Source organism: Pelecanus crispus, chromosome 6, assembly GCF_030463565.1.
Source record: "Pelecanus crispus isolate bPelCri1 chromosome 6, bPelCri1.pri, whole genome shotgun sequence".
Classification (NCBI taxonomy): Eukaryota; Metazoa; Chordata; class Aves; order Pelecaniformes; family Pelecanidae; genus Pelecanus; species Pelecanus crispus.
The window spans coordinates 31,575,326-31,634,352 of NC_134648.1; the positions used below are offsets into that span (position 1 = coordinate 31,575,326).

The 59,027-nt window shown below is 47.9% G+C and overlaps 1 protein-coding gene across 1 annotated transcript; it reads left to right on the forward strand.

Moving 5' to 3' along the window:
• The first annotated feature begins 3,168 nt into the window (after nt 1-3,168).
• TYRO3 (TYRO3 protein tyrosine kinase) lies at nt 3,169-43,885 on the forward strand. Its single transcript, XM_075712834.1, has 19 exons — nt 3,169-3,256; nt 6,910-7,093; nt 9,402-9,502; nt 13,617-13,787; nt 16,540-16,626; nt 20,776-20,891; nt 23,802-23,979; nt 24,468-24,610; nt 25,925-26,069; nt 30,322-30,451; nt 31,281-31,381; nt 31,815-31,910; nt 34,255-34,335; nt 36,073-36,165; nt 36,912-37,033; nt 37,344-37,453; nt 38,940-39,099; nt 40,477-40,613; nt 43,510-43,885. Exons 1-19 carry the CDS (start codon nt 3,169-3,171, stop codon nt 43,883-43,885), a joined length of 2,619 nt encoding a protein of 872 aa, XP_075568949.1.
• The last annotated feature ends 15,142 nt before the right edge of the window (nt 43,886-59,027 follow it).

Here is a 59,027-nt window from a genome sequence, read left to right on the forward strand (position 1 = left end):
AGGATGAGGGATCTGTCCCCTAGCAATGGAGGGGATAACGCTGCTCTTCAAATCTCAAGTCAGAGGATGGAGTAGACAGGTTCTCAAATCCAAGTGCAAACCAGGCAGCTCTATGGAAAACGCCTTGTACAAAACACAGGGATTTCGTATCCAGTTGCTGACTGACTACTTTGACAATGAAGAAGTGGCATGCACCAGCAGCTTTTGCCAAACTTTTAGGGCTATGGCTTCTCATGTGGAAATGGGTGTTTTGGGGTGCTTCCTCACTGGGATAACCCATCCTTGTCCTGTTGGGTCTCAATAATTAGAAGAGGCTGAACAGCAGAGGAAGGTGAGGAAGTCCAGCAAATACTTCTCCCTCTCCTGCTGTCTCTCTCCCTTCCCTCCCTCCCTCTCTTCCTTTCTTCTTTTTTCCTTCTCCCTCATCTTAAGAAGTCTCCCAGCACTGCGAATTCACTTCTTGATTATTGTGCAGCTCTTCAGGGATTTTCTAGAACATGCCTATGCTGCCCAGCAGGTCCGGTGAAATGTGACAACACACTATCACAACAGAAGAAGTAAGGAAAGGATGTAAGCCAGGAAGGCACCAGCTTATTTATAAGCCACTGTGCTGTGTCCTGTGCATGTGAGCAGTGAGTGCTGCCGCCGGTGTTACGGCCTGTAGAACAAAGCCACATTGCTTAATTCAGTGACACGAGAGGCCGGGAGAGTTTATTTGTCTTCAGTGCCTAAAAGCATTTCAGAATCACCAGTTCCTTTGATTTCTGTATGGTAATATTGCACTCCTCCATAAGTTTTCCCACAGTAGTTTGCACTCCAATTGGTAACACGTGCAGGATTTCAGTCCAATTCTCATATGGCTCTTCCTGCCTGTCACTGTTGACACAAAGCCCTTCTCAGAAGAGCTGAAGCGAGATCCCCTGCTAGGGAAAATTCCCGTTGGTCTACTGCTTCCAGCACAGCTTTGCTCTCTTACACCAGCCTAGAGTCTGGCCTGTGCTGTGCTACAACTTCCTATCCCATACACCTCCTTTCCTCTTCTTCCCCTTCCCAAAGCCTTTGGGAGCATCGCATATGACATTTGGACGAAGCACAGCATGCCTGTCGAGGTAGAGGCATGCTCCGGGCACGCAGCGTGGAGTCAAGCCTCTCTCGGCCACTGCCTCCCTGGATGGGCTTGGCCAAGTCACAACGCTTGCCTGTGCCTCCTCTGTCCCATTTGTACACCAGAGCACTTCCTCAGCCCACAGGGCCAGTGTAGTGTTGCGAGCCTCTGTAACTGTAAGGCTGGAAGAAATCCTTAAAAGGAAAACGCCGTAGAAACACAGTGTTATTCTAATGGCCATTATTTTTTCTCATGAGACAACTAAAATCTGCAAAAGTAGCTACTTTCTGGAAGGTGCTATCGCCATGAGTAAGTGCAGAAACACGCCGTGCACTTGGATAGATGGGTATATATGGATACACGGGGGAGAGAGAGTAACGACAGTGAGGGCGCGTGAAGCTTTTAGCAAACACCAGTGCAGAAGCTCTCAGCCCAAGAGCCGTTGCGATCCTGGCAAGGGGCATGTCACGATTTCCTGTCCCTGAGAGCACCCAGGCTTCCTGCAAGCTCTCAGGTGGATGGCTTGTCAGTATCTCCTCCCGGCCGCCTCATTGCGGCAGGAGGCACTGGGGAGGGAGCGACATTTCCATTCCAGTCATGAAATATTCTTGGCGTTGCTCCAGTCCCCTAGGAATTCCTATCAGAAATGCAAATGGCTGGTGGAGGGAAGATCAGAGCTTGGGAGGGAATTACGTGAGCTTGCCGTGCCTCAGTTTCTCCATCCCCCTGATGGGGATAACGCTGTTTCCCCACGCTCCTCCCTTTAGCCAGGTTTTCAGAGTATTGCAGGAGCCGCTGGGTGAGTGTTGCACACCGATGGCTGTGGCAGAGCTGAAAGCTGCATCGTGTTGTAATGATATTGCTCCTTATGGTGCCTTTCAACCCAGATTCTCACCGTAACTCCTACGAAAAGGCAGCACTAGGTTTTTTTGAAAATTGTTTGTCGGTGACTTTTTCCACGCCGTGCTAGTAACTCTGTGGCAGCAGAGATCTCCTTCCTCAGCCCTCTCCCTACTTTTCCACTAGCAGAAAAGAGGGCAAGGCCGAGCTGATCCTGCTTGAAGGGCACGGGTGCATCTCCTCACGTTGCCGGTGCTCCTCCACAGATCAGGCACCGGGATGGGGTGGCCGGCATCCTCGGAGCCGGGGTCCGGTAGGTGAGGGGTGCGCGGCCGAGGCAAGGAGCCGGAGGGGGCCGGCCAGGGAAGATGGAGCTGGGAATGCTGTGTGCATGAGGCGAGGTGCTGCTCCTCCCGGCAGAGCCTTGGTTTGGCGGGGCTGAGCCCCGGTGGTGGCCCCAAGCCCTCCTCCCCTGGGGGGCTGGAGGGTGCACGGGGGGTCCTGAGGGGCCGGGCTGGCCTCCGGTTTCCATATGTAGGTAGGGGAATAAGCGACCCGCTTAGCGACCCGCTCTTCCCCCCTGCCCGGTGCCCCGGCAGCTCCCGCAGATGTGGGTCACCCGCTGTGAAACCAGGCCGCCCCGTGGAGCTGCCCCCGTGGGGCGCCGCCTCCAGACACCCCCCCCCCCGCCCCGGCCCGCCCGCCGGAGGGGTCCGCCCGCCGGGCACGGCGGAGCGGGGGCGGTGGGCGCGGTGATCCGCCGCTTCGGGGGCGGCGGGGCTCATGCATATTCACGAGCGTGATGTCAGAGGGGGAGCACAGCGCGCGGTGACAGCCCGAGAGCGCCATTTCCTGAAGGAGAAGGCGGCGGCTGAGGACGGACGGACGGACGGACCCGCGCGGAGGAGCCGCCGAGCGGCGCCGCGGCGGCTGCGCGCCGGCAGGGGGAGACCGCCCGGCGGCGGCGCCCGGACCCGGCCCGGCCCGGCCCGGCCCGGCCCGACCGACCCGCGCCGTCGCCCCCTCGGCGGGGCCCCCTGCCGCTCGCCCCGGCTGGAGCCGCAGCCAGAAGTTTGAGCATCTCCGCAGCCTCCCGGGGGAGCCCGGTGGCGGGCGGCGACGCGGGGCTGCCTTAGCCGCTGTCGCCGCCGCCGCCGCCTGCGCCGGCGGTGGGAGCCCCCCGCGGCGCCGGAGGCTGGGGGGAGGATGGTGGTGCGAGAGCGATGGAGCTGAAGCGGAGCATGGCGATCCCGCGGCTCCTCTTGCTGGGACTGTGGGCTGCGGCGCTCCGGGATGTCGCCGCCGTGGCAGGTGAGAGGGGCGGGCAGCCCGCCGGCGGGCGGGGAGGGCGGCCGCTGCCCGTCGCCGCGGCTGAGGGCCGGGGGTCGGGGGCGGCAGCGCCCTCCGAGCCCCCTGGGCGCGGCGGGAGGGGCTGCGGGGCACGGCTCCCGCCGCCGCCGGGCCGTGAGGGGGGTCGGCTGCCCCGCCGCCGGCGCCGGGCCCCTTCCCCGCCGCCGGCCGGGTCCCCCCGCGGGCAGCCCCCTCGCCGCGCCGGCCTCTACAGGTGTCGGCAGCCCCGCTGAGGGCGACCGGGGCCGCCCCGCCGGCAGCGGCTGGGAGCCCGGGGACCGGTGGCCGGGCAGAGGCGGCCTGGCGCGGCGCCGGTGTGCGAGGTCCGCCCGGTGCGGCGGCCGCGGGGCCTCGGGCAGCCACAGGTGGGGGTCAGGGCCGGCCCCTTCTGCGCCCCCCCCGCCCTCCAGGGCCGGTGGCGGGGCGCTCCGCCGCCTCCGTGGGGCCAGCGGCCGGGCCGGCTACGTGGCGCTCGGCAGCCGGCGGGCAGCCCGGGCTGTGCGGGCTGCTGCGAGCCTCGCCCGCCTGCCTGCAAGTACAGAGCAGTTCAGTCGCAGCCCAAATAAATCCTCCTCGTTGTTTGCGGAGGCATTGCTCTGGTATTTGCCTAGCGCGGATCGCCGCCGGGGAAAGCCGGGCGCTAACGCATTCCTGAGTGGCTTTTCTTGGTTTTTTCCTCCTGAACTCATTTTCCGAAGTTTCACCCCGGACTCGGCAGGGAGAGGCAGCGTGCGAGAGCCTCTCGGCGCCCAGGCGAACCTCCCGCCGACTTCCCTGGGAGTTCGGGCTCCGCGCTGCGTGTGGAGCAATGCGTGTGCAGTGGCAGGGAGCTGGAGAGGCTGTGGTACGGCTCGGATCGCTAGATCAGGGTCCTAAGGAATCTGAGGAGCGAAAAACCTGTCCCTTGGCGTGCATGGGTAGACATCTTCCTCTCTCTCCACTCCCAAAATAACTTAACAAAAAGCATACTTCTGTTCCCAGCAATCAAAACATTCAGAGGTGGCAAGTTAAGAAAAAAAAAAAAAAAAAACCAACAAACAAAACAAAACCAAAGCAACAAACATGTCACATATGTTGACAATTAGTACATTCATTTGCTGTCAATTCTGTCTGACAACTGGTTGATAAGAAATTTAATACAATTTTATTTCCTAGCTATACATTTTAACTCCTGCAGCTCTTACAGGTAGGCTTGGAGGAACCTATTTGGATGAGATAACATTCTTGCCAGCGCAAGAAGTAATCAGATGAAAAATCGTGAGTGGGAGAGTAGAAGGAGGAATAGGTGGAAATTAAAATCCATATTGGCCTCCTGTGTGCTTCTTCCTGATACCTGCAGGAAGAGATGCTGCAGCTAAAACTGGATTTTTGTCAAAAACCGGTGAATTTATTAAAAATCCCTGATCTGTAGTTCTTCATTTCAGTTGATCTTGACGGAGGGATTATATTCGGGCGATGTGGAGAATTACAACTCAGGCTGAACACTTATACTGTGTATTAATTTCCTACATCATTAATTTGTATGGGAACTGAAAAGCATAAAGGGTCTCTAACAACACTGCTTTGTTTAATTTGTGGCTAACTCTTTCAGCAGGGCAGTCTGAGGAAGGCTGCGTAGTTTGCTTTGCCATGAAGGCACCTGTAATGAAAGTCTCTGTCAATTTGTGGGTGCATTCAGCAGCCTGGCTACATCAGTTTCCTGTAACAGAGTGAGCTGCTATGAAGCTTTCATGTTTTATTCCAATATTGTGAGCAGTGAAAGGGAGGATGCTTTCTGGCATGCACTGGGACGTGTAATTTGTGTTACAGATGAGCTAAGTAATGTGAGGTTAGATCATCCTCACCCAAGGTGATTAAATCCTTAGCCCAGCAAACGAGCTGTAGCAACCAAACTAAAATTATCATCTTACCAGTTTTCCAATGCTCTCTGTGAATTTGCTAAATTAGTAACAGCAGATAGAAAGGCAAAAGACTGAGTGTGGGAAACCAGCTGTTAACAGGCTGGGGGATCTCATTAAGGAAAGGAGTAAAGTCCTTCTGCCTGTGTTCTGGGATTGCTCCCAGACCACTGGTGCTCTGCCGGGAACCGGCTGCCGGTGGCAGAGCTGGCTGGTCCCACAGTGCTGGCTGGTCCCACAGTGCTGGCTGGTCCCACAGTGCTGGCTCCCCCTTCTTCCAGCTGTTAGAAGCACGCTGTGAGTCCCCCCGCTGTTGCTCTGCCCTGTGAGGTGGTGCCCGCGTGGTTCGGGGGGGGGTGGCGTGTTGGCAAGAAGGGAAGTGGCACCTGAGAAATCTCTGTATGTGATCACCGGTCAGGCTGTGACAGAGTTTGAGAGCAACAGGGCTGCTTACTTAGCAGCGCTCTGGATTTCACAACTGGCATTTTTCTGTCTGGCTCTGTAGGCTAGGGAGGCATCCTGTGAGAAGCTGACCAGCCAGTGAACTGGGTGAAGTTGTAATGTATTGTGATACGTGGCCATGCAAGAGCAGCAGAATGATGGAGTCATTTGTTTCTGAAGATGTGGAGGCCACTGCCAGGGCATAATATTGAACTAGGCTAGACCTGTTCTGGTCTGTCAGTCCTGTGCCACTGCATAGAAAATGGCCACTCTCCCTAACAAAACTAGCTTTATATTTATTTACCACCTTCTTGCTTTCCCACGGTCTCCTTTGATCCTCTGGTTCCTCCTTTATATGCCTTTCTTTCTTAAATGCACTTACATAGTTGGCTTCCGTGTTTTCTCATGGTAACACATTGCATATATTCGCTTCTGCTTGAGGGAAACACTCCCCATCCACCCACACATGTAACAGTGCTCCGGGCCAAATTCTGATCGCTTCTGCGTCAACGTGAATCTGAGCAGCTCCACCGACTCTGGCCGTGCTGCTTTAGGGTTGCAACTATATAGCTCTTAGTAAAACGTTGTACTTTGGCTGGACTGAAGGGTCAGGGAGGCTTGTTTGAGCACACACCCACGTCACACAACAGAAATATCTGTTCTGTTAGCAGTTCCGCTCCTCAGCGAGGTATGCTATGGAATAGGCTTTGCTTTCATGGGTTTTGCAAATTGCAAAGAAGCTTTCTGTAATGCAGAAGAACAGTGTACGCTGAATAACGAGACATAATTGATTCTTTCTCATATCCCAGCTCTTTACAAATGCGTACAATGGAGCAAGCACAATGATTCCTTAGCAGCACAGGAACACCGTAGCTGAAATTCAAACCTGGGGAAAAGAGGGAGGCGTGGTACCGTGTTGAGCGAATGCGCTTAGCACTGCTGGATCACTCACACAGCGAAGCTCCCAGCGTTTCTGTCTGGCTGTGCCTGGGCACTGCTCTGCAGAAGCTCACCCTGCTGTTACATGAGTTGAAAAAAGCCCCATATACGGACTGAGCCACCACTTTTCTCCAGCAATTGTGCATTCAGTGCTTGCCTCAGTGCTTGCCTTTGACTATTGCTTAGCAGACATAGTAGAGCAGTGCTGAGACTAACAGACCCCTCTGCAGTGTGTGCTGGTAGGGTATGTAATTCCAGACCACCAACCTAGAGTAATTTGCTGTACTCCAACCCCCCTTCTTCTGGGGGTGGGGCGGAGTAGTATTTTTTTTTTAGGTATGAAATTTACAGGATCTCCAATCAAATTAAAGGTGTCCCAGGGTCAACCCGTCAAACTAAATTGCAGCCTCGAGGGAATGGAAGATCCCGAGATGTTGTGGATCAAGGATGGAGCAGTGGTGCAAAGCGTAGACCAGGTGTACATTCCAGTAGATGAAGAACACTGGATCGGCTTCCTCAGGTACAACAGAAGCAGAGAAGGAAGAATATCGTGGAAACTATTGCACCATTTTCTGCTGTCAGCTATATCTATGCAACTGCAGTGCCCTCGGCGGGGCAGGGTCCTTAGGTCTGCAGCCCAGTGCGCGGCAAGGGCATAACTGAGAGCAGAACTGAAGCCACAGAGGGCTGAGATTTTATGCACTAGAACCATATTGGTTTCCTGACTACTGTGGTGGCAGGTGCTTTGCTAATGCTTGTGATGCTTGAGACGTGACTTCAAGGTGAAAGGATGTTCTTGCCTTGTTTGTTCATCTTGTTCTGCTGTGCAGCAGGAAGACTAAGGCCTGACTTACATAAATAGGTTTTCTCTCTCATAGTCATTCCGTATTTTCTTACTCTCTCTCTCGAGCTGTCGGTCTGCCTAAAGGGTGAGGATTGTTAATTGAAATGAGACTCCCAGGACTACATCCCCTTCCTTTCTTTGGGGAGGAGTGTTTGTCACCTGAACCATCCCCGAGTCATTTTGCAGAGACTTTCCTAATACATTTACACCACATGGTACCAGTCCTGCCCCGCTCAGAGGCGCAAAAACTCTCTTCTGCAGCTCTCTGTGCCTTTATTTCAGTAGAAGGGGGATGTCAGCTAGTTCTGGAAGTACTGAGTTAAACAAGACCCAAGGTTCTGCTCTGGCTTTTTCTCTGCATAGAGCTTGTACAAGCAAGCATGCCATCACCGTGAGGGCTCAAAACTGTTGACTGATTGAGAATCACTCTTCCCTGATCTCCAGCTTCATCTCCTGCTAGGTTTCTTGGGTTGACATTGCATGGAGTCTCCAATTCCAGCAACTAAAAGTCTCTGTGCTAAAGCTGTCTGTTTTGATAGGGGGGGAAAAAAAAAAATCTGTTCCCAGTAAAACTATTGCGTAACATTGTGTTGTGGAAACAATTTGTCTTGAAACTATACCATTTACTTCCCCTCAGTTCCACTAGTTAACTCTCCTTGCTCCTCACAGTCTCTCAGTCTGATCTCCTTTCTCACCTGTTTTCCTCCACTGAGAACTTTCTGCAGCACCAGGGCTAAGTATAGGGTGCTAAATCTAGATGTGTCCGTATCTTTTTCTCCTTTTTCCTTTCTTCTCCTAAAGTGATCATTTCTACCACCCACTGTGTGACTCTCTGCTGCAATCGTTGTGTTTCAGAACATGTGGCCGGATGGGCAGGACAGCTGATGCCATTTGAAGGTAGAGCTCTGAAATTCAGGCTGTAGTGGGTCCATTTTGTGCATTTCAGCAAACACCCTCCCTTTTCTATCTTCCTTCCTGAGACGTTCTTCCCCACGGCAGACTGCTAGTGTTAAAAGGCGGGCATCAGATCTGCTGAGGATCCCTGCATGGCAGCAGACGCATGGCTGCACGTCCCACGGGGGGCAATCAACATTTGTACATTGACAGGCACTCAGAGTCACACTGCTGCCTTTGGTAGCTGAGACCTTGTCTCTTTGGGACCAAATTCTGTCCTTACTCACCACGCTGGCCTCATGTTGCTAACGGCAGTGAGGATACCGTAGATTTCCAGTGGTGGAGCAAGGAGCAGAATTTCTTCCCTGAACTGGAGGCCCGCGACTTGAACGCTGCTCAGTCCCCATGGCTGCCTTCCCCTGCTTGGATACATCTTCTCAGAAGGGGAGCTGTTGCTGAGCAAGGGAGGACACAGAAGAGTTCGTAGGGTGAGGTCCTGTGCTGGAGTAGGCCAGCATAACCCCTTGAAATCACAAATAGAGAGGCCCAAGGAGTTTTGCAGTGTGAGGAGCTCTTGGGATAAGAATAACACTGAGTGCAGTTGAGGCGAGGGGGGGGCCTTTTCTGACCCATCTGTTCTTGTATGAAGCTGTCGCCAGTCCTGTCACCTAACTGAGGCAAAACAGTCGGGCTTGTTGGAGGTTTGTGATTTGGAGTTTCCTGCTAGCTCAGACATTGTAGGCCAGGCTGTCACTCTTGAAGGCTAGCTAGAGTCACAGTTCAGGATCAAGATGACCAACCCCTTCCTATCCTCAAAGGACACAAATGGCGGTTTTTCTGTGATGATGTTTCGGAGGAAGGCTGTCTGCTCTGCTGAGGATTCCCTCCACCCACTTCAGAGAGGAGCCTCCCATCTCCGCTGTTTTGCCGCACGCTTTGTGCTGGCTAGCTGTTGCCCTCCTCCCCAGAGCTGGCTGCGTCTCAGTGGGTGTTGTCCGTGCATCTGGTTTGCCAAACGCTGGAGGGTCCTTTGGGGCAAAAACATGCTTTATCCACGTAAAATATCGATATGGCTTTTGACTTTTTTCAGCTTGAAATCCGTCGAGCGGACAGATTCTGGGAAGTACTGGTGCCAGGTTGAGAACGGGGGGAAGAAGGAAGAATCACAGCAAGTGTGGCTCATAGTGGAAGGTAAGGAGGAGTAGTAGTGCTGGTTTCCTTTCAGGGCTGACCCACCAATATGCTCTAGGTGGAAGTGGTGAGAGCAGATTGCTCCAGTGACAGGCTTCTTGGCTCTGAACCATTGTTGCTAACCGCAGTGGGATCACTACAGAGCAGGAGTAAGAAATGGTAGGAGAGTAGCTTCAAGCAGAGAAGCTGTCAGTTTTTTACCTTCCGGTTTTATTTTGGCACAATAGGAAACAAGTGAAAGTTCCTTTCATGCGCACACATTTCTTTCCAGCCCCTCAACCAGCTGTTGCTTTGGTCTCGAAATAATTCGTAGAATGACGGGATGGTTCAGGTTGAAAGGGATCCATGGGGATCATCTGTCCAACTCACTTCTTAAAGCAGGGTCACAGCGTGGTTCTGTGTATCAGCCAAACAGGTCTTTGAGAGCAAGGTACAGTTGTAGCCCAATTCTGAATTTCAGGAGAAGTGCTGTACATCAGCACTTCATAGCTGTGACTGTTCATGTGGCGCTGTTTTGCTCAGTCTTGTCTGATAAAGAATAATTTCTACATGGTTGCCCAAAAGTCACCCAAGGCAGAGTAGATTGGTGGCTTTTTACTGTCTCTAGTTTTGTTTTCCTTGAGCCATGATTGTGTTAGATCCTCAGAAGCTAGTAGTCATAGGATGGCTTAATATTTGGTGAGGAAGTTGACAGGAACAGTGCATTTGCAGCAAGAAGTGGCTTTTTGTCTGTAATTGGTAACATTTTGGGTCAGAACTGAATCAGTCTTAAAGAGGGGGAGCGGAGAGGGTGTCATGGGAGGTGGTGTGGTCTGGGTGTTTAACAGCAAAGGTCTCACTCACTGAGAGTCATGGAAACGTTCGTAGCAGTCCTCACAGGAAGAGGAATGCTCACCTGCTGCCTTCCGTAAATCCCAGGCTTTTGTCCACCTAAATTTTCAGGTGCAGTTTCAACTGGAGAACGTTGTTTACAGCTTAAAACACTCCCTATTGTGCAGGGTTTCTATTTCTGTTCCAATTGCCAAGGCCTGCTCCAGAGGTGGCTGCATTTGCATGGTGGGTGCACTAGGAGTGATTGGGTAGCTTAGTGTGCTAAGCCATCTGGAAAACAAAGGAGCCCTTCTGGATGGCACAGGCAAGAAATATCAAAGTCACAAAAACCAGCTGCAGCTAGATAAGGGGGAGTGTTGAGAATTAAGGCCAAAGCTTACAGCAGAAGCATAAGCTAAAAAACTGCAACTAGTCACCTTTGTGAGAAAAGCAAGTATGGCAGAAGCTAGTTAAACTTGACCTGAGCGTGTAATTATGTGAAATGGGAGTTAGTGGAAAAAATTAAAAAATAACAAGTAGTGATAAGGGGTGGATTTTAAAAAATGTGTCAGCTGTTAGCATAAGAAAACACTGGGGAATGCAAAAGCCTATCAGTCCCACTGTCACTGTTATCGCTGTATGTATTTCTTCCCTGGGCGTACCAGCTTTGTCTAAAAGTGGTTGCTGTATTGGTAACAACCATTGTCCTCTTTGACTGAGAGAGGATCTTTACTCTGGTCATTTGCAGCCTTCGGTACGTGCTGACACACTTCAGTGTGCCACACAAAACAAGTGTGGACTACTGGTGATCTAACTTAAAGTGAGATTGAATGGATTTCTATGCTGTCTAATATCTGCCTTGAGAACCACTTAGGTAATCTGTATCAGGCAGAATTTGTAGTGATGGTATTTGAACTGTCTTTGTAATACAGCTAGAATGTTTGATCTTATGAAACACTCAGAATTTACAAAACCAAAATTATTTTGAAACTGTTTCTGGTTTAGAAACTAGGCTCTGGCCTTACCAAGAACATGATAGTGTTTGATGTCTGGAGAGGTAATCGAAGAGGCACACTGTGGAGTGTGACGACCTGAAAAATACGGATTGTGTTTCTTACAGAACTTTCCCTCTGAAATTACACCTCTGACTGTGCAGCTGTTCTCAGGGCTGCTATCCCCTGTTGTGGCTACAGTCAGAGCCCCAGCCACACCTGTATGGACACGTCCCCCTGAATTAACTCTGTCTAAAAACTGAGCTGTAGAAAAAAAATTGGCCCCGTAGGTTGGATGCTGGCTTGGAACAGGGAGTAGACAGGCCCATTTTCCTTGGTTTGCCACTGATTTCCTGGATGTTGGCTGCTCAGTGCCTCCACAGCGCATCTGTGAAAGAGGGGTGCCGGCACTCACCTCTTGTACCAGGAACTGGGAGGCTAAATGTGTCACAGACAGTGAGGTATCCAGGTAACTTATGTATGGGGGCAGTGCAAGTTCCTGAGCTGGCTGAGTCAGCTGCACTCCCTGAACTATGAGAGTTTTTAATTGTGGTCTTGTCTGATCCGGTTAGCAGCTCCCAAAGTGAGAAAACCAGCTGAGCTGGGCAGGATCCTCCCAAAAGGCTAACTCGGATGCCATGGCAAAGGGACAGGATGCAGGGATCCTGCTCACAGGTAGAAGAGACGATGGTATTTTCCCTTCTAATCTTCCTTTGGAGAAGGAAGGCAAAGTAGGCAGAGGTGTCACAGCTGGTGTCTGGAAAGTTTATTCACTTTTATTCTTTATGTATGACTGCAATAAAAAAATAAAACACGTAAGCAAAACCCAGCAGTAAATCATGATGGATATACCTCTCCTGAGCATTAGCCTTTGTACAAATAGGCACCATCATTCCTGAAGTGACCTATTTTTAGACCTCGTTTAGTTTGTTCATCTACTTGCCACTCTAAAGGGAGTGGCAAGGAGGCAAGGAACGCACAAAGAAACTGCCACCTGAAAGACACAAGCAGCAACTGGGCGGTCAGTGAAAGACCAAGGACACAGCTTTCAGCTGGAGTGTAGGGGAAATGCCAAGCTTTAGGCACCTACATTAAGTGCCTGCTGTTGGAGGTGCTCAGCATCTGCCATGGCAACTGAAGCCGCTCGGGCCTGTCATCTTTGGCCAGGGACAGACAGTGTAATTTGAGCATGTTGTGTTGTTGGTTTCTCTTTTTCTGTGAGGCAGCAGATCAGCAGTTTCCAGAACACACTTTTTCCCAGCTGAGAATACCTAATTTTGGTGTAGATGCAGTCTGTAGCGGCTGTGCTTGACACCCAAAGTTTTGAGCATAAAAGGGAACTCGGCATTTCTCTGGACCTTCAGCTCTTCCACCAGCCACCAGAAGCACACACTGTCTGTCCTGCAGGTCAGCACTGGTGCTGATGGCTGGTGAATTTTGTATTACTGGTTTGGAGCACTGAAACCACAAGAGTTTTAGCATTGCCCATAAGAGGAACCACATCTCTTGATGTGTTGAGTTACGCTTAGCTATTGCCACGTAGACATGACCTGAGGTAGCCAGCATTGCAGCTGCCTTTTGCTCCCTATGCACTGATCTAAGGCCTGTTGTACCAAGCAGGAGTCTTTCCACGGTGGGAACCAGATAGTTATCAACAGAGCTGTGTCCACAGATAGCCTTCAGCTCTGAAACAAATTACCCCTAACTCTAAGGCAGCCTGGTTCTCGTGGTGTCGGAGCATGCTGGAAGGCGGCTCCAGTCAATTAAGCTGTGGAGAGAGCATTGTAAATGATCCCAGTCTCTCACTGAGGGGATTCTTTCCTCATTCATGGGTTTGTTACAGCCACTAGTTCAACGTGTTCACAAGCTTCAGTTTTTAATGCATAGCAAGAAGTATCTGCAGCTAGATTAGGTGTCTTTTAAAGTGGTGCCTGCCACTGCTAAAGTTATTGACTGTTGCCTCTTCAAACTCCAATCTCTCCAGCTGAAAAATTGAGCAAATACTGCCACTAAAAGCTACTTCATAGGGGGAGTCTTGAAGGAGACTCAGTGAAAGAGCTTTTTCAAAGGTGTTTTGGGAAGCAAGCAGTCTTTTCTCTCTGACTTCTTCTCCTGGGAGTGTGTAGACATTCATGCCCTGAGGTGATCCAGCATATCTGACCCTTGGTTCTTGTGAAGGGCTTGGAGGGAGTTGCAGTAGGCGTAGGGGCAGGGCAGATGGGTGTCCAGTGTTGGGCACTGGTATTAGTGGAAATAAACAAGAGACAGAAGGAGTCTCTCCAGTTATTATCACTTGTCTGTTGCTTTTCTAGGTGTGCCCTACTTTACTGTGGAACCCGAGGATGTGTCCGTGTCCCCTAATGCCCCATTTCATATGGCCTGTGCTGCTGTTGGTCCCCCTGAACCAGTGACAATTGTCTGGTGGATGGGAGACTCTAGAGTGGGGCTTCCAGACATCTCCCCCTCCATCCTAAATGTGTCAGGTAAGGCTGCTGCCAATGCAGGGGATCACTCTGAGCATCAGAAGAGGAGGAGAGCTCTCTTCTGATCATGCTTAGTGACACTGGGTAGCCACATAGTGTGAGAATGGTCTTTGACTGTACATTGAGGGCTGAGAGATCGTGATCACGTAAAAAGTCAGATCATCTCAAGGGCTGATCATTGCTCTGTGTATTTTCTGCTGGCTTGAGGCACACAGACTCTTCAGAGCTTGGGTGGGACTGGCACTGCAGTAAAGGTGCTGCTGGACAGATGATGCATTGTATGACTCTTTTATTCCACCTCCTGGAGGATGTTCCTGGTTATATTAAGTGACTCTGTTGGTGACATTGGGCTTGGAAATCTCCAAGTGTTCATGTGTAACAGATGCCACCACCTCCTTCTGTGCACAGCCATGTCACGGCACTGCTTTCCCCTCTCTTCCCCCATTCTCTGTTCTTGCAGGCTTGATGGATGCTCTTATCGTTAAAACCTGACTTCGTCATGTAATTGTTTGACACTTTTAAAGGGGTTGTATTGGTGCTGAAGTGGGCTGGTTGATATCCTCAGAGACCAAGGTTTGCCCCAGAGCAGGCACTAGGAGCATGGTGATAAGACTGCCTTCCCCAGCAGCACGAGCTGAAGAACTCGGGAACGAGTAGGTGTTCCGGCCTCTCTTCAGGCCACTTTCAGGGAAGGGCGATGTATCCCTGCCAGGACTTGACTGCAGCTATTCTTGTAGTTACCTCCTAAAGGTAACTGTTGTAGTTAGTTGTCCAACAGCTTTGTGTTACTTCTTTTCTATGCTGCTGTTTTATTATTCTCAGCAGCCCTGAGCCAAAGTTGAATTAGCTATTTAGAAAGAAAAGGTTTTACAACTCAGTCATCTCTGGGGCCTCTTCATCAGTGTTAATACAGTTATACCCAGGGGGAGTTTCTTTCTGTACATCTTTGGCCATCCTTTGGGCTATCCAATCCTATTAAGCCTTCCCTTAGAACCTAATTTATATGTAAATCAAAACCTGTTTTGCGATTTGCAATGGTTTTATCATCTGCTCCCTCTCTTACGTAGCCACTCGATGCTGCTCCAAGCTGGAAATGAAAACTGCTCCCTTATGATATAATCTGCCTGTTGAAATGGAAACTGGAAAAGACTGATAGCCGAGAAGGGAAAGACAATAAAAAAAAGTCTCCCTTCTTCCACTGAACTCATCCCACAGTGCCTCACAAACCTTCTGTCATTGTGGGGCAGTGGCATGGGGGCCTGAAGAAGGGCATCTGCTCCTAGTGATTCTCCAAATTAATTGCTATTTTATATATTCGTCACCAGCATCTTTCTTTGACTCTTTCAGTGTTCTTCGGGATGTCCCTTGGGCAGAGCTTGTCTTTGCAATGGAAAAAATGTAGCAGGACACAAGCTGCATGGTCAGATTGCCAAAGCATGTTAAAAAAGACAGTTGCTAAGAAAACAAGCATTGCTAGCTAAAGGAAGTATCAAAATATGAAGAGAATAATAATAAAGTACTGGCTAGAAAGCAAACATTTAGAAGATTCAGCAAGCAGTTAGTTTGGTAAAAGGACTGTTGTATTTGGAAAGCAGTGCTGGCAATGGTGCTAGAGAGCAAGGAGATCTTGGTTTGTGGTGTGTTTTGTGTTTTCCTCAAGGCAGGGCTGTCTTTGGGACATGCCTACGACGTCAGGTGCTGCTCTGTCTGCTGCCTGGCCTTCAGCCTGCTGGCAGCATTTTCCTCTGGTTCACTGGGGTGAATGGAAGAAGCTAAAATACTTTGCTCTTTCATTTTACAGCAGTCCCTCCTCTCTTCAACTACACCATCTTTGCAGTGCCGTTAATCTCAGGCTTGGGAGATGAATCAAAGGGCATAGACAAACACTGTGAAAGCTGCTCTGTGCAGCTCTGAAATCTTTTTCCCTCCTAAACTGTATGCCCATTGCGTGCCAATCCTTAACTTTTCTCCGATAGAGCCCTATAAGGCAACTAAGGGCCAAGTCGAGTGAAAACACATGCTGGACACACTTCTCCAGGCAGCTTTGCAAATCTGTCTCAATTCTGATTAATTAGCAATACCTATATGCTTCTTGGAGCAGCTGGACATCGGTACGATGCTATGTTCAGACCCTGTGGGATGAATGGATGCTCACAGAAGAGAGGGAGCGTAATCCTCATTTGTATCACCCCTGGAAAATCATCACCTCAGTGCTGATGCAGTAGCATTTTACTTCCACTTCCTTTGCGTGTCTTCAAAAGTCTCATGCAAGGTGAGGGACAGGTGGGCATTAGGTTGAAATTTGCAGTGTCTGGTTGGAAGTTTGCCTGGGCTTGTAGCCCAGTTAGAAGGTGGTTGTTGTTCAGGTGGCAGGTTGAGGTCCAGAGCGTTGGGCGTTGTGTAAGTACGTGGTTCAGCACGATCCTTCCTCCAGCGATGCTCACCAGAATGTGAGAAGCAGACCTCTACTAACAGAGCACTGTGAGCTGCTGTTCTGCCAGATTCATCTTTCTTTTTCAGTGCTTTCTGAAGCTCCTGTGGAAGCTTTTCTACATTGCCACACTCTCTCCATTAAAAATGTTAGCACATTAATTACATTGAAATCCACGTGCCTTTGACTGGCACCCAGCTCAGCCCTCCAATTGCCTGTGCAGCTTGAGCTGGATGTCACACATAATTGAAATTCTGCTGAAGGTTGAAGTTGGATTATATAGCTGTTTGTGTTTCCTTCCTTTTCTTGGCTGATCTCCAGGTATTAATCAAAGCACAGTTTTCTCCTGCGAAGCTCACAACGTAAAGGGATTGTCTTCATCTCGGACAGCCACTGTTCAAATTAAAGGTGAGAGAGTGCAAGAGAATGGGCAAGGGACTTGGGTTTGCTCTCTGGGGAGGGAAAGTAGGGCTCCTTAATGCAAGGGGTTGTCTCAAAGCTGCCAGCAACCAGTATCGGTTGGAGCTCTCAGCAGTCGAAACAATTCTTTGTGCTCTAACAGCAGTTCCTGATTGCAATGCAGGGCTGTATACCAGGCTGTTCAAAATAAACCACGTCTGATTCAGGAGTGGAAATGTGATGTCAAGTAACAGTTTTTCCTTGAAAAGGACAGAGTCGGAGCAGTCAAATTATTTGTGAGAGATGTAGCCGGATATAAATGCATAGCTAGGGAAATCTTTCCTTCTTGAAGATAGATGGGTCTTGTTAGAGCTAAAGAGGCCATTACTTCTGCTTGCTTCTACTGGCATCACATTAGATGCTGAAAAAAGACAAGGAAGGTGATCACCAGTGGCCAATAAAGTCTGTTCATCCACACTGGTTTTATGGATTTTATTTTTTTAATTCTTTGCTTTTTAAAAACCCATTCAAAACAAATAATTCCTAGCCTTTGCCTGACCAGTTGCCATTTGGAAGTCCCTAAGTTGATGTCACGTTTCCTCTGTTCCTCCAGGTGACTGAACAGGGATAATCAGAGCAATCAGCTCTTCCCCTGCTCTTCGTGTTGAGATGCTTCTGTATTTGAATTTTTAGTCATGCTTTAAGGCACGCTAAATGATGTGATTATCGGTTTCAGGAGAGGCATGTCACAAAAATCATTTGTTCCAAGTGGTAGCTTATTGCTCAGTGCAAATAAGAGCAAGCATTTATGTCTGTATCAGAGCTCACAGTTGTATTAGCTAATGTTCATTAAAGGATAGCTTAAAATCCAGCTGTAGATCTACTACTTTTACAGGGTATTTTTCTTCAGGACATTGTGGTTACTGCTATGCCAAGAATGCAGAATGCTGGACTAGTAAGATTTATAACTTAATTTAAAAACGTTTGGAGTTGTTGCCTTAAAGGCTTGTCTACACGGGGGAATTAGTTACTGTGGAATATATCTTCTATGGATATTTTTATCCTGGGATAGAATTTAGTTCACAAAGCTATTATGCTTTAAAAAAGTGTCATCAAGCTGTAATATGAAATAACGTTTGGCATAAACAAGCTTTTTTCTTTTTTTTAATGTTAACACAGTTTTGCGTTTTTTAAATTTTTTTTAACCATTAATAACATAATGGGGTAAAGGCCTTAGAATTCTCACATTTCCCAGCAATTACATTTAGCCAAAAGTGCTCCACAGGGGGTCAATCATCAGCTAATGAATGCACACAAGCTATTTGGGAGGGATGTATCACCACCACACACTTGTGCGTGCGTACGCACACACTTTTTAGAGTTGAGGAAGAGCAAGCGTAAGTGATTCGGCAAATATTGCACCAGTATGAGGCATGTCCTAGAGATAAAAAACAGGTTTTAAATAGCGAGGTTTTAAATAGTCCAGTGCTGTAGTCGTAAAAGCGCTAACTGTAATACCTCAAACATATGTCTAGAAGAGTAGTTATAAACTTAGGGAAGTGATGAGGCTCTTTAAAGAGCAAAAGTTTTGAAGATCTAGTACAGCCCTTGTTAAAATTAAAGCAAAGGTCCTAACAAGGATGTCAGCAGGGACAGGAGCAGGCCCAGATAATGTTTATTTAGTTCTTGATCCTATGAACGCGTAGAATTCAATGAAATTACTCCTGGGAGCAGTTGTCCATACATGCCTGATCAGGGCCTTCCTCTCTTACACAGATCCAGCTAATGAGGACTCTCAAGTCTTTCTACAACTTATTAAACAATTTGTTTCTTTTGTGTTTCCAGAGGAAAATATTTTTGCTAGGACATTTACAAACTGTTAACATTTCTTCCTATTTGCTGCTGATGTTGTTCATTATCTATTCTCTGTAGTGCCCACAATGTGCTGGGTGTACTCCAAGCAGAAAATTACTGTTATTGTAGCCCACAGTCCCAGCCGTCTACAAAGCCCCATTGTTCCAACCACTCTACAAGCACAGAGGAAGTTAACTCTCATTATGTTAACACTCAAGGTCCTGTTTTCAGACTGGCTTTGCTCTTCTTCACCTGTGCAGCTAAGACTTTTAGGGTCGTATCCTGTGTTTCAGAGCACAACAGGAAACAGCCACCCAGAGTTTTTTTCCCCAACGCATAATGGGGAAATGCATCTGTCCCATCTACAAATTGCAGAGGTAGGGGAAGGTGCTAGCAAGCCGACCCTCTTCAGTGGCTGTCTCCATTACAGAGTGCATGTGTTAGCAGTTGATTATTTATTCTCACTGGTGGTATAGCCTGTACTTCCTTTGGGCCTGCCATCCAGTGTTGAAAATTACATGTTGCTAAACCCAAAAGGTATGAGTGTGTTTACAGAAGACTTAAGGGCAATGTTTCAGTGATACCCAAGTAAGTAGTGAAAGCAAGCTTTTTCCCCCCAAAGAGCTTGCAAACCTGAATACCCAACATCAAAAGGGAAAGAAACCAAGACACGGACAAGTCTAAGTTAACTCACAAAGACCTTTCACTGAAAGGCAAAGACCTCATTGTCCGTCTTCCATCCCAGACCTGTGCTCTGCTGCCCCACCTCCCACCCACGCACACTGTTCTTATCTAGGTGGCAGCCCCCTGCCCTGAGTCCTGGTAACTAGTTAACCAGACAAAAAAGGCTTTATAGGATTAATCGGTGGCACCATCTGTTCCCGGCACCATCCTGTCCTCTAGGCTCTCTTTAGAGACCTGGGAGGGGGCTTTGGTCAAAGCATTTCTCCTGCAAGATGGCCCTGTGGAGATGCTGAAGGCAGTATTGTGGTTGTCCTCCGTGCAGTGAGAGGCAAAGGTGCTTTCTGGTGGAATAGAAGATGCAGCTGGAGGAATCCTGGTTTGCAATTACTTTTCCACTGCTGCTTTGCACTGGATACAGCTCAGGAGAGGTGGAAAATTTGGTCTGTAGGCAGAGCCTTATCCTGAGGACCGTTGGGTTTTTGAAAGAGGACTCCTGAGGGTGCAATTTGTTGAGGTGCTGCAGGAAAACTATTACTCATGGCAGCAGCGTAGGATTTTTTAAAATGAGCAAAAGGTCAGAGGAGAGGTTAGTATTCATGAAGCTGGTAATTTTTTCAGGAGTGAGGTGCCCAAATAAAAACAGAGACTCGGGAGTGAAAAAGAGACAGTGAGGGGTATATTGGGAAGAACAGGAAGTAACTGTGTGGAATTACAGTGGGAGCAAAAGAGAAGGCAAAGGGAAGCATTGATGATCCTAAAAGGAAGCCAAAGAGCTCAGGTTAATGAGGCAACTTACTAGAGGCCCCTGCCGTGATGGAGGTGTCTGGTCAGAGCGAGAGTGGAGGGGCAGCGCTCTGGTGCTGCTCTCGGGGGTAGGAAGCACAAACATCTGCTTAAATGGCCAGTCTGGGAATCCTGATCTTGTTCCTGGCTTTGCCCTTAATTTGTATTGTGATATCAGCCACGGAATAGGCACTCCCTTTGCCTCGAATTGCCCCTCTATAAAACACAGAGTGCTTTCTGAGTTTATTCATCCCAAGCCCAAAGGAGGCACAGTTTTCAGTCCAGGCTCCGTCCCAGGGCGTTTCAGGAAAGGTTTATAATAGACACCTGGAGGCAGCACTTCCACGGCGCGAAGTGGTCTGCTGCAAACCTAGCTGCAGGGTATTGTGGTCATATGGCAAACCACCCTCTGACTGGTTTCAGGGGCTGGACTGAGAACCAGGGGAGGAATTTTAAAGCCGTGATTTGGTTTACAATGTAGGTCCACAGCAATTGTGTGCAAAAGGCTGGGTCATGCATTGCAGTGGAGGGGGCAGGGAAGAGGGCCGAGTAGCCAAGGTGTAAACATCACACGCTGGCATTGCTGTGAGAGAGTTCAACTGCTGTATGCATCAAGCAAGTATGCTGGACTATTAAAGAATGAATGCTAATAGCTTGTTCAATGTTAAGATAATAGTTTCATTCACAACAGTCAGGGACACTCTCTAGAGATGTGATATTGTACCGTTTCTGTTAGTGATTTCATTGCATATTCTCTAGCCTCAAACCTCTGCCATTTTCATGTGAATACCTGCTCAGTTCTGTGTATACTGAAAGGTCTCTTTGTTTCCTTTATAGCCATGCCTCTCCCGCCTCTCAATGTAACTGTAAGCCAAGTCACCAGCAGCAATGCCAGCGTGGTTTGGGTGCCAGGATTTGATGGCCGCGCACCCCTCCACTCTTGCACTCTTCAGGTATGGCCCCTCTGGATTGTCCCCTGCCCTGCATGAAGAATGGGAGACCCCTGAGCCACAACACTGCTTGGGCCATCTTTTGCTCTCCTAACTGCTTTGTAGCAGTGTTTGAATTCTTATTCCACAGTTTTAAAACACGGAAACTTAACAAGATGCAACTCGGGGCATAAATAGGTGCAGAACAGCGGGGCCAGTTTTGAGCACGAAGTGTCCAGTTGAGAATTTGAGACTGGCCCCATTCGCCCTCCTGGCAGGTTATCACATTGGTTGCTCTGTGGCAGCTACTCCATGCAGAGTCGTACACTGCAGCACACGTGAAGCACATGTCACCCTATGGAAGTGCCCTTGGGTGACTACAGGGTGCTCACACGTCCTGCTAGCATGGAGCAGCTGGCCCATGGTAACTTGTTCCAGTGCAGCGCAGTGGCCTGTGACTCCCATGCCAGCTCAGCCCTGTGCTTTGCAGTGCCTGAGGAAATGCTGGGATCAGGACATACCGGTGAACCCAAGGGATGAGGAGCTTGCACAGTATAGGATGTGGTACAGGAAGGGTGGGAACGATGGAGGCAGGAGACAGATTGGGCTTTTTGATACAAAGTCAGGCCTGTTTGCATGTTTCAGAGTAATTTGCCTCTAAATCTTGATTGGTTTTCCACTGTCAAAGACCCATTCTGCCCAGAAAATCAAGGGTGATAATATCCTTTAGCTCTACGGGGTGCCGAGTAGCCAGCATCTCTGAAAAACTGGACTGCTTCTTTAGGTTCCTGGGAGCAATGTTACATGCCCAGCTGCAGGCAGAGTTAGTTTCTAGCATTGCACACTTAACTGTAAAATCAGATCAAACAGCTGGTAACCGAGTGTCAAAAAGAAATGGTGATTCCTGAAGCAGGCCATGCGAACGCAGCTAGGCACATTCCCCATGGATTTATCTGCCAGGTGTGAATATTGGGCCCCTATGCTTTCCCTACCTGATTACAGCAGTAATGTGAGCTGGAGTGGAATTTCTGTGGGGTGATGCCAACTGTGTAGAGGAGGATTATAAACACAAGGTATGCTGGAAGCAGCCTAGCTAATTTACTTGCAGTCCTGTTTTTATTTGGGGAGGAAACCAGAGATTTCATGCTCTGATGTCTATTGCCTTTCACAAGTAAAAGAAACTGTCATCTTGTTTTAACTCACTGGCGGAAAGAACGCCTGAATATATCTGGCCCCAATCTCTGGGTTTTGTTGCTGCTTCTGTTCTTGTTCACAGTCAAAAATGGTTTTCTTCCTCTGTTTTACAATGCGAGTTATCTCCAGTTGGAACAGCCTATTCTCTCTGGCTTGCATGCTGCAATGCTAATCACCCTGGGTTTTGAGTTCCCCCCTCTCACTTTTGGCAGGGGCAGGGGTGGGGGGGGGGTGGAATGTGTGGAAAAGAGGCTGAATCAGAGCAGCTCAGTTTCTGTCCACTCAGCAGGCTCTCACCCCTTTTCTAAGCCTTTTCTGTGCTGCCTGGGAAGGATGAAGTTCCTGCGTTTGGATCTGGGAGCAGGGTAACTTGGCAATAACCCTCCACTGACAGAATGCCGTGCTTCCTCTGTCTCCCACACTGAGAGATTTTGTGAGAGACATTGACCCACATTTCCGTGTTGAAAATGCACGTGCTCCTGGCTCCCCACGATTGCTCTTCTGCTTGGAGCCTCCCAGAAAGAGGGCTTGAAACTTGGCTGTGGTTCTCTGGCACTCGGGAATTGCAGCAGGTGCCCCAAGAGCACCATGTTCAGACAGGCAGATTGCTTCTGGGGACAGCGTAGGGACTCGCTGTGTTTACTCACTGTTAACACAAGCCATGTTCCAGGGCATAAATGGGGCAGATGTAAGAGCCCTGACTCTTCAGACTATTGAACAGAAACACATCATCAAACTGACAGGGTTTTACACAAAAGTCTGCTTGTTTTTTCCCTGCTTTGGATGATGCTGATCATGACAACAATATGCTTTTAAGGAAACTGGAGATTCTTCCTTTTTATTAGCCAAATAAGTCAGTGGGCCAAAAGTGTGTGTGAGAACGAGCAGAAGGGCAGAGAGAAAGGGAGAAAGACTGCTATATAAAGAATATAAAGTCCACAAGTGTTTCACTTTTGTCAGTACACCTTGCTTTTACTCCCAGCTTTGCTATTTCATATGCACTTGAGAAGAAAGATAGGCTGAGCCTGGGAGCTATGCAGTGATTTCTGCTATTGTCAGTACAAAAGCAGGAACATTGAACCTGTCTGTGCATTAAAAGCACTCAGTGATACCAGATTTAAATTAACATTCATGCTACTTAAAAGTTCAGATTTGGAAAAAAAAAAAAAAAAAGAAGGGTTACAAGAGTGGTAAAAAGTTTCTGTTCAGTTTAATTTTAAGCAATTTAGTTGAACCAAGTCACCAGTGTCTACCATGTCTTTAATCTACTACAAAACTGAAAATATACAAACTTCTGAAAAAGGAGTTGAGAAAAAGGTGACACTAGGCAACAGGGAAGTTGATCTACCAATTTGCATTGCCCAAATTTGGATAAGCCTCAGAAGCCAGCCGCTAGCACTCAAAGCAACAAGCACATGTAGTTTTCTTTAAAGGAAGTAATAATCAACTATAGAATTTGTGACATAGATGAGGAAATGTTTTAAAATATGGAATCAAATTTTCAGTTTGTGGAAAATTGTTGTACTGTCAGAGTTAGGAGAGTGATGTCACTTAAACCAAATAAAGGCATGGCTCATGATTCTTAGTTTGACAACTCCCTTTTCAGTATTTTAAACACCACTGGTACCATATCTGTTCTTACACATGCCTAAACTAACCATGAAATGGATTCTTATCCCTCTGGACCTGTTAGTCATATGGCTTATGGTAACAGTCTTCTCCATTTCACTCTTGGCACAGGTAGCTGAGTCACCAGATGGCCAGGAGGTCTCCACTGAAGTCACCCCAGTGCCTCCCTTTGCCTACAATGTGCAAGGCCTGAAGCATTCCACCAACTACAGTGTTCGTGTGCAGTGCAGCAATGAGATGGGCAGCTCCCCTTTCACTGACAGGGTTTACTTCCAGACCCTGGAGCTTGGTAAGCAAATAGCAGACAAGAACAGGAAAGCGGTTCTGAAACTGAAAAAGAAACGATGATAAACTTCATTGAACTACTCCTTGCTAATTTGGAAATGTAGGAAACGTTATATTGTCAGGTTGCTTGTCCACGCTAAGGGTCTCTTAACACCTGACATAAAATAATAATATGCAGTCAAATGTGGTTAACGGCAATGATGCATGATACACAAGTTGATCCAGCCATGGGGCTTCTGCATGCTGGGCATATGTCCCATTGGCTCTCTGAGATTCTTGGGGTCTCAGAAAGAAACAAGAGATGCTGACCAACCTTATCTTCTTCACTTGAAGCAAACAGTGCCAGTGGCTTCCAGAAGTTGCTCTCTCCCCTTACACTCTCCCCCAGCTGATATCAGGAAAGAGGGTGAAACTGTCTTGACAACCATTTTTGGTGTGGATAGTGCCTTATTTTCCTGCACAGAGTGATGGTGTTCTGTCCTCTGCTTTCAGCTCCAAGCAGCACCCCACAAAATATCCATGTTATCCAAAGAGATCCTGGTCTGATTTTGGAGTGGGAAGGTGTGGCTCCAGATGTGCTGAAAGAAAATGTCCTGGGATACAGGCTGGAATGGATTCAGGATAATGTAACTCAGGTAACAGATTGAGAGGGCAGCTGAGCCATTGGGCACAGAGTTGGAGAATGCTCATATTAAATTTTCTAGGCATTAGGGTCCCTCATCCCTTATCTATACCAGGGGACTAGATTGCTGGCATCACTTTTGTGTAAATGGATCTATTCTGATTTGCCACAACTACTCAGTATTTGGCCTCAAGATTTAGGCCCGTTTCTCCCTTCCTGGCATATTCAGAATTCCTTCACTTGAGTGTTCCATCTGCAGACAGACCAGTTCTCTGCTGTTCCTTGTACAACAAGGACAATGTAGAAAGAATTCAGTTCGTCTCTGCCTCTTTCTAGTGGTGTCCCAAAGGCAGCTCAGACAGTGCAGGATCTGGGCTTTCAGTCTCCTGTGACTGGGACTTGCAGCAAAGGTGTATTTAACAAGTGAATGAGTTACACTGTAAATCACAGAAAGAAGGTTGTGGATTCTTTTATTTCATTTACAACATGTAGGGAGTTGAAAGGACCCTGTCAGGGTAGAAGGCCTTTCATTTGTTCTTCAGCATTGACCTTTCCCAGGTATCTACCTGCCTTTGAAGTTCACAGCATTTCTTATGGTTTCTCGCTTCTTAATATGTATTTAGCCAGTGCTTATTAATGTTGAAGAAGCCTGTAATAATAGACAGCTAGAGGGAAAAGAGATTAATTTCCTTTTTTGTATGACCCATTTCATACTAGGTCAGTGTCATTGACTTTGAATGACAATATTTTGAGTTCCCATTGAATTTACATTGTGTCAGTGGTGGCAGCCAAATCTTCATGGGTTTACTGCAAATGATGGGTATGAAGAAGATCCACAAAATTACTGCAAATATGTTGGCCTCGCCATCCTAAGTGAAAATCGGCCATGAAATTCAGAAGCCATTTGGGATTGGGTCAACAAGTTAAAACAGACAGACTCCTCCCTTGGATTAAAACTGTCAGATGCTTTGCAGTATGTTAGCACATCTTTGTGTTTAAACCACAGGGAGGAGGTGTATCTTTTAATAGCAGGAAAAAAAAAAACATTTCTATAGCAACTTTCATGGAAGGATCTCAGAGGAGAAAATCATTAAACCTCATATCTTCCCTACACCATGGGAAGCTATTAGCAATTTTTGAGAAGAGAAACCCAGGATGACAGCCAAGTTAGTGGCAAAACTGAGACTAGGACACAGGAGTCACAGCTCCCAGCCCTTGTTATAACACCAATGAAGTACACAGTAATGTTTTGGTTTAGTTTTAAAGGTGAAGTTTTAGACTAGATTCCTTTTAAGACAGATTACAGTTTGTTGCCATTTGCTCTCAGGGGGAGATGATCGTACAGGATACAAAAGCTAATCTCACAACATGGAATCCTCTCAAAGACCTGATCATCAGGGTGTGCGTGCTGAACTCTGCAGGATGTGGGCCCTGGAGTGACCTCTTCCTGCTTGAAGCCCAAGAGGTCATGGGTGAGTGTCCACTGTCTTCCCTTCACTTTGAGGAGTAAAGTCAGAAGTGCTGGGACTGCTGTTTTTCTCTGACTCTTCTCCTTTTCAGTGCTTACACCTGACTGAGCCACATGGCTTTATACAACAGCACACTTCATCAGGCAGAGTAGAAATTAAATAATATTTAAAGAGCTGGTATAAACAAAACAGCTTCTGGCCACTATTGTGTCTTCTTTGACAGGCTTTTGCTGTGCTTAGTGCAGAGCAGGGTAAGGGGAGACACAATAGAAAAGGTGCAAATGAAAGTTTGAATTCCTTCATTTAGGCTTAAGCCACACACATTTACAAGAGTAAATGTGACAGAAAACTCCTCTAACATAGGTTCTCTTCTTTGATTTAATTTGAAGTCATTCCTGACTACTTTCAGTTGAGCCTGATTTAAACCATGGCCACATGGGGTTTTGTAATGGTTTTACTCAATGTATTTATATTAAACCACTTTAGCCATCTTCATGGAAAAGCTGAGCTACTGGTAAAAGAGGGAGATCATGGTACAGAAGCTGTACCATGCAATCTGGACTGTGTGGAAGGGTTTGTTGAGAGCAAGGAACCTGCATGTGTGGAGTGCATTTGTGTTGATAAAGGGCAGTTAGGCTCATCTGCACTGGTTTGCTTGCTGCTTGTATTTCACAGTGAATGGGAAATGGGAGTCAGGCTATGGAGAAGGGCAGGATGTTATATGGGGAGATGAGTAGAAGGGAGATAATGCTGCTTGTGACTGTGAAACAACTAAGAGGAAGATGTTCAGAATAAAAATACAGATTGGTGATAAGAAGTCAGTGATGCGTGATCGTGCAAAAATCCCACAGTCTTCTGAGGTTTTGTTCCCAGCACCTGTGGCAGGACCACTCTAATCTCTGGTGCTGACCCATCTGCCACTGCTTTCTTCCTAACCCACATGTCTGTTGAGGGATCACATGGGCATTGATCCCTGCTGATCCCTCCACACTTGGGAATGGCAGGGGAAACCTAGAGTGGGGTTCCCAGGCAAGCAGGAGGTGGGGAATAGGGGCAGAGTAACCAGGAGAGAACTGTAGCCTTACTTGCGGTAGTGCATCTAATGCTGGTTTTAATGTGCACATTACTCAGAAAGGCCCTTTGGCAACCTGGTTCTTGTGGTGAAGTCAGTACTGATGGTTACGTGTGAGCACACAGTCACTGTAGGATCAAAGCCCTCAAATTATTTAAAGAAGGGGTGCGGAGGTCCAGAGCTGACTCTACTAGAGGTTGGGCATCGGCTCCATCATTTCTTTCCTCCTGCTTTTTGCTCAGTTATTTTCTGTGGCACCCAAATACAGAGAAAAGTACCTGAAAGGACTAGAAGATCCCTTTGGAAAATGGCCAACACTGGCAAGAAGCCCCAGGGAATGTATAAGGTTTGCATTTTACAGGGAGCTGGAATGGAATAATCCTGAAAACACAAAATGTTTGCTTGTTTTTATTTACAAACCACTTCAAAAAAGTAGCATTGGGAGCGGTGCTTGTTTTGGCCAAATGCTGTCTGAAAGCACATGTATTTCTACACAAGCATAACAGGCTGGAAATAAAGGTTCACTGTGGAAATGCTGACAGGCCTTGAACAGCAGAGCTGCAGAAAGACTGCAGTTTTGTTTCAGGCCTGGTAGAAAATATAAGTCGCTTCCTTTCCTAAAATAGCAAACTGGCACTGGTTGCTTTATGTGAGAAATGCCAGGGGTGGTTTCTGACCAGCTCCAGTGCAGCAGTAAGGATGACTAAGCTTGTATAAACTTTTAAGTCGTATTTGTCATCACAGCAAAGCTCGTGGGAGCTCCACCCTGCTTATGCAGAGATCTTGTGCACTATTAACAAAGATTGTTTTAATATTTTCAGAAACATTCTCAGTAGAAACCTTGCTCTTTCATTGCAGAGAGAGGAACAGAATGGTCTAATAGCTTTTTCCTATCTGTAATCTTCGTGATAGTATGCAGGAGGAGACTCTTGGATTATGTTCTTTGCACACCTTTGTGATATAAAACCTGCTACAGAAATAAAAGGGGTTCTCTCATCATCAAAGGACTCCTAAATACTCGTTTAAGCTCATCTAATAATACTGTTTTCTCTCTGCCTTGTGCAGTCTTAAGGCATGTGCCAGTTGGAAAAGGGAGTATGGGAGATGGGAGAGAGACAGAGTTGGGGGAGGAGAGGCACCTCAGTCTTTACTTGGGCTGCAGGCATCCTCTCTAGCTCAGTGGCATGAGTGGGAAGCAATGATCTGTGGGGCAGAGGAGGAGGAGCAGTGAATTTCAACATTCATTTCTATTTCTGACACATTTGCTATAAACTGTGGGATGGGCTCCTGATGCCTAGCAGTTTAGAAACAGGGAGAATAATTCAGTTTTGTTTTATTTTCATCCATCCTCCTTTTGGAGGGACCCCCCAGAAGGTGACCTAAATCCCTGCTCTCTCACCAGACCAGCTAGCAGACAGAGTAGAAAAGTAGGCCTAGAGAGGTTTGCCTCACCACAGGGGGAAGGCAACCTTATCATTAACTATCAGAGAGGACCTTTTACATCAGTGTTGTTAATTGTTTCTGCCCTGATTGTTTGGCAGGAACAGCCCAAGGGATTGGCTTGGGAATTATGGAGAAGGTTGGAGTTACCTTTCAGTGTATTTTCATTCCACTTCTGTTTCTGATCCCTCTCCATCCTCATAAGCAGCCTTGAAGGCCAGGTCAAAAGGTGCAGCAAGAGGGAGCATTGTAAAACCCAGGGTCTATAAAGCCTTCTGGGTGGGAAGAGAATATGTGAGTCACTGAAGGAGATAAGAGGCTGGAAAATAGATGCTAGATCTCTGATAATTGTTTCAAGTGGAGAAGTACTATTCTGCTTCCTCAGTGGTCCAGAATTCTGTTTCTTTAAGCTCTACCTGTTTATTAGACTGACATTGCTTCTTTAAAAACTTGGATGATAAGGCTTGACAATGTAACTAGTAATCAAGGCTTAGAAGCCTTTTACCTGCCAGGACTCAGCCAGTAAGGGTGTCTGACTCCTTTTCACATACATCTGTGTAGAGGTTCATCCAAATCTCAGCCCATTAACCTAACATCTCTTTTAAGGACAAGTTTACTTATACTCTCATGACATATAACGTAATAGGATTACTTACATTGTCAAAGATGATTCTTCCTTAGCTTCTGGTAAAGCACAATCAACTGCTGAAGGTGAGCAAGGGAGCATGAAGATGAAGGAAGTGCTTAGGGACCTGTTACCTGTTCTTGTTTGCTCTTAAACAATTTGGAGATATGAGGGCTATCCTAGATTTTAATAAACGCATTCAAATTCACATTTAATCTTTAGTAATTGTATTTGGAGAAGAAATCTCTCAGGGAATTGGATTAATTTATCTGTTGTTTGCCAAGCATAGATAATATTCTTTTATTCATAACCATATTGCTTATCTTCCTTCCCTGGCAGCTTACTCAGATTGGCAGCATCTCCATTTCTTCTGGAGACAGTTTGTAGTCAAAAGTATACATATTCCTTGAGCAAATATTAGACCGGAATTGGAACCCGCATGCTGGCTAACTTATTTCTTGACTTACAGGGCACTTTTTAAAATTCACCTTTTCTTTGGTAGACAGACATTGAGAAGTTACAACCAACCAACAACATTGGGAAGTTACAGCCAATACCAAGGCCCACAGGGTGCTTATTTTTGTGGGAGGGGTGAGAGGGGAAATGTAAATATTTTCAATGAGATTGCCATGAGGTGATTGTCTCTCTCTATTGTCTTTCAAAATGTTATCTCGTTGGCATTCAGGCAGTACTGTGTAGCCTGGTCAAGGTTCCACTGGCTGCCTCAAACAGGGCAAGGTGAAACCTGCACAGAAAATGCTCATATTAAGCAACCTTTTTGTCTTGAGACTCCAGTTTAAAGCACCCCAGATCATGAGCTCATGTAAAGTAGCATAATCTGGAGCAGTGCCTTTTACTTTCTTGACGCACAAAACTAAGAATAGGTTCTGATAACTGGATGCATCTGCTCTGCCTTTGCTGTGTGAAACAGCTAGTTTTTCTGATGACTGACTGAGTAGCTATTTGTGCCAAATTCCAGTGTACAATGATCCACTGTGTACACCAGATCCAGCAGCATGGCTTTTCCATTTAAAAGCAAAAAGAAGAAATATTCCAGTATTATCTGTTTACCATTGACAGTCTTTTATTTCCTGACTAGTGTTTTCTCCATCATCTAGGTGGCCAGAGACAACCTCCTTATGGGACGTCCTGGGTTCCTGTGGCATTGGGCATTCTTACAGCTCTGGTCACGGCTGTTGCCCTGGCTCTTATTCTCCTTCGAAAAAGAAGAAAGGAAACTCGGTTTGGGTAAGGGAGGTTCTCCTTGTGCTGGTTAGAGAGATCTTCGCTTTCTCCTCCAGTGTGGTTTCTGACTCAATTATTTTTCAAAAAGCGTTGTGGATTGAGCACTTTTGGCACTTTCTTTGGATAACTGCTTTTTCACAATTTTGGGGGTGACCCTGGATTAGAGATTATCAGGAAAGTGCCCTACCTTTTCTTCAAAATGAGAACACCAAAAATACAGTAGAAAAAATGTTATGTCAATAGCTGGGCTTTATTAGAATATGGAGATATAAACTAGATCAAGGTAATTCTATAAGTCCTTAGCACTGCTGCTTGAGAGATTCAAAGAGAAAAGACACACAGATGAATCATCTTCTGTGTTCTTATGTTCTTTGTCCCATGCTGGTTTTCAGTCTAGCGGCTGCTTGTAACTTCCTGACTGCCCAGAACCCCCTGAATCCCCAGGAAAGTCTCCTTTCCATCACCTCTGAACTTGGCTGTGGGTTGCTCCCTGCTGCAAGCAAGGTTCCCGTTCTTTTCAGCGTCTCCCAGACCTCCCTCTCACCACAGCATCTCTGTTTATGTGACTCCTGCAACCTGCCCCAACCTGCAGGTTCTCCCAGGCACTCTGGATGAGTGATCCCCCTCTTTCGGAAGGCACCCACCCGCTCTAGGTACATCAGCAAGGCAGCATAAACCCATTGTTCCTCCTCTCCAGCTACACCCCTTTAACAAAACAGTCTGTAGTATTTATATGGCAAGGTGTGAGAAACCATCCATGCTGTTCAGCACACCCTTTTAGAAGTGAATGGCCTGTGTAATCGTGGCTCTGTGTGTCTTTTTTGCCTTCTAGCCATGCCTTTGGCAGTGTGGTTGGCAGAGGGGATCCAGCAGTCCATTTCAGAGCTGCCAGGTCTTTCAACAGGGAGGGCCCAGAGCTCATTGAAGCAACATGTAAGTAAAATGACCTGAGTAATTCTGCCTGAGAAGCTGTGTTCATGCATGTACTGTGCTCACTCTTTGTTTTCCCTGAGACTGATGGTTTTTGGATCAAGAACACGGGATTAATTTACAGCGAGGCTTAGACACTGTGGATGGCAGAAGTGAAAGGCCAGAATTGCTGTTGCCATACCAATTACACAGTACTTGCTAATTGCAGCTACAGTCATTGTGTATATTAGTGCAAGGCATAAATTCACCACTCCCCTGCCCCAGTTTCACACTATAGGGACTCCTTTGACTGTAACATTATGCAACAATCTTTTTTAGGTTTTCCTGCTTACAGTATGGGAATCGGATTGGAGATAGAGATTAGAACAGGTGACTCTTGATATTGTGACAGATATTTAAGTATCTCTGATTTGACTCTTTCTTTGTTTTTTTCCAGTGGAGAGTGTAGGGATCAGTGATGAGCTGAAGACAAAACTCAAAGATGTCCTAATCCAGGAACAGCAGTTCACCTTGGGAAGAATGTTGGGCAAGGGTAAGAATCAAAACTGAACAAGGTTTCACACTGGAAGTCCCACTTATGCTACCTTTACTGTTGAGCAGGGAGAAGCGATTATAAGCAGCCTGTTTTCTCTCCTTCTGCTTGTAGGTGGCAATTTAAATGGAACTTTCTGTTCCACTGGGCTAAAACATTTCAAAGGTTTAGCATAATTAAGAGGATATTTGCTAAGCCATTCCTATAATATGGCTCTACAGAGTCATGAACTGCAGTCTATGTTCAGCTTTCCAAAGTACTGTTGATTCACTGGTGTGTGAATTTTTTTCAGAGATTTAAACAAGGAATATTCAATTAATCTTCTGCTCTTTCTACTAACAAAGTGGTGCTATAGAATTCCTTCCATTTACATGAGCATGCATCAAGTATTAAGTGGGCTGAGACAATACAGAGGCAGAGATTATCTACCTCAAACACTCAAACCCCTCAAAAAAGTTGATTCAGTTTCAGATATTCTCAACGTCTGGGGTGGTTTGACTCCAGATTTTAGTTTGGGGTCTTATAGAGGCACATTTGGAACAGGTGTTGAGTTTTGCTGACATTTGTTCAGGTCTTTAGGAGCTCTCCTGACTGTGGATCTCCATCTGGATCTCCCACACAGGTGCTCCTAACATTTCTCTGAGGTTTTCAGGTCAGGAGGGATGGCCCGAGTAAAGGTGGGATGCTTCTCACTTAACTTTAGCTAAAAGATTGGCCCAGAAACTCTGTGTGAGAAGATGGTTTTGAATTCAGATTTCCCAAATGGCAGGCCAGTGTGCTAACTGTTGAATCATCCTTCCCTACTTTTCAGGCGGAAGGCAATCTCTAGAAATAAGTGGAAACATGTAATGATAAAGCCAATAACTAAGAGAGGAGCATAAGTCAGGGGTCATAAGCAAAAGGAAGCTCAAGTGTTTGGCCTCCTTTTTCTTTATAAGGCTAGTTTTATTGCAGTTTTCTTTGACCCTTTCCCACTGGGACCATTCTTCCACTCCATCCCTCCCAGAACAAATGCGTTTCTTTAAGAGCAGGAACATGACCTTCCTGCAGAAGTGGCCTCAGAGGGCTTAACAATGCTAAGTAATTAAACAGCTGTCATCTGTTTGTGAGTGTCAGCTCTTGGCCAGCCTCTGAGATCCTGCTTCAACCCTTCTGGGCTGTCCCCATGACAGGTAAAAAACTGGAAATCGGGTGCAGTGGGGCCCCTGAGGATGGCCTTGGTGGAAGCACGCTAGGTAGCAGGATCTGGTCTGTGTGGTCAGCCCCATTCCCCCAACCCCACCATCAGCATACAGGTTATAAGATGGCATGACTGTATTATCTAGGGCTCTGCTGACTCTGCAGCTGAGCAACAGCTCTATAATACAGAAGCAGTACAAAATGCCTTTGCTCCGTCCCATTTTCTTCTTTTGTGGTCAGATCCACTGCTGTGGTTATTGTGAAATAAGCATGTGCCATACAGTAGTGAAGAGCATTGTTGAAAAGCTAGTGGAAAGATAATACTTTTGGGGTAGGTGTCCTGAGTGCCATATTTTGCTTCCTTCTTTGCAGTAGCAGAGTTCCTCATACTAATGCATTTTGGGTGGGTTAAGTAGTTACAAAATTAGGGAGAGCAGATCTAGAGCCAGATCTAATGCAAAGAGGCTGTTATGCTGTGGTTTAAAGCCACTTCAGGCTAAAATAATTTGAAGAGGGTTTGGCCAGTTGCATTTCCTCTTATCTCCCTTAGAGAACACATCAGAGTAAACACTTCCTCCTGTGAATTAGCATATCACACACACATGAGTAGGTGTTCTCTGTTTTGTCTGGTCAGCTGTGATTTATAGAAGTCATTCCCTGAGTTTGGAGAGATAAGGCCTTATTGTGTCTCAAATGGTTGAGTCCTGGCACCATTACTCAGCTCTGACAGCTGTCAGCACTGAGAGCTTCTTCAGCCAACCCATCCGCTCGCTGCTCCAGCTCATAGCTCCCTCTCTCATCAGAGCTTCACTCAGACTCATCCCTCATGGTATGGCTTCCCCAGAAATGTCTGCCTGGGATCCTGGCTTATACTCTGACTCTGCATTCTCCATCTGGTAGAGGATTGCTTTCTTTCCCTCTTGTTTTCCGTTGCCTTCTGGACTGCCAGCACAGTGGCCTCTGTCTACTAGTAGTGTTACCTCTTCTAGGCACATGTATGCTGAAAGCTGCTGGCTGGAACTGCAGAATGAAAAATGAAGCTGGTAGCTGTATTTCTTATGGTTATTCAGCTTCTTTGTTAGTGACCCCTGGAGTGAACCTGCCATGAATCATACTTTCTTGACAAGAAGCTGTTCCCTCACTGCCTGCTCTGGTCACTTCACAGGGGAGTTTGGGTCAGTTCGAGAGGCACTACTGAAGCTAGATGATGGCTCTTTCCAGAAAGTGGCAGTGAAGATGCTGAAAGGTAAGTGGGAGCAGGGCTGAAGTACTTAAGAGAGCTTGGAAAGATTAAATGCTATCTGTCCTTTCCTCCAGCAAACATCCCCTGACGTTCTTTACTCCTCTCTGAGCTTCCCACTCAGCCACTCTACCCATGTTGTCTCCCATTCCTTTCACATCAGTCTTTTTGTAATGGAAGCCCTTCAGGGAAGGACCTATACCGCCTTATTTGCTTGTACAGCACCTAGCACGTAGTGAGTGCAACCAAAACCAAGTTGTAGCTACAGCTTCTTCTGTGGATAGAGGATCTCGTTCAGTTGCTTGATTCAACACAGCACTACATCATGTGGCATAGACAGCTCAGACAGGTCTGCTTTGCCCTAATAATTCAGCAGTGAAAGACAGTATTCCTCCAAGCGTATATCCTAGAATAAACAGAAGAGTATTTGGGCTGAATGCAGCAACAAGCTAACTCATCTCAGTCAGTTTGAGTTAAGTAGTCTAACTCAGTCATATTTGAGTAAGTAGTCTAACTGCCTTCTGATTTATTGTCTGATGAGTGTGCATAACAAGGGCAACTAAGACATTCATCAGGCGGGAGTCTGTAACAAGAAAAGCAATTAATAGGTAGGTATAAGTCAAAGCAACTGTGTGCATATATGTAAGTATATATATGTTAACCTATATTATTTCACCCCTGTTGCCTGTAAGGCAAAAATTAACTGTGACTGACTTAAAGCAGAATCACATTCACTTATCTCTGGAGCTGAGTTTGGCTGCCACAGAATACCAAATTGTACTAAATACACCAATGCTACATTAGTGTAAGTTCCATAATTTTCTCCAGCTTCAGCAATAATCCTAATCAGTTTGCAAGCTGTTTTGTGTAATTAGGCTGTCTACCTTCAGGCATCTAACTTGGGAACTGCAACCCTCCAGAGACATCTTCCTTTCTCCATTGACTGTAAAAAGGGAATCTGCTTTTGTCTTCTGAATCATACTTAAATTACTTGCCTAAAGCAGATAACGTGAACACTCCCCCACAGGTCTAAGTCTGATCTTGCAGCAGGACTGGAGGACTCCCGCTAAATTCAGCAGCAGCAGTGGGGGAAGTAGTCCACTGGGCTAATGCTTGATTATATTATATACTTCCATGAATCTGGAGTGATAGCAATGAGAAATAATGTACTCCAAATTTATGCTCATGTGTGTCACTGCCAAATTTGGTCCAAGCTCTCCAGTAGCGTGGGTATTTAAGGAATCTTAGCTCTAGCACCTTAGAAGACTCAATCATGCTAAGAGACGTAAAAGGTAAAAGCATTGATCTTTCATGCCATCATTATCAGAGTTGGATTGGGGTCTGCCATGCCAGCCAGGGGCTCAGCATTTTCTTGAATTTTGTGTGACGTCTGCTGTCCCTGACATTGTAGTTTAGGTCCTTTTAGCTAATTAATTCCCTACACCTTTAACCCACATATGATTTCCATGGCTTCCAATGAAAGTTGTTTCTGAGAAAAGAGCTGCTGAATAAGCAGGTCTTCACTGTGCCAAGAATCAATTTGCCAGATGTCCCTGATGTGTGCTCACTGCCGCCCATCCCAGGAGAAAGTGTCAGGCTCTGCTTTGTTGTAAGCTGGCTCACCTAGCTGTAGGTCTGAGAGGATGTGCTGTGCCGCAAAGAACAAACGTCTGATAATCATTATCTGTAAAGTCCCTTGGAGCCACCCACAAAGGAGGAAAACTTACAGTCACTTTTTTCCAGCGGACATCTTCACCTCAACTGACATTGAGGAGTTCCTGCGAGAGGCTGCATGTATGAAGGAGTTTGACCACCCGCATGTCACTAAACTGATTGGTAAGCCAGCACTGCTGCTTGTGGTGCCACAGAGCACCTCCCGATCCTGCATAATCCCACACAGCCTCACATACTCACCCCTACTGCTGTCCAACAGCAGTGCTAGTGCAGCCACCTCTGTGCTACCTGGAGTCCTGCATCTATCAGCATTGCTCCTTCCCAGGCCTAGAGGGGGTTGGAGTGTGTGTAGGTGCTCACTACACTTGCCCTCATACATTGGCAATAAGCATCTCTTGTCTAAGCCATTTCTTTGGTTCTTGCAAATACAACAGAGAGAGTTTGGCTGGCTGAGATATGTCTGGACTGCCATGAATGTGGACAGGTGGGTTGGTAGACAAATAGAGGGAGGGGAGATTGTGCCTTTCTGAAATACTGGGTAAGAAGTAAGACATTAATGGGTGGGCACTATGGAACATGGGCAATTTCCAGAATGTGGAGATTGCTCTGCAGACGCTGGGGTTTGGGGCTGTATGGTCTGGAGTGATCCTAGAAACATTTATAGCCAGTCCTGCAAGGAGAGCTGAGACCCACTGGGCACTTAGTATTGCCTCTGAAGTAAACAGCGTTAGAGGTATCTTAACACCTCCTGGCATGAAGACATGCAAAGGAGCTTGGAGCATGGAACCAACCCACCAAAACTGCACACTTTCCTCCAAATTTGTAAGAGAAAGGCACAGCAGCCTGTAAGATTCCCCTTGGGACTGATGTGTTTGCTAAAACCCTTTTGCTGTGTGTGTCCTCATTAGGAGTCAGTCTACGGAGCCGTCCCAAGGGCCGTCTCCCAATTCCCATGGTGATCCTGCCCTTCATGAAGCATGGAGACCTTCATGCTTTTCTGCTGATGTCACGGATTGGGGAAAACCCTTTTGTAAGTCTGTTTTACTGTAGAATTCCTTCTGGGAGGGTATGGATTTTCAGAGAATGTATGCAGATCAGTTCAGCGTTGGTCTCTCAAAGGCATTGGCAGACAACCAGATTTTGGTAGCAGAGGAGGTTGTGGGATGTGATGTTGAAGTGTTGAAGTATTTAACTGCATGCATGTTGAGGACCAACTCCTCCATTCCATCCCCTCCCTATATCCCCCGTCCCTGCTCAGTAATCTAGCAGCAAATCTTGCAGTTTTGCCATACACGCTTGAAAGCTTCCAGGAACAGAACTTAAACTGTTACTTCTTTCAGAACTTGCCTGTTCAAACACTCCTCAAGTTCATGATCGACATTGCCAGCGGGATGGAGTACTTGAGCTCAAAAAATTTCATACACAGGGACCTTGCAGCTCGGAACTGCATGTAAGTGACCCATGAGTCTTTAGAGAAAAGAAAGACCAGAGTGTGTGAGAGAGGGATGAGAAACCTTTCGCGTGACAGAAGTGGGGAGGGATCCTGTCCAAGGATGCTGGTCCTTGTGTTTAAGTGACAATAGGCATAGGGGAGCCATGGCTATGGGGGTGGGGGTGTGTGGTGTTGGTGGTAGTAGTGCTGGGGGCAGGAAGCAACTCCTAATGTCCCACTGAGCTTCCAAATTGACCCTATTTTATAAGGAACTTTTCTATCATTTGTGTACACATATATTTTCATAGGGTTGATTACAGTACGTGTTTGTAATTAGTCACTCTAATGGCTGTGTGTCAGCACGGGCTATTTGTTCCGCAATATAATGTAACCAACAGGAGAGAATGGGTTTGGCTGTGTTAGGAGAAAGGAACTTTCATTGTAGCCTGAAATCTGTATTTCTCGTATCTATTTTGAGGATTTGATTATCACAACATAAGAAATGTAGAATTTCCCTGAAAGCTTGTGAAGAATGGCTTATGTGGATTCGCCTTTAGAAATAATTGCATGGTGAACACACTGTATGATCCCACATTGCTGTTCTTGTCCCCAAACTGCCTTGCCTGCTTTGAAGGGAAGAAAAGTTCTTTTTTTATCCTTTTCCCCTCTGCTTCTTCCCCGAGAATGGAGAAGAAACAACTCATTCTGGCAGACAGAAATCTCCCTCTGAACAAAACCACAACAAGCGGTAAAATCCGCAATGAGACACATATTTCCAAAGGCATTTGAATGTCCAAATGTACAGACAGGAGCCTGATAGTCATAATGAAAAATGATGGGTTAGCTTGCTTTGACATTTATGAGAAACGCATACTGATTTCCTATTTTTAAACATTTAAAAAAATACAGTCGTCCTTCAGAGGAAGCTGAATGCCTATTTCATGGTATCTTCTCAGAAAAGCAGGGAGTCCTTTATGAGACCTGGGAGCATGAAGTCTTTGTAGGCTTTACGTGCCCTATCTACCAACATGTCTAGGTTTAAGTGGGTGACAGAGCAATTCAGATCATTAACTAGGCCTGGAGAGAAGTTCTTGCAGATCTAGTTTGAGCAGTTGTAGTAGCCAGTCTAGGCAAGCACCTATGTTTTTTGATTGCTTATACAGGGTGTAGGCCTTAGTAGTAGCAATGAGCGCTACAGATGTCCTCTGTTAATCTTGGAAACTACAGATAGTATCTGAGTTCACTTCAGCTGACAGAGTAGACCATCTGAGCATGGCCATTTCCTTACTTCCTTAGTCCTAATTATCTCCCTGTTAGTCTCAAGGAACTGATTTGGGACCACTAAACTATTTCACATGGGTCATCAAGTAGGTGAAGTCATTATCCTTCTGGGCAATACTTGGTGAACTATATACCTCAGTCCCCTGGCCAGACAGGGACATACCTCTTTTATGCCTGAGGTAGCCAGTAAGTGCTTTTCTCAGTCATTAAAACTTTCCCTTAGGTTGGATGAGAACATGAATGTGAGTGTTGCAGACTTCGGGCTTTCTAAGAAAATCTACAGTGGAGACTACTACCGTCAGGGCTGTGCTTCCAAGCTGCCAGTGAAGTGGCTTGCTCTGGAAAGTCTGGCAGATAATCTGTACACAACACACAGTGATGTGGTGAGTTTTGCTCTGGTGCATTTGGGGACCACCTGTATTCCTGCTGAAGTGGAGGAATGCTTCTGTATTCATTGAGGGTGGGAAAAGGCCCTTATGATGGGAAAGGCAGTTTGCCTTGTGTTAGAGGGACAGTGCCACCTCTGCCTTGGGTGCTTTCAGAACTCAAGACTAAGGATGTGTACGAGTAGTTTAGGGCAGAAGACATGAACCCTTTTCCTCTTGTCCTTTGGTCCTTCATTGTTCAGTACTTATCCCCATTCCGTCCTTCACCTTTCCCCTTCTCCTCCTTTTCTTCTCTCTTTATGCAGTCTCTTCTTTCTTACTCTTATTCCTTTTCCTTTCTCTTCTGCATGACAATTTGAAGGTGACATTTGAAATGCACATAAGCCACACACTCATGTATGAGTGCAGCAATGGTACTGGATCCTACAGAAGGCGTTGGTGGAGCTTTGTAGACTCTGAATATATCAATGCTTAGACACTCCTCCCCATAACTTTGCCTTTGCAGAGTGAGGCTAAACCCATTCATCCACAATTTTTGCTTCCTTTCCCTTTGCTTTTTTTCTTCTGATACCTTCTCCCCTCTTCCTTGCTGCCTTTTGATCTGGTTTCACACTAGTTTTGCCCTTCAGACTGGACTTGCCTTCCCAGTTATCCATGTCACAGTGTCCCTGACGAGATCACCAAGAGTGCCTTCTAACTCGGCTGCTGTGTTGCCCAGTGATTGTTGTAACCACTGTAGACAATGTTTAGTGATTGGTGATCGCTAGTTCAGCCAGTTTACAGTAGACATTGGACAGGGTTTTGCTTATGAAAATCATAATTTTTTGCACCTAACAAACCTTGCAGTTCAGATTTAAATGTATGACTGTTGCAGTGCAGAGCACAAATTAATATGAGACCTAAGTGGTTTGTTCCTTGCCCTGCTTTATTGGCTAAACTCCACTTGCATTTGTGCCTGTACATTTCCAGTAACCCAGAATCCGGCTCAATGAATTAAGCAGCTGATTTGTGAGCCCCAAACCAAAATCTTCATGTAGCTGGGAACAACAAAACTGGTACTGCATGCCTTAAATAACCATGAGTAGAAGATGCTTGGGAGAGGTCTGCAGGTGGAAGACAGCAGTAGCTCCCAAATCTTCCCCTGCTCCACTGCAGGATGGGGCTGAGCAGGGCCTTCAGCTGTCTCCCAAGGTGATGTGTCAGCATCAGTTGGGTCATTTCTTCGTTTTCTAGCTTGGATAGTCCTTGCATCACCGCTACTCACATGACATTACCCCAGGCTGGGAGGGTCGGCACAGTCTGACCATGCTGAAACCTCACCCCAGCAAGCAGGGAACTGTCTGTTCACTTGTTCTGTGTGCTGTTCCCTTTCAGTGGGCATTTGGGGTGACCATGTGGGAGATTGTGACCCGAGGGCAAACCCCTTATGCTGGCATTGAGAATGCAGAAATCTACAACTACCTCATCAGTGGGAACAGGCTGAAGCAGCCGCCGGAGTGCCTGGAAGATGTGTGAGTACTTCCTCCTTTTGCTGTGTGATTCCTTGAGAAGTTTGGCTCGTTGGAAGGAAACAGAGGCTGGAGCGCTGGTCTGAATCTGTTCACTTCCCAGTGCACAGAGGCATTCACTAGAAAGTCTCTGGGTTAGCTACCAGATACTCTTTGCTGGCACAGGTTCCTGGAACCTGTGGTAGCTACACAAGCAGCTAACTTGGCTCAAGGGTTTGAACAGTGTCAACATTAGAAGCTCTTGGCTTTGTGGAAACTGTAACTGTTTCCAGAAACTCACTGCTCCCTACCTTCTCAGGCCAGCATGTGAGAAAAGAGATGAGTTTCATGGCATACTCTGAAGGTTGAATAGGAAAGCAATGTCGCAAGACTATGAGAAAACTGGATTGCAGAGGCAGTGGCTTGCATGTGTCTTTGAAAGCTGGGCCCAGTTTTCAAAATTGGATCTACTACTCTCACAGAAATAGCAGGGTGAAAGAGGAGAGAGGAGATGGGAGGATCTAAGGTTCTGTAGATCAGTGTCCCCCCTTAAATTACAGGTGGAAACAAAACCAGGACAGTCTTGCAGATACTGGTTTCAGACATTTTCAGACTTGTAGGAGGGACTTGGGTAGCCCATGGAGGAGCAGGCAGCCACACACTGCAGCCTGTGCTCCTACCTTAGTCCTGCGGCCAAGGGACCATTCTTGGCCAGCAGGTTACGTGAAATGTGTGCTCAGGAACCACTGCTCCACGGGTGGGGGCTGCAATAAGGTTCCTGGAGTCCACACACGGGACTGAGGTCCCCCAGGGAGTGTCACCATACCTTCTCCCAGGACAAAAGCTTGCCGAGTCCAGACAAGGTGAAATAATTTCACCGAGTGCCCAAACAAGTCTCTCCTTTCTCTGTGTCCTGCCCAAAGCAAGACATAACTATGAGCACTGACTTTAGTGGCCTTTTCAAGCCATTCCTTGTGTGTAAAATGGACAACATGAAGTCCACTTGCCTCCCTCTTCCCTCCTGCTCTGATGGTGGATTATTTCATGCGGTTTCCTTTCTCCAGCCTTTTTTCCACATAGGGAATAATCTGTACTCTTTTTATTAAAAGCTGTACACTTTTATCTTCTCAGCAGCTCATTTTAACTGTTCCTGAGTTTAAATGAAAACGTCGTTATACTACTGCTTAAATTCATTATGTGTCTGCATCTTGACTGCTGTGAGTAGTTTTGGTTCCAAGTTCTGGAGCTTATGGCCATAGGATGTTATAGATGCCAAAAGTAGAGAAAAGATTCAAAAAGCTGCAAGGCATTGAAGAAAAATCCATCAAAAACTACTAAAAAGGTACAACCTCCATTCCAAGACGCCCTTGAGCTACAGGTTATTGAGACCTGAGAGAATATACCGAAAGATCTCGCTACATGCTTACCCTCAGGTTATGTGCTTTCCCCCAGCGTCTGCTACGGGCCACTGTCAGAGGCTGGGTACTGGGGCAAATGGACTTTTGGGCTGATTCACTACAGCCAGTAGTTTTCTACCTTCCTTTCCAATGAATTTCTGCTTTTTGCCAGCGAGGGTAAAAGAAAGTATTTAATTTGGTGCCACAGAATAGGAAGCTTCTGTTTTAGCTGGAGCATTTAGAGTGATTTCTACCGTTTGTGAGGGACATAAATCAGGATTAAGACAACTGAACCACAGAAGCTTTCTGTAAAACTAGTGTGAGATCAAAAACAGTCTTGTAAAGCTGATAGCAAGCAAGGGACACAAAAAGTAAAATAAAAGCCACCATGAAATAACTTTATTTCCCAGTAAAGGCCATATCAGATTTTTTCCATTTACAAGTTTAACTGAGGTTCATTTGTCTGCGGTGTTTTTCAGTGCCAGTACTGTGCTTTGTTCCTGTTCCCTGCAGAACTGGCAACAATAACGCCACAGGAATGCAGCTGCCAGTCTTGCGGGTGATGCACAAAGAGGAGGAGGACAATGGCTCTGGCCGCGCTCCAGCCCAGTGGGCTCCGGCGGGAGGCCAGCCAGTGCAGGCGCTGAGCCGCGAAGGCGGCCGCAGGAGAGAAGAGCTCCTCGCCCCTTGCCCAGGCACAGGCCATTGGAGCCAGCGATGTCTCCTCACGCTGGCCCTCGGGCAACCAGAGCTGAGGGAGCTGGCATTTGACTGCAGAAGAAACGCTGCAGGACTGGGCCTGAGGCTGGTAACGGCACTGAACACGTCTTCTGCATAGGGGTGGTGCCTTTGTAGTAGAAAGGCCGTTTTAGCATCCCTCTTCCAGCAGTGAAGCTGTTGTCCGTTCCTCCACAGCCCTCTAAACAAACCCACTGTGCCTTTTTCCAGTGCCCCTGGCAACCTGTCGGGCAGCAACAGTGGCACACCTCCATTACACCGGGAGCGCTGAGTTAACATGGTGTGAAAAAAGAATATTCTGGAAATAACTTGCACCTCCCACAGTTTGATCTCTGTTTTCTTTCTTCCTGTGTTTTATCTGCTCTTGAACTAGAATTTAGAGGGGTGGCTTCAGCCACAGCAGAGGCTGTTTGGATGCTTTTTGTGAATAAATTCAAAAAGCTATTACTAAGTGGTGTCACACTCACAGTTCTATTCAAGCTCTCCAGAGACGGTGGAACGAGATTTTTACCAAGAAGTTCAGCATCCTTTGACAGGGTTTTGGGGCTTTTTGGTACTGTCTAAATAACTATTTTGACCAAAATAAGAATGCCTTTGAAAATGGGAAGGAACAAGGAATTAGATCCATGATGGCTGCCCACGTGCTGTCACCTGTGCAAGGCCAAAGCCAAAGGTTTTGGGGAAAACGTCTGTGCTTTTTAAGCTGCACTGTGCAGAGCCCCTGTTCAGAGATGCAGGGGTGGCGGCTCTCCTTCTCAGTGCTCTTGTTTCCCTCTATTTTGCAGCTATGATCTCATGTGCAGATGTTGGCATCCTGAGCCCAAGCTACGCCCCAGCTTCGGAGTGCTCCGGTCCCAGCTGGAAATGATTCGGGGGAGGATGTCCACACTCTCTTCCAGTCAAGATCCTCTCTATGTCAACATTGGGAAGGACAAAGAGGTGTCTGCAAGTGATCCTGCCCTGCACACTTCCTTTGGAAACACGGACGGTGAAGAGACCGTTGCTGGGGCAGCTGCTGCCGTCACAAGTGACTATCGCTACATCATGAGCCCCTTGTGCCTTGGAGATGGTGCCGAGGGTGAAAGGCATCCAGATGGGCAGGAAGGGGAGGACAAAAGCCTTCTGTATGAGATGGAGACAGAAGGAGAGAAAAGTTGTTAGCCTGTACATAGCAGTGACACTCTGCTTCCCTGGGACGGGATGTGTGCAGCCGCGGTGCCATGTTGCCCGGGGCTCTGATGCCGGATCTGGAATGGCTTTGAACAGCACTGGCCAGAGCTCTTGGGCAGCTTTTGTAGCTTTCACGATCTGCGTGGGCTGCAGTGGCGGACGGCTTGGAAGGACCGCAACCCCAACAACCCCGTGGATTTGGGGGAGGGGGGCAGCAGGGTTACAGGTTGATCGCATCCCGCTGAAAGAAGTTCAAAGCTAAGGTGGGCAGTCAGAGTCTGTGCTCTGCTCCTTCTCACTGACTGCTGGAGCAGAGCTGAATATCCCTTCTGTTCAGTCAGTGCTCGCTCTTGTGTAGATGTTGTCTTCGATCCTGGCTGCATGACTTCGGGACTGGTACCTCTGAAAAACACTGTCATTCAGGACAAGAGGGCAAAATTCCCCTTGTGTTCACTCAGCAGTACTGCCTAGACTTGTTGCCTACCTCAGTGGTTCTCAAACTGATCTGCGGATCTGCTTCTACCCAGCACTGAGTTTGAACACCTGGCTTATTTCATGCAGTGACACTTGCTGCTTCCTCAGTCTGAGGCTCTTTTAAGAGTTTCAGACGTTTTGGTGAGCGATGAAATTAGAAAAAATGAAAATCCAGCATCCCTCTTCACCCCACGTACCTCTTTTATGTCTTTCTTTTTCTTCTGTTTGATGCCAATTCAGGCCTGACCAGACTTGCAGCTGGCATTAAAATGCGAAGGGAGGGAGAGCAGCTGGCATGTGTGAGGACAGAATCCAACTTCAAAGGGATGGAAAGGAAACAGTGTAGAGAGGACTTAACAGCAGTATGGGGAAACAGTGCTAATTAATGCTAAGTGCTGCCCTCCAGGAGAGGAAGGACACAGCTTAGATACAGAATGGCAGACTTGCTTCATTTTCAGCCGGAGCAGGATTCAGCATTTGCTTTAAAATAGGATTCATGTAATCTTTAACAGTCCTATGACTTTTTCAAATAACCAAGTGCTGTAGCTGCTGTAGTGAAGGTCTGAAATTGGTTTTGGGAAGGTGTGTGTGTTGGGGGGAAGGGATCAACTGGGAGATCTTTCTGAAGAGAGAGTCCTCATCATGAAAAAGCTTGAGAACCACTGGCCTTCCTATTTAGGAGGTCTTCTGGCACAGTGTAAAAGCCACATCAGAACATAGACTAGTATCAGTGCAGCCTTCCAGACAGGGCAAAATGAATGGTTTTGCTCTTCGGGTTTTGTTTTGTTTCCCAATCAGCATGTCTGACTCACTATAACTGCAAGTGCTTGTGTGGTTTTTAATAATTTAATATTTTACTGTAAATCAGCATTTGTTTTGTGCAGTGGTTCCCAGCAAGGAAGTGCGGTTACATCTTACTCTACTTATCCTAAATATTTGCTAGATCTTAATTTCTTTTATTTCCAGTGTGCTGAAAACTCGGCAGTATCACAAGACTTAGGATTCCACATTGCTCTTCCTCAGGAACGAATACCACAAATGTCATCATTTGCTGAGTTGGCAAAGGTGGAACCAATAAGTCAAATGAGATTGTAAACTTGGTATCAGAACACTCTACCCTTCGATACCCAGTATTTGCTTATTGTAAGGTTTGGGGCTAACTACAAAATTCAGGTCCAGTTTCAGCCCTTAGTGAGAACACTTCCTAGGGAAGGGGAATTTCAGCCTGGGGCTTGAGCATGGGTCCTTTCTGTAAAGTTTCCCACTGAACAGCGATGTCCTACAGATGTCTCAAGAAGTTCAGTACAGTTTCTCAGTCGCAGATACAAAGTGCACCATCTTATACCCCAGGTGGTACAGAGGTTTCTCTTCATTTAGCTGGAATGCTGTAAATGCAGGTGAGAAGATAACACCTAACAAAGGGTAACAAAAACCTGTGCGGTGCACGTTTGCAGTGAGGGAAGAAGGCTATGCTCCTTGCAGCTGCCTGGGAAGCGCAGATGTACATATAGACTCTAACTTTGGGAAGCATGTCTTTAGTTTTTATGCATTTTTTTAATAATAAAACATGTACTGTGTCTGAGTCCCAGCCTCTTATCTGTGGCAGAGTTTGTGATGATGCTCACTTACTGGGTGGGGTCGTAGCAAATCTGTCAGCCCCAGCTAAAAGCCGTCTTTCTCCCTTCACCAAGCACGATTAAGCTACTTCTTGGAGGCAGAGAACGTGTTTGGCCTCACCAGATGGCAGTTGCTCCAACCTTGAGACTGAAGGCCGAAATCTGATGGGCACGGGCTGGTGGTTCCACAAAGAGACAGGCTCTGCGCCATCACTGTGCAGAAGCCTGGGGAGAAGCACTTGCTGGGATGTGCTGCATCCTACCTGGGAATGCAAAACCTCTGCATCAGTTCCTCCCTGAAAACTGTCTCCTGCACCCATTCAACTACTGGCAGTGCTCTCTGTGGAGGAGAGGTTCGGAGGCGGTGGGTAAAATTCAGCTGCTGAGTCAAATGTTCCAAGCACAACATAAAAGAGCCCCTGGATTTCCAGCTCGCAGAGAAGAAAAGGTGTACCTCGCACTTTTATTCTTCATCAGCAAACAGCACGTTGCACGCCCTCTGCCTGCCAGCTCATACAGAGAGGAAGAGTGATGGTAAACGGTACAAGCGCTCACCCCCCCCATCTGCAATGCAGGAAAAATGACTTGGGAAGCACGAAGTGGCTTATTTAGTTAATATTTTAAGGTTCCATTGCCCAGTGATGTCCCTTGGATCTGGTTCAAATGATGATTTAATCCCTTTGCACGCAAGCCTGGTCAGACCAGGTACAAATGAGGCTGTGTTGTGGGTGGGAGAAGCGACACCAGAAGAAGAGCTAGTGAGAAAAGAGAGGGAAGGAGATTTTAAAATGGGGACAGATGGGACGAGCTGTGAAGACAGCAAACAAGGGAGTCGGAAAGCAGAGATGGGGAATTTTATATATGAAATCCTAGAATAGAGAAGGCATTGCCCCAGCTGGGACCAGACAGGGGTCTAAGGTGGGGACTGGCTTTGTATTTTGGTAAAGGATGAGATGGTCTGGTCCAGCCTGGCCACCCTGCAGTGTGTTGCTCTTAAATCATGAAGAGGCTGTACTCAGCTGGCCTGGCTCTGCATCAGCTTGATGACAGTGCTGTGACCCTGACCCCAGGGAAGCTTTAGCCTAACAGTTCTGACTTAGGCACCAGTCTAGCACACCGGTTTCCTAACTAAACCAAATGTTTCCCCTATAACCACCCTTTTTTCCCACAGCCCCAGTACAACAAAGCAGTCCCTCCCATCTTTCCCAGCAGCAGCCCTTGCCCCATCCCCTGTGGTGGGACAGCCGAGGGGTGCTCCACGTTTCTGCTGAAGCAACCTCTGTCCCACACCGGTAAGCCTGACCACACTCCTCCTCTGTCTACATCTCCCTGAGGATGGGACAGGGTCTCCTCCTTTCTAACACAGGCTCAAGCCACTCAGGGCTGTTACCAGCTCGGTTGTGAGGCAGCATGACCCTGCAGTGCCTCACAAGGGCCCGGCAGAAGCTCACAGCACTGTCTGTGTTGCATAGGGGTAGTTAGTGCACGAGGAGAGATGCCCCCATCAGCTCCGGTGCCAGGGCTGACTGATACGCCCTAGACCGTGGGCTGTGCTGGCAGCTCAGCCTGCAGATACAGGGATGCTCCAGCCCAATCCGATACCTGTGCTGTGTGGGGAACAGCATGCTCAGGGCTGACAGCTCAGCAGATGCCTGCAGTGCGTGGACATACCTCGGAGCTAATGCACAGCTACCCTGGGACCTGCCACCTTCCTTCTTGACCTATGTTTGGAGGGAAGTCTGGCAGTCTTGACTCAGTAAAAACACTCCCTGAAGTCAAGTGCGATTAATTTTGAGTAAAAGTTTGAGTCTGGATGAGCAGGGAAAGGAACAATATTTGCACATAGGTATTTTCCTGATTTACATTCTGTTTTGCTGGCAGTATTCATTCTCCCCTGATACTCAACAGCCACCAGCTTTTGCAAATTCTCATATTTTTTACCAGGGATTTCTGTGAGAGATCCTCATACACAGTCCTAATTTTATACTAATTTGTTATTTAACACGCATGATGCTCCCTTAAAATAGCACGTTGTTCTACGAACACTGGGAGTGAAGGAAGCCTGGTCTCCTGTGGATTTGCATCCCACAGGTGATTGCAAGCCCCAGGTGAAGCTTGCCCCTAGTCAGGGTACTTAGAAGAGCTTTTCCCTTGGTGGAGTCTCTGGTGTCCAATACGAAGTCACTGAATTTCCATCTGCGGTGAAGGTACCGATGTGGCACTAATAGGGTCTGCCACACACAGCCTGTTTTCAGAAAACTTGTAGGAACTTAATTATCCTTCAGACCTCAATCTTGCCATCACATTTGGCTGAGATGAAGCAGTGGACTGAAAAGCTCTTAGGGCCAACACGTGCAGCTGGTGATCAGAAAGCCTTGTTACCATGGGAAACCGAGCTAAAAATCAATTACTTAGTCCAAGAACAGAAAAGAGTGACGGACATGGTTTTTGATTGCATTTGCTCTGTCATATAAAAGGAACTCGGCGTCAGTATGAATCAGACCTCAGTCACTGCACTGAGGTCTAGTGACAAAACAAAGATGATCGACTCCTCACTTACTAATTACTTCGTGGATCCTCCAGCTTGAGGCACGCCAAGCCAATTCATTCCTAAATGCGGGTAGGCTAGGGAAATGGAACATCTTTTGGTCATGTTGACAATAGCACCAAAATTAGGAGCCGGGTATTTCAGCGGCCCTGTTGCTGGCTCCCACCGAGCCCAGCTTTCCAGGCAGGCACTCCGATGAGCCACCAACCACAGCCTGGAAAGTATCTAAACAGCTTTTGTTTCCTCCAGTTTCTTTTCACTGGCTTAAAATAGAACTGAAAGAAACGTTTGACCTCAGGAAATGGACAGAACTTGTTGATTTAAGCTTAGTGAGTTCAGTAGGGATTTAATGGGACCAGACTAGTTTCCAGAAGAGTCTTTATAGGAGCTGGCTCTTGCCAGCCTGCTGTGCGAGGGAGCAAGAATTTGTGAAGAGGAAAGAGGGTTTGCATGCATAAACGATCTAATTGGGAATATAAGATATTACACTACATGCTGATAAATGCATTGCCAGTAAAGGTGACAAGAAGGGGGAGCTGAGAGAAACAGTGGGGCGTTGGAGAGAAGCACGGTCTGTACACTGCAACATGGCAATTAGTGCAGCAAATTCAGAAGGTCACTGCTTTCTTGGTTAATACATAAGACAATGATCCTGGCTGCTACCCTGTCATTACCCGAGCTGCGTGGGAGACTGCTGCTGCCTCTTTAGTGCTGCTCCGCCAATGAAAGCCTCTGCAACAGCCACTTTTCCTTGTGCGACACGGGTATTAGCTGGAGCAGAGAGCCCTTTGGCACTCGCTGCTGCCTCTCCTTGTTTCTTCTTATGAAATTACCTTAAAAGAAGCTAAAAAAAACAAGGTTCACATTGCTAGACAATGTAAAGCAGCATGCCTCCCCTAGCATCAGGTAAGGTTTAGGCCTAATTAATTCATTTCCCAGTATTATTTGTCTACATTATCCCTCCTCGTACACAAAGATGCACAAAGAGAAACAGGAGCAGAAATATTTTGCAGGCTTGTGGCTGGGCATACGAGGAGGGACTGAGCTTTAACAGCCTTTTGGTGCCCATGAACCTTGTACCCGAGCTGCAGGGCGTAAGGGCAAAGGAAGACGCAGACTTGGGTGTTACGCAGGGCACCCAAACTGCAGCTCGGAATGAAGCAGGTGCTTAGCTGTTGCCAGAACCCCAGGCACCAAAAAAACCTGTGTCAAATCCCAACTTTGAGGCTTGGCATTTGCTCAGGAGACAGCTGGGGCAGTTTAAGACCCATCTCCCTGGTATTTGTTTGCTCCCCCTCTGCTGGAATTGGGGACCCCGGCAGCCAGGGCTGGTGGTGCCAGCGCTGCTGAAGGTAGCGAAGACAGCAGATGATGCACGGAAAAGGATGAAGCACTGGCACATGTTTCTACCAGCACTGCTGTGGGGGTGGAAATCTCCGGCAGAGCAAACAGCCGGTGACTTCTCACACTCCCTCTCCCCGCCCCGACTGATTCACTCCAGCTTGTCTTGCCAACGCTCCCAATTACGCCAATGCACTTTCATTGAAGCTGATACGCTGGGCTGTACCTGAGGCAATGATTGGGCTCGCTACGTGAAATATTTCCCATGTTTTCTACCTATTGACGAAATCTCGCTGGGTCACCACTGAAATTGCTCAGGGCTGCTGCCCTGCCAGCGGGCCAACTTTTTCTGCAGGCATCATCAGGCAAGGATCCAAATGAGAGGAGCTGAACCTATTTATAGCAGAAAATAACATGGCTCGCTATTTCTCCTTTTTCTCTCTTAATATACTCCAGGAAATATTGCCAGTCTGCTGAGCTCTGTCGAGCTGTGGGTAGGGGGCCGCAGTGCTGTAACTGAAGACAACAGTTGGCCCACGGGGTCTTTATTTGGGGATTTATGCTCTTGCATTCAACCATTGTTGCCTCAGTGGAGCAGACCTTATCCCAGAGGCCTCCTGCACCATGGGCCTGAATCGCCCGTTGCTGCTACTGGTATAAATCAGTGAAAAAGGCACCGAGATCATCCGAGGTTGGTTCCTTGGCACGAAAATAACACAACCGAGACAAGGACGTAGTCTGTAATCTGGAAATGCACCCAGCCTGCCTTTATACCATGCCCTGACCTCTCCTGGGTGAGGATGATTTGCTGGGATGACGTTGTTTTTCCTCCCCATGCCTGTTCAGCCGCTGATGCCGTTATTTAGCGCCGCTGAGCCCTGATGTTGATCCCACAGCAGGGGCAATGCACAGCAGTTCACGGAAGTCCATGGGATGATGCTGTCACAAGGCTGGCAAGAGTTCAACATCGTGCTTTACAGCTTGCCTGTTTCTAGACTAATTTCTGTTGGCATCAGAAATCTGTGAATGTAGAAAATCTGCACTTGCCTTCGTTCCAGGAAGGCTCTAAACTTTCATGAGAAAAAAAATAATGGATTTATTTTCTCAGTAAACATCTTACAAATGCTCTGGGCAACCGAGCGTCATTGACAGTGAGCTTGGCAAGTAAAGGAAAAGATGTTCTTAGCTCAACATTAGTGCGAATGGGTGTAAAATCCTAAAGAAGACAAGGCTTCCTGAGGTCTTCCCATGCATTAGCACAGTGAGGTGTATCTCTGTCTCCCCCACAACTCTCTTTTCCTGGACCTGCTATCACAGGTGGAAGCAAGGTGCTGCCTTGTTTTTGTGAGGTATGGTGGAAGGGAATAACATACCTTTCCCTTGGTGCAGATGAACCCACAGATAATGGCGACTGTCTGGTTTCTTCCCACTTGAGCTTTTGCTTGCAGGGAGGATGCTGGAACCAGGAGCTGAGCTGGCTGTGCAGGCGCTGGCGGCACGATTCCTCCTAGGCGCACAGAAAAGCCCTGGGGGAGCCTGAAGTGGGCAAGGTTTTACCCTGAGGATGTTGGGGATCAAATTCAGTTTTGGCCCCTCAGGGCTGGCCACAGGGGGCTGGTGTTGGCGGCTTGAGCGGAGAGCCAGGACAGCTCAGAGAGGGCAGCGGTGGGATAATGTGCCCATGGGGACATTTCGTCCGCTGCAGCGCAACGTTTGTGGCTCTCAGAAATGCCAGCCTCCTCTCCTCCAGCAGGAATCCGAGCTGCTCTAGGGACTGAGCTGACAGCAGACTTTGCCCTGGTTTTTAAAATCCCTCATGTTTCATTGTTTACTTTCCTCAGAAATGTGCCTATAAAGGCGGTTGAACACAGGCCCTTCAGAAAGCCGAAGACATTGATTTAACGACCTGCAGGTCTATAGGGGAAACCCTTCACCATTTGCCAGAAGGTCCCATTTCCCCCATAGCTCTCCTTCCAGTCTGCCCTCCTGCCTGCCCAGCCTCGAAATCCTATTTTGTATCCTGCAAATGCAATTTCAATACCTCCCCTCCGCCACATTCTCCTTCATGTCCCTGCCCCGACTTGGGTAGAGAGCCACCATCCTGCCTGGGTTGGGGCAACCCCAGCACCGACGGCAGCCCCTGAGCCCCGGCAGCATTTCCACCTGCAAGGATGTTGTACGTGCCCGGCTGGATTCTTTGCCTTGCTGACCAATTCAAGACTTTTGCCACCACGCCACTGAACTGTCCTGGGGGTCTGGGGCAGCAGGCATGCTCCCCTGGACAGCCTCAGTGCTCTACTCTGCTTAGCAGCCTTGCTGGCGAACTGTGAAGAGTAATCCTGTTTATGTTTCTGAATATATATTTTAACGTGATTCAGCTGTCGAGAGGGAGTAGCAGATTGCTGAGCGAGAGAAAATTCTGGTCTCTGGCTCCACGCAGTCTGAGAGTTGGGAGATTTTCTTGGCCAGACTTTTAGTTCTGCTCAGTTACACCTACTGACTCCTGCAAAACTACGGGAAGCAACTGAAATGAGAATTTGCCCCCAGACTACTAATTTTTGCTTTGCATTGACATTTGGCATGCAAAACCTGACAAGATTTCTGGATGTACAATTGGTGAGTTCCCCTGTGAAGCCAACAGTGAAACAGGCTGGGGAGAGATGCAGAAATGCCTTCGACAAGTGCCAGCTCTCAGTCCATGCTGTTTGTTGTATGTTTGCTCCCCAGGATGCTTATGCAGTTTTGTGATGTGGTTATGTTGTTTATCGGCAGCATCTATGGCGCAAGTGCTTTTTGTACATGATGGTTGCCTTGTCTGTGCCATTTTGTAATTTCTCCGGATGCATTTCAGTAAAATACATAACGTGCGAACGCTGGCTTTAAGTGGACACCTTAGTGTGTCCTTGCTTTGGATAAGGATGCTGCTTTCATAGTGAGTGTCCTGACGGTCCCTCCTCACCACGCATTGGGGAGTTTTGGCTGAAACCCCCACTGGGAGATGGGCCGTGGGAGCGCACCTACTGCACCCAGGTTGCCAAAGGGCCGCTGGTTCCCAGGTGCAGAGAGGAGCTGGACTGAAGCAACCATCCCTGCCCCAAATGGGTACAGCACAAGCGGCGCTAGTGCTGTTGCTAGTTGCTAGGGCCAACTGTTTTGGTCCGTGAATATGCTCTGGCTGCACTGCTCGCTGATGCAGCTGTAGCTTTTGAGCAAGTTTCCTTGCCTCAGGTGAGGCAGTGAGGGCTGGTGCTCTGCTGCCGGGTGTCTGAGCTGGTCTCTGGGTTACGTGCCTGCCTCAGGAGCTTTATTTTTCTTTTGCATCAGCCTCTGAGGTGGGACACGGCAGCCAAGCAGGCAGGTGCTTAGGGCAGCGTGTTGCTTCGGGTGGCAAAATTGCCTGTCCCACTGCTTAGCTCTGCCAGGGCAGTGCCGCGGAGGCTGGGAGACAGGGGAGGGGAGGGGGTGCCCCCAGGCACAAGTGTGATTCCTGATGCCTTGGGCACCCCCCCCATCTGCTGCTGGCCACTCACGCACCCTTGGGGAGGGCAAAAATTTTGTATATGTGCGGCAGCCTCTAGATAGCCTGCAGTGGTCTGAAGATGGTTTCCAACCCATCCAGCAAACTTGGTGCCCCCGGTGCTTTCCCTCTGGGCTCTGTCCCAGCCCCTGGCGCCTGCCCCTTCCCTTTCCCCTTCTCCTCTCTCTCCTTTTTCCTTCCCCTCTGTTACCCCCGGGGGAGGCCTCCGGCTTGGGGAAGGGCCAAAGCCTTGGCCCCAGCGTGCGGGCGGCTGGCAGCCTGGGCTGCGGGGGCAGAGCTCTGGCCCTTGCAGGAGGGATGAGCTGTGCCTGCTTCACATCTCCTCGCACTGGTGCAGACAGAATGGAGAGGCTGCAGGGCAAGGATATATAGTCTGCCGTTTAGTGCCATTTAGATCTTTAATATCTTTTGGGGCTCTCAAAGCTGCTTTAAGTGAGGATATCGCAGCATGAGAACTGCTGGCTTTGCATATCTGAGAAATCATCAGCGCTTCCAACTTAAAAGGAAATAATTCTAGGAGCCAGGCGGTGGCTTTGGCGCGTACAGGAAGGTCTGCCAGGAGCACTGAAATCAGGTGCCTCAAAACCGCAGCTGCTTTTGCGCTGGTGCTTACAGATGCGTGCAAGGGGGTTTTGCAGCTGGTGCTTTCTGCCGGGTCCCCGGGGCAGCTCCTTACTCATTTGGGTCACGAGCAACCGGCCTTTGGGTCCCCCGCGGTGTCCCCGGGCGAGGGGATCTGCGTGTAGGGAGCACGGAGGGACGCCGGGCCGGGCGGGGGCCGTGGGGGGCACGCAGCGAGGCCTGCCGCCTTCCCGCGGGGGACGGACGGACGGACGGACGGACAGACACACGAAACCGGGGCTGGGGAGCCAGCCTCGCCCTCCTCCCCGGCTGCAAAATGTCCTCCACAAGTGCCTTTCAGGAAAGGCACTTCAATCTTAGCAGCCTGATCTACTTGCTGGTTGTTTTGATGTTCTTCAGTGGCCCGACTCTTGGGTACATGAGCATCTACGTGATGAACTTTTACAACCAGGTTCTCTACCCGGGCAGCGATATCTTGCCACAATGCGGCAGCCCAGATGGGTTTGCCTCTGCGCTGCCAGCTGCTCTGCCTCCATTGCTGCAGCCACCCCCCACAGGGCATTTGCCACCATCCATGAGTCAGTATAGAGATAAAGGACTGGCCACTTTTCTCGTTCAGCAATATCTAAAGCCCCCAGCCCCCTGCCCCCATTTATGAAAAGGTCTCAGATTCAAGCTGCTGCGATAAGGATCTGCCCCCATGGAGCTGCGCCCGCCCGCACCCTCCTTCCTCGCAGCTTCGGCGGGAGGAAGGCTTAACCCCTCGCTCTCGCCGTCACCCATTGCAGCGGGGAAGGGGCAGCACAAGGGCAGGCGCCTGGGGAGGGTGGTTTTTAGGCATTCGGCCAGGCAAGGGGTTGTTGGGCTGCGGTCCCTTCAAAAAAGGGAAAAAGAAAGGAAAAAGACCAGGCTCGGCAAGGCTTATCGCAGCAGAAGAGCCAAACCTCCGGTGAATAAAGCAGCTGGGAGAAAACTGTAAGGCTGGAAGAGCAGCGCTGGGAGGGTTGTTTGCTGTTCCCTCAGGGAGCGATGATCTTGAGCCAGATCCCAAAGGTAGCTTGTGCCCATTAGGAACTGGCCCACGGCAAGAAAGCCAAGTCCAAGCGTCTCACCACAGATATTTTCCCAGGAGGTTTCTGCCTTAAATAAACACCGTGCCAGGAGCAAACCGCACAGAGACGTGCCGCAGCCAGCAGCTCGCCTCGCTGGGGTGCTGCGGCACGTCTCCTCTCTCTAGAAAGACAGAGGGTGTGGGGCTGAAGCGCAGTCCTGTTTCTGCCCTGCCTTCCTTGGGCTGGGTAGGGCAACAGTTTGCACAAGCCAGCGAGGGGGAAATCCAGAGGTCACAACTGCCCCTGGTCCCTGTGGAGGAAAGCTGGGACGGGACGACCCCTGTGGAGAAGAGGACTTGGCCATCTCGCAGTCTTCTGTAAAAGAGAAAGCAGGAGCCCAAACTCAGCGGTGCGGGCTCTCGCATGTGTCCAGAGACAGAGAGGTGTCTTCACCACCACCAACCACCGACCGGGAGATGTAAGAAGGAAGGCTACTAGGGGAAGCAGTCTGGAGACCTCAGGTGAGCTCTTGGTGGGCTTTATTACACGTGTGAAACAAAAACCAACAATAAAGCTAGTGACAGGCCTTCCACTTTGCCTGCTGTTTTTCCTTGCAGAACTATTTAAGAAAATCTGGACAGTCCTTCACCCTAACCTTACCTCTCCAGTCCCAGAGGCTGGTCCCTGGCCTCAGGCTGTGGAAAGAAGAGCCTTTCTTGCTGTGCAATTACAGTGCTACCTTTGCAGCTCTGGTGACGGGTATAAAGGGAAGGTTCAGGCTTAAATTGTGAGGATGATGCACAACAGCAGCAGCTCCCAGTGTAACCAAGACAACTGATCTTTTTTAAAACTTTGCCCAGTAAAAACAACGTTAGGGAACTCTTAGAAAGCAACCACCATCAATGAACCCTTTTCGTATATTCAGATAAGAAAGTCCTTATTTGGGATGCAAAATCAATGCTAGAAAGCTAGTAAATGCCAGCTTCACAGTTATCTCAGCAATCTTTATCTGGCTCCCATGTGCGTAATGCTGATTTCATGAAATATTCACACATTATTTTCTTCATATGATCCTGACTCACTCAGCGCCCAGGAAGTTGCATCCTTAGTTCTGACATTTTGCAGACTTTGAATGATTGATTAAAGCATTTAAATAACATACATCAAACCTAAGGGTGGTGGTGGTTGTTAAATTAAATGATTGTTGTTTACATGTAACAATTTTTACATTCTGACTAATTATAAATGGATATTATTAATGGAAGAACAAAATTTGTTTATCAGGGTTTGAATTCTGCAGTCATTAGGAATAAACACACCAGGTAATGAGTTTGGCAATTAAACGCCAGCCTTAGGCATAGACCAAATTTAGCGCCGCCCTTTCTCTTTGTATCACACTTCCTTCCTCCCACGAGCTCAGCCCACTCAAAACCTGTATAATTTCTTCCTATAAAACGACGTGCCTGTTTCCACTCAGTTTTCTAAAGCATATGCCTTTATTTCCTAAATATGTTCCTCAGTGGGAACTCTCCTAATGGATTTACAGGCCCATTTTATCACTCTTACTGGGATGGGTGGGAATGGAAGAGCTGAAAAAGTTGGTGTTTGATTTAGAGTGAAGGGGAGGAGGCCCCTGGTGAACGATCTGCGAACAGGAGAGCAGAGAGAAGTGGGATAGTGAGTGGGAGCCTCTGGGTGAGCTGCTGATGTGGAAGAGCAGCGTGGTCCCTGGGCAAACACGCTCCTGGAAGAACAGGTACTGCTCTTCCCCCAGTTTTTCCTTTTAAAGGTTTTATTCAGAAAGGAAGGGAGTGGGAGAGGCGGAATAGTCTTTTTCTCACTTATTTAAGCTCCCTGAATCCCTAATGAACTCTAGCTTCCCAATATTCAGTTTTCAAAACAACCCCTGATTAGCCAACAAACAGAAGACTGTTCATAGGTGAAAAAAAGCAGAAGGAATGAGCAGCAAAGAATTTTTCTGCAAAACCTCACCACGTAATTTGGGCATCTCTGCTTCAAATCACATGCACATTTTCAAAATTAAGATTTCCAAATCTGACTTGCATAGGAACTTCTTCAGCAGAGCAGTCGTGAGATCTGCCTCTCGGATAATGGATGGGTTTTGCACTTAGAGACCAAAACAACACTCTTTTTTTAGCTGTATCACACTGTTGGCTCATTTCTCTGATCTTCACAAACACCATCAAGTTTCCTTCAGAACTGCTCCAGTCAAAATGCCTTTTTCCCCGAGAAATAAATACCAGTGACCTACTTCCCCTGCATGTGTGATCTTTCATTTGTCCAGAGCCCCAGCATCTTCAATGGCCTTTGCATTACTTCCGTGTTCTTTCCTGGGTTTGCAGCATCATTACATTTGATGTCAAATGGTAAATTTCATTTGCGTGACATTTCCTCTGCTTGGCCTGTTAGCAAAAACGCATCTTGCAGCTGGGAATTGGGCACTGCATCCGTTACAGTAGCAGGAATTGCAAAGAAGTGGTTGAAACTTGGCTGTCCCTCGATCTGCTCATGAACTCCAAAAAGACAAGAACTAAACCGGCCAGGGCGTACTCAGCTGACACTCAAAACGCTTCCAAACTTTGGCTGGAAGGTTGCAAAAGGCCACCAAAGGTTTAGCTTCTGCATCAGTTAACGTGTCTGTAATCTTTGTATATGGATTCCTCAAAAATATTTATCCAATAGGTGAGAGAAGATACTCTTTGAGCTTCTCCGTCATCTGGAAACCAACCACTCAATTCAGTATCAATTCCAAAGGAAGTTCCAATTTTGTAAAAGTGTAAATCTACGCCTAATTAGACACCTCCCTTTTTACATCCCTTACGGACTCCTAAGCTGCGTGGTCACAAATTCTCAGTAACGTTACCATGCCTGGGGAACGCTGATTGCTGCCGTGACCGAGCACCTTTGCAGGCTAAGACCTCCACCGCAGAAGTTTTAGCCCAGGGCTACATTACAGTGCTGTTTACCATCACCTTTTGCTTACATTTTTGATTAGTTGCCATTACACGTGATCTGCCTATACGCAAGTCGACCCGAAATTTATTTTTCAGGACTGTGGAAGATGCCTCGCCTTTTTCATTGACAGTTACCATACACTGTTGGTTGCAATTGCGAGTGAATTCATCCAGCCTCACCTATCTGTACGCGCCCATACTGCCTATAGCTCAGAGATTTTTGTTTATGTATTTTTTTCTTCAGCAGGTGTTCCGTTATTTTACTCTGGACCGAATGCACACTTTCCGGATGGTAACGTCCAGAATCACCTTCCGTCTAAGCCGCGCAGGGCTGTTGTATTGAGATACATTATTGAATGGGTCCCCCTGCTGAAGGGCCGTACAACCTTTTATTTGTTAAACGCTTTCAGCTTATAAATAAGCACAGGTAGCCTCCCGCTCACTCAGTGCGACTGCGCTTCTGCGGACGCTCCTCAAACACGGTTGCCCCCCGGGCGCGCTGCCGGGTACGGAGGTTTCCCGCAGGCAAGGCGGAAAAAGCTGTGGAACTGTTTACGAGCCACGTTTCACGGCACTGCACGGCGGGCGTTTGACGGCAGCTGGAATCACCACCCGCAGATCGCGCCCCGGTGCCGATGAAGCCCTCTTTCCGTGATCTGCGGATGCCGCCGGGCGGAGGGAGGACAGACGAGGCCGCCGAGGCACCGGCTGCCGCGCCGGCCACCCCGGGCCGCTGCAGCGGCCCCGCCGGCGCGCAGGGCCCCACCCGCCGCTCGCCGCAGGCGCCCCGGCGCGGCGCTGCGGCGGCGGGCGGCGGCCCCCTCTGCGCCGGGACGGGGCCGCCGGCGGCGGCGCCGCAGCCGCGGGAGGAGAGCGCCCACGGCAGGCGCCGGCGGGGACCGCGCCGCCGCCCGCCCCCCGCGGCCGAGCCCCCCGCGGCGGGGCGGGGCGGAGCGGAGCGGGGCCGGCCCGGTCGCCGGTCGCCCCTCGCCGCCCGAGCCCGGGGA

Bases quoted from the DNA above. Each gene is read 5' to 3' on its own strand.
- TYRO3 (XM_075712834.1), top strand. From the start codon at position 3,169: ATGGAGCTGAAGCGGAGCATGGCGATCCCGCGGCTCCTCTTGCTGGGA. The intron at 7,094-9,401 runs GTACAACAGAAG...GACTTTTTTCAG, and splicing joins CACTGGATCGGCTTCCTCAG to CTTGAAATCCGTCGAGCGGA. The intron at 37,034-37,343 runs GTAAGTCTGTTT...TACTTCTTTCAG, and splicing joins GGATTGGGGAAAACCCTTTT to AACTTGCCTGTTCAAACACT.